Source organism: Cryptomeria japonica, chromosome 9, assembly GCF_030272615.1.
Source record: "Cryptomeria japonica chromosome 9, Sugi_1.0, whole genome shotgun sequence".
Taxonomy (NCBI): Eukaryota; Viridiplantae; Streptophyta; class Pinopsida; order Cupressales; family Cupressaceae; genus Cryptomeria; species Cryptomeria japonica.
In genome coordinates this window covers 697,389,923-697,462,011 of record NC_081413.1, presented here as the reverse complement: position 1 = coordinate 697,462,011, position 72,089 = coordinate 697,389,923, and positions in this window count along the sequence as shown.

Here is a 72,089-nt window from a genome sequence, read left to right as displayed (position 1 = left end):
TCGCCATATTTAATCTGAAACTTTCCCACCAAAAACTAGTTCAAACAGAGGGTGGCTAGGGTTTCTTTCATTCGACCATGATTTGCGGCCTTGAAATCTATTGCCTCATTTATAACCAAGTTGTTTCCTTCTTGAGGTCCTCTTGCAATCCGATTTCCTTGCTTCAATCCAGGCGCCAACAACTCCATGATCTTTCTCTATCATTCATTCTTCCTCGGCCACATCAATCTATTATTGATCCATGATTTGTGGATTTTTCATTAATGTTGACTAACTACTCCAACAACCATGTTGATAGAAACTTCACCGACTTATGCATGATTGCCACCTCATCTCCATGTGGAATCACATTGGCATACACTCAGCTCACCAACACAAGGACAGTTTAAACTTGATCATTCATCAAACTCATACCGGCACAAGCCCTTACTGATGAGACCTTCTCCTTCTACTAACCACTAGTGTACACTACACCAGTAGCACAACTTCACCTCTGGTGGTTTGTGATCTCTTTGTCACTCTGTCTCTCTATCACAAACATTATCATAAGCAAATAGCCAGCCTTTATACTGGTTACAACTGGTCATGCCAACATACAACTTCATATCACCTCTTACCGGTGATGTCACTGATAGTATCAATACCTACTTGTCTTCCACCATACCAGTTGACAAGCCTTCATGTTAATATTCCTTATGTCGGTTGAATCTTCTTCATAGCAGGTTGACATACTCTATCGGTAGCCTGCAATACCAGTTGACATCAATGACAACTCAATGCCAATAATCTCCCCCTATGGCATTGAAGTCAACATTCTCTCCCCCTTTGATAGCAATGGCAAAGGGAACCTTAGTTTGACACCACTAATTTCTCCCTTGGCTACACCCAGTTAGGACACAATCTCCCCCTATGTCCATGGTTCATGATTCTAGAGTCATAAGGTAGTAACAATGGCTAACTCCCCCTAAATCATACATTCTCCTATGCATTTAAGTGTTGTCAGATGGTGGGACAACTCCTATATTTTGTCTTAAGTACTCAAATTGACCTAAAAGAAGTGGCTTGGTAAATCTGTTAACAATCTGCTCACCAGTTGGGACATATTCAACTATGATCTCCTTGTCTACTACCTTCTCCCTCAAGAAGTGATACTTGATTGCAATGTGTTTTGTTCTTGAGTGCATGACTGGATTCTTAGAGATGTTGATTGAACTTGAGTTATCACACGGGATTAGAATAGGATTTGGTATCTCCACCTGTATGTCCTTCAATGTCTGCTTCATCCATAGCACTTGTGAGCAACATGTAGCAGCAACTATATATCTGACCTCTACAATGGATAATGGCACTGAGTCTTGCTTCTTGTTGTTTCATGATACTAATTGATCTCCTAAGTAGAAAGAACCTCCACTTGTACTTTTCCAGACATCAATACTTCCTACCCAATCTACATCAGTATAGGCCTGCAAAGAGAAGTCTCCTTTCTTTAGATACCACAAGCCATAGTTGATAGTTCCTTGTAGATACCTGAAGATTCTTCTGACTACATTTAGGTGAGACTACTTAGGAGCATCTTGGAATCTTGCTACCATGCAAACTTCTTATACAATATTTGGTCTAGATGTTGTTAAATATAACAGACTATCGATCATAGACCTATACAGTGTTTTCTCAACTTCAGGTGACCAATCTAGTTTTCTCAACTTACAACTGGTGATCATGGAAGTACTTACCAGTTTGTTGTCCTCCATTTAAAATTTTTCAACATGTCTTTCGCATACTTGGTTTGGAAGATGAAAATTCCTTTCTCCTTCTGTGAGATTTGCAAACCAAAAAAATAAGACAACTCACCCAATATGGATATCTCAAATTCTATCTTCATCCGATCTGCAAAGTCTTTGCACATGATGTCCTTGTCTCCACCAAGGATAATATCATCCACATAGAAAACCCACTATAATAATGTGATCTTCATTTACCTTGATAGACAAGTTATTGTATGCATTCCCTTTGTGGAATCCTTGCTCCTTCATGTATTTATCCAATTGGGAATACCATACTCTTGGAGCCTACTTCAAGCCATACAAGGCTTTCTTCAACCGACATACAAAACCCTCATCATCATGCAAAAGATAACCCTCTGGTTGTTCCATATAAACCTCTTCTTCAAGATTACCATTCAAAAAGCCATATTTGACATCCATTTGGTAGACCTTGTAACCTTTATAGGCATAGAAAGCTAAAAACATTCTTATTGCTTCTAACCTAGCAACTGGTGCAAAGGTTTCTTCAAAGTCAATACCTTCCACTTGAGTATATCCTTTGCAAACCAACCTTTCTTTATGTTGGTTTATCTTGCCTTCTTCATTCATCTTATTCTGGTAGACCCACTTGGTACCTATGACATTCTTGTCTGCCAGTCTAGGAACAACTTCCCACGTTTGATTCTTCTCAATTTGTGTCGACTCTTAATCCATGGCATCTACCCATTTCTCACTTTTGCTAGCTTCATCAAATATTTTGGTTTCAAGTTTTGTCATGAGGTAGAAATTTACCTGCTCATCATTTCTGGCTAGCCTTCTTCTAGTTTGCACCCCTTCATTTTTATCTCCTATGATATGTTCTTCTAGATGATTCTTCTGCACATACCGGTTGGAGTTCTTGCTTGGTGCTTCCTCTACTAATCCATTTTCTAATCGGTATTCATGTTCATCATCTGAAACATCAATATAAGGTGCCGGTGTAGATTCTTTCTTATGTAGATCTTCATCTATTCTCACATTTATGCTATCAAACATTTTTCTCAAGTTCTTGTTGTAGCATTTGTAGGCTTTTCTCTTGGTTGAGTAACCTAAGAAGGTTCCTTTATCACTTCTAGAATCAAAACTTCCTAATCCATCTGCATCTCTCTTGACAAAGAACTTATTTCCAAACACCCTAAAATGCTTGAGTGATGGTTTCTGGTTTTACCATAACTCATAGGGATTCATTGTACTATTTACTCTTAGTTGTACCTGATTTAATGTATAGGAAGCAATATGAATTGCTTCCTTCCAGTATGTATCTGGTATGCTAGCCTCATTTAACATTGTTCTAGCCATTTCCTTTATTGTCCTATTCTTCCTTTCTACCACACCATTCTGTTGTGGTGTTCTTGTTGCTGAATACTGTCTCTGGATTCCATGTTTCTCATAGTAGTCAATAAACTCACTTGAAGAATATTCTCCACCCCGGTCTAATCTTAAACACTTTAACTGGTGTCCACTATCATTTTCAACCATCCTTCTAAAAATCTTGAATCTTTCAAATGCCTGTGATTTTTCATGTAGAAATGTCACCCAAGTCATCCTTGAGTAGTCATCAATGAATAGCATGAAGTATCTCTCACCAGTCAGAGCCCTTGTCCTTAATGGTCCACACAAAACTGTATGTACTAACTTCAGAGGTCTTGAGGTATTATACTCTTTTCTTTGGCATCTTACTTTAATTTGCTTGCCTCTGATGCATTCATCACAGAAGGTACTTGTTGGTTTAGTTATTTGTGGAATGTTTTTTACATACTATTTCTTGCTTATCTTCACCAGATTGTCAAAGTTCACATGACCTAATCTTCGGTGCCTCAACCATATTTCATCAACCTATCCCAAAATGCATTGGGACTCATAGAATTCCTTTAGATTGTAGACATTACCATATGTTCTATTTCCTTTTGTGACAACCTGACCGATACTCTACTTTCTTATTTGACAATCAGTGGCACCAAATGTGAACTTGTATCCTTTGTCACATATCTGACTTACACTCAATAGATTATACTTTAGGCCTTCCACATAGTACATATCATGAGCCTTAAGCTTGCCATCAATATTCAATTTACCATGACCTTTAATCTTGATGAAGGAGTTGTCACCAAAACAGACAAAACCACCATTCCAGTCATCAAGCTTGATAAACTTTTTCTTGTCTCTGGTCATATGATTTGAGTAGCCACTATCAACTACCCATAAATTATTGTTTCAACATGTAGAGCAGTCTACACAATCAAGCTTGACACTGTCTTGTTCTTCTCCTTCTCTATCCAAACATGTTTCTCTTCTTTCTTCTCCTCTTATGTCATCTTGTGTTCCAATTTAGTCTCTATCTTCTGATCCAGTACAATTTTCCTTTTCTCACTAGTTCTCAACTTATAATGCCTTGCTACATGACCAAAATTTTGACACATAACATTTTACATTAGTATTGAAAAATGTATCCAAAGCATTCTTGTAGGACATATGCACACTTCTCCTACACTCATAACTCTTATGACCAAACTCATTGCTGATAAGTTTTGATACTTAATGTAAGTACAGATCCAATAGCCAACAAGATGAGAGGGGGGGGGTGAATCATACAAACTTAATCATCCATAAAAACATCAGATTCAACCTCGGTAACATATATATCAGTCATATAACCAAAACTGTTAAACATGCAAACTCAAAAGCATATAAACATCATAAACCTCATAACACCAGATTTAACATGGAAACCCAAATAGGGAAAAACCACTATGGGATTTCGGACCCACTAAGAAATATACTCATCTAGGGTATGCTTGGTTAAAAGCAAATCATGTTAAAGATTACAAACACATTGCTAGATGTGACTCGGTTAAGGGATTTCCCTCAGATCTGTTAGGATCTTCACCTTGTTAGAAGTGACCTTGAACACTCAATAAGAATGTCACCTTGCTAGAGGATTTTACAAATAAGACTGTTAAGTCCACTTGGTTAAGACATTTTCTGCTACTTCACAAAATAACAGTAATAAAAATATGTCTGCAACTTCACATCTAAAAATGCTATAGCAGCTTCTTATTTGTTCAACACAATCTAGACATAGAACTAATCTTGTCTATCTACTGGGCTTCTATACTCTGTTATTCAAAATAGGTCTTCAAGATTTTGTGCTCGGTAATCACTATGTAGCATCCCTGTGCATACACTTGCCCGCATACATTGTTTATCAATAGTTTCCTATTTATAAACAATCTTCCAACCACTTAATCTCCTTGATCACATTTCCCATGATCAATCATAGCCATCAGATCTTCAATCTTGTCCAGGTTCAATGTATCCTTCGATCTGAAAATGTTTTACCTTGCCTCGGAACTTGCATTTTCACCTTGGAACTTGTGCTAGGGTATTGCAGTTCAATCTGAGCTGTAGATCTTCATGCCAACTTTCCTTTGGCTTAGATTCATTAACAAACTTCATTCATGGCTCACCAATCATTTAAACAGTTCCATCTCATCAGCTTCCTTCATTAAATATCACTTGAAAACATTTAATGCATTCTATTATAGCTCAGTTACAACTCGATAACAACTCGATGAATACTAAACTTCACTCGATAGACATTCCGCCTTCATTAACCGATAGCGATAACCTTAGGGTTTACCGACTAGGTTCTTTGCTTGATAACATAGTATAGTATTAACCTTTACAATTTATAACATATGTATGATGTTAAAACAATCTAAAACATCATGATTTCATCATTGTCTAACTCGGTAATAGTTTCCCATTGAATAACTTATTTCTCCCCTTATTCATCATATTCTTTCTATGTCTTTTACCGACATCTTTATGCTCATAAAATCATACTTCTTAAGATATGGCAACATCATGCTGAATTAGAAAATCAATTTCTTGACATCAATGACAAAATAATAATATCAAGACAGTAAAACATCCTTAATTAGTTATGTCCATAATCATCAACAACCTTCTCAATATCCTTATTGAAATGCGAACAATCTTTCATTGTAATGGAATGCCAACATTCTCCCTTTGTTTGATATAATGCCAACAATCTCCCCCTTTGGCATTGATGGCAAAACCAATTGATTTGACTTTATTGATTCGGATTCAAATTGTTGTGAAATTTTGAAATGTTGAAATGCTCTCCCCCATACATGAGACTTCTCCTCATTTCTTCAGTCTTCTTCCCAATCTATAGTCTTCTCAGTTTTCTCTTGGTCTTCTAGTCTTCTCCTCTGATAGGTCTTCTCCCCTTTTGTAGATCTTCTCCCCCTTTGACAACAATGCCAAAAAGTAAAGAACTAAAACATAATTTCTTCCTCTGAGAAGTGATTTCCTACTGTTGTGTATCAACTGAGTCTCGGTCAGAGCATTTGTCTTCAAATCCTATAATAATTCCTATTTATTGTTTCTTGCACACCTTTAGAAAACCTCCTAAAGTGTGTAAATCAGCATCAACTCCTAAAAGATATTCTGTAGAGACATCGGATTGATGCTTTCAATGAACTCGGTCAGTGAATGGAAGATAGGGGTAGGACCCCTAACTTACTTCTGAGATACTTAAAAGTGTCCTTTGGCAGTGGCTTGGTGAAGATATCTGCTATTTGCTCCTTTGTGCTAACATACTCCAACACCACTTTCTTCTCTTAAACTTCTTCTCTAAGATAATGATATTTGATAGAGATGTGCTTTGTCTTAGAGTGCATAACAGGATTCTTTGAAATGTTAATGGCACTAGTGTTATCACAAAATATAGTTACTGGCTCAATAACTTTTTCATTTATACCTTCCAACAATTGTTTGATCCATGCAATGTTGGTACAATTCAATGCTACAACAACATATTCAGCTTTTGTTGTTGACTGTGAAACACATCCTTGTTTCTTGCTAAGCCAACTCACTAGTCTTTCTCCTAAAAAGAAAGCTCCTCCACTTGCGCTTTTCCTATCATCAATGTTGCCTGCCCAATCAGCATCAGTATAAACTTTTAAATCAAAATCATTTCCTTTCTGATATATTAAGCCATAATCCTCTATGCCTTTCAAGTATCTTAAAATTGTTTTGATTGTTGTCATGTTTGTTTCCTTAGGATCTACAGAAAATCTTGCAACAATACCTACTGCATGTGCTATATCTGGCCTGTTGTGAACAACATATTGCAACTTTCCAATCATAGAACGGTAAAGCATCTCATCAACTTTTGTTATAACATCTATATGTTTTTCTCTGAATTGAATAACCAAGAAATATCTCTTCATCACATCTAGGATCAAACTTTCCAATTGAATGATCTCTTTTGATATAGTATTTACTTCTAAAAATTCTGAAATACTTAATAGTAGGTGTATGTCCAAACCATAGTTCATAAGGGGTCTTATCGGTTTCACCTTTGATGTGAACTCTGTTGAATGTGTAGACTACTATACTCACTGCTTCTCTCCAGTGGATATGAGGCAATTTGGCTTCCATCATCGTAGATCTAGCTGCATCCAAAATGGTTATGTTCTTTCTTTCAACTACACCATTTTGCTGAGGAGTCCTAGGTGTAGATAGCTATCTTCTGATTCCATTTGTCTCACAATAATTGTTAAATTCATGAGAAGTGAATTCACCACCATGATTTGATCTTAGACATTTGATTTTGAATCCAGTTTCTATTTCAACCTTTTCTTTAAAGATCTTGAGTTTTTCAAAAGCTTCAAACTTCTCCTTTCGAAAAGTCACCCACATCATTCTAGAATAGTCATCAATAATCAACATGAAATATCTATTGCCTTGAAAGCTTCTAGTCCTTGCTGGACCACATAAGTCAGTGTGAATCAAATCAAGTACATCATTAGATTTATCATGTATTCTCTTAAAAGAATTTCTGACTTGCTTACCCAATTGACATTCCTTACAAATCGGATTATGAGGCTTCATAATCTTAGGTATATCTCTAACTGCCTTAGTTGAACGGATCTTAACAATACAATCAAAATTAACATGACACAACCTCTTATGCCATATCCAATTCTCATCGATACAAGCAATCACACATGTCTTATTTCTAGTGTTCAAGTGAAAGATATTACTTCCAGTCTGAATACCAGTTGCAATCTCCAAATCAGTCTTGTTAATGATTTTGCATTTTCTATCTTTAAACTGAAGTTGAAAACCCTTATCAACTAATTTAACAACACTCAAAAAATTATGCCTTAAACCTTCTACATAATAGACATTATCAGTATTATGCTTACCATCCAAAGAAATAATACCTCTTCCTTTGATCATACATGCCTTGTCATCTCCAAATCTGACTTGACCACCATTGTATTCTTGTAGGGATAGAAATTTTCCTTTATCTCCAGTCATATGATATGAGCATCCACTATCAATTACCCAATCATCCTTATCTTCAACTTTTACTGCCAGGGCCTTTTCTTCATTCTTGATAGCCGGTTCTATATCATCTTCCTTCAAAGCATAGAACACCCATTTCTTTCCATTTCAAGATCCACTAGTAGAGTCTTTTGTCAATTCATCTCTAGAGTCATCAGTTACTCCTTCCTCATCTGCTATGTAGCATTTTTTACTTTTCTTGAATCTATATCTATTTGTGTTAGGCTTAAAAGATTTCTTAACTCTTTCCTCAAACCTTGCATTCCTTTCAAGACATCTAGATGCAAAATGACCAATCTTATTAAATGCAAAACATTTAAAATATGTTTTTCCTTCATACTTACATCCAGTTGATCCTTTAGGTACTCTTCTAGCACACAAGGCTTCAAGTTGCTCAAGTTCTTCATCTTCTTTCCTCATGTCTTCTAATTCTTTTGCATATAGGGCTTTCCAATCACTTTTGTCGGTAGATGTTGATGATGATGCATGAAAAGCAGGTTCAGACTTTACAACTCCAGAAGATCGAAATTCTTCAAGATCAAAAGCAGATAATTTTCCAATTAGAATGTCTCTATTAACTGAGGTGTTTGCCATTGTTCTTAACTCATTAATGTTGGTATTATGGATGACTTTGTCATGTGTTGCATTGGTTTTTTCATTTATTTCAACACTTATCTTTTTGGAGGTCTACATTGTTTATTGGCACTTTGGTTATATTGGTTTGTTGTTGAACTGGCACATTGTAGTCCCGCCATGGATATTGCCTTATGCACAGTCATCGGTATATGTTTCACCGACAGCTCAAGAAGTTGATGATGACTTGTTATCATCTAGAGATCATTTGGTTATGTCGAAGACATGGATTGATAGTTTACATTTGGTTTTTTGCTTATTGGTCTGATTGGCTTCACATATTTGCCTTTACTGACAGATAGGTGTAGGTCATGGACTGGTACAAGATATCATGTTCCAGATCAGCATGTCACATTTTGGAAATGGTTTATTGATTGAATAATGTGTAAATGTATTGAGCCGACATATTGTATCACATCAAGACTTATTTTGTAATTGTAATATCTTTAGTGAGCCAACCTAATCATAAGGTCTTAGGGTTTTGTATAAATAATTGTAAGATCTTATTTGAAGATCATTATGAGTGTGTGTGAATATTGAAGATCATTGTGAAGAGCAGATCCTTGTGCAAATCACGCGGATATTATCTAAAGGTTGAAGGAAAGGTTATGAAGGTGTTTTCCACTCATGGTCAGAGCTTAAACTGGTATTGAATCTAGCATTGAAGATGCTATACTAAAGCAATACATTGTTATTGGATTTAACCATCCAATTATACTCAGTGTGGCTCCTTTTGTGATTGAGTAGTGAGCTCTAGGTGGTTGGCCTTTCTGCATGTGTAGACCCCTCATTGTATTCACTTACTATCTGCAGTAGTATCATCTGATTGTGGGTAATGTTTCCCACCATGGTTTTTCCCCTTACAGGGTTTCCACATCAAAATATTTGTCATGTGTTGTGGATGTTGTTTCTCTTTCTGTTTCATGCATTACGTTATACCAATACTTCTATAACTGTTAATCTATTTTACTAGCATTAAGTTTGTTTTACCGGTACTAAGTTTTAAGTTGGATTAATTAGTTTTGGGTTATAATTTATTGACAACTAATTCAGCCCCCCTCTCAGTTGTCCTTCCTCATTCATAACAATTGGTATCAGAGCCTAGTCCTCTTTTTGCAAAAGCCTAACTTGAGGAAATCCTATGGCAGCAAATATTTTCAGGAAGGGTAGTCCCAAACTTGATGGAACTAACTATGGTATATGGAAGATCATAATGGAAACACATCTGAACTGCATTCGAAGATATATATGGGATGTTACAAAGAATGGCTATGTTGGTCCTACTCTAAATAACCCTCATCCACCGACATTGGCTAAAGACTTGGAGAATGATTGCAAAGCAACAGAAGCACTTCTAAGCGCATTATCATATCAGAAAATCATGGGATTATCAAACAAATCTACTACAAAAGCTATTTGGGATAAATTGGAAACATTGAATGAAGGAGATACCAGTATCAAAATTGTAAAATTGGAATGTTACCAGGTCAGGTATGAAAATTTAAAAATGGAAGAAGATGAAAGAATTTATGCATTTAGGGAAAGAGTTAATGAAATTATTTTAGGAATACAATAGTATGGAGGATCTTTAAGTGAAGATGAAATTTTTTCTAAAGTTTTAAGAGCTTTGCCACCGACTTACAAAATGAAAGTGACTGCTATTAATGAGCTGAGAACAATGTCTAATACATCAGTTTCTAGAGATACTTTGGTTGGAAAACTTTTAGTATTTGACCTTGAAGAATTTGGTCCTATTTCTATAGTCAAAATTGATATAGCTTTCAAAGCATCATCATCAGCATCATCATCATCATCTGACAAATATGATTGGAAAGAACTTTATGCAAAAGAACTTGAAGATATCAGGAGAGAAAATTAAGAACTTGAAGAACTTGAACCTCTATTTGCAAGGAAGATGCCTAAAGGTCCAGTAGGAAGCAAGTATGAAGGTAAAGCACCTTTCAAATGTTTTAATTGCAATAAAGTTGGTCATATGGTGTCTAGGTGTCTTGATAGACATGCAAGACTAAGAGATGAAGCAAAAAGAACATATAAATATCAGATACAGATTTCAGAAAAAATAGAGATAAGTCATGTTACTATGCAGATGAAGGTGTTACAAATGATTCAGATGAAGATCCAGCAGATAGTGGATGGGCATTTGTTGCAATGAAAGAATATCAACTGGCACCTATTGTCAAATAGGTAGAGCAGACATTAGCAGCAAACATTGATGAAAAGGATGAATGGATCATTGATAGTGGATGCTCGCAACATATGACTAGTGATAAAAGCAAATTCTTATCATTACAGGAAATTCATGGAGGTCTAGTAAGATTTGGAGATGACAAAACTTGTTTAACCAAAGGAAGAGGCAATATAACTTTGGATGGTAAGCACAATACTGATAATGTTTATTATGTTGAAGGTTTAAAGCATAATCTTTTGAGTGTTGGACAATTAGTGGGAAAAGGATTTCAATTACAATTCAAGAATGGGAAATGAAAAACCATGAACAAAATTGGATTGGAGATTGCAACTGGTAATCAGACTAAAGGTAATATCTTTTATTTGAATACCAGTGATAAGACATGTTTGATTTTTCACATTGATTAAAGCTGGTTATGGCATAAAAGACGTTGTCATGTGAATTTTGATTGCATTGTAAAGATTAGTTCAACTAAGGCAGTAAGGGATTTACCTAAGATTGTGAAACCTCATAATCCGGTATGTAAGGAATGTCAAATGGGAAAGAAAGTTAGAACAACATTTAAGAGCATTTTTGAGAAATCCAATAATATTCTTGATTTAATTCATACTAACTTATGTGGTCTAGCAAGGACAAGGAGTCTTCAAGGTGATAGATACTTTATGCTAATAATTAATGATTATTCTAGAATGTGTTGGGTTACTTTTCTCAGGGAGAATCAAAATATTTTGGAAGATTCAAGATATACAAGGCAATGGTAGAGAATGAAACCAACAAGAAAATCAAATGCTTGAGATCTGATCAAGGAGGAGAATTTACATCTAGGGAATTCAATGCATTCTGTGAGGAGAATGGAATCAAAAGACAACTATCAGGACCCCGAACACCTCATCAGAATGGAGTTGTGGAAAGGAAGAACATAACTATACCGAAGGCAACAAGAACCATGATGATGGAAGAAAATCTACCTCATATGTACTAGAGAGAAGCAATAAATACAACGGTTTATACTTTCAACAGAGTTCACATCAAAGGTGAAACTGGTAAGACCCCTTATGAACTATGGTTTGGTCATACTCCTACTCTTAAATACTTCAGAATATTTGGAAGAAAATGCTATATTAGGAGAGATGAGTCTATTGGCAAATTTGATCCTAGAAGTGATGAAGGAATATTTCTTGGTTACTCAACTAGAAGCAAGGCATATAGATGTTATAATAAAAGATTGCATAAAATCATTGAGAGTACTAATGTGAAGATAGATGAACATTTTAGAGGAAAATCAAGATCTGTAGAACCGGCACGGATTGCACAGGAACAAAATGAAGAACCAGTCACACCAACATCATCAGAGAAGTCAACTATGACTGAAGAAGAACACCATGTAAATGTAAATCAAAATAAACCCAGGTATGTAAGATTGAATCATTCAAAAAATTAGATAATTAGAAATAAAAGTCAAGGTGTTATGACTAGAGGAAGATTGGAAAATGAAGAGGTATGTTTAATTTATCAAGTTGAACCAACATTAGTTGTTGAAGCATGTCAGGATAAACATTGGATAAAAGAAATGGAAGATGAATTAGAATAGATTGAAAAGAATAATACTTGGACATTAGTTCCCTGGCCTAAAGACAAAAATGTAATTGGAACTAAAGGGGTATTTAGAAATAAACTTAAAGAGGATGGTGAAGTAATCAGGAACAAAGAAAGATTAGTTTGTAAAGGTTATTCTCAGAAAGAAGGAATAGATTATAGTGAAACCTTTGCACCGGTAGCCAAAATTGAAGTAGTAAGACTATTTCTTGCATTTGCAACTCACAAGAACTATAAAATTTATCAGATGGATATAATATGTGCATTTTTGAATGGAGATCTTGAAAAAGAAGTGTATATTGAATAGCATGATGGATTTTCATTAATAGATGTTAAGGATATGGTTTGCAGGTTAAGGAAAGCTTTATATGGATTGAAGCAAACACCCAGAGCTTGGTATGCTAGATTGGATAAATATCTTTTAAAGCTCAGATACCCAAAAGGTAATGCTGATAGTAATTTGTATTACAAAATCACCAATGATGAAATTTTGGTTATTGAAGTATTTGTGGATGATACCATTATTGGAGGAGAAGAAGAGCTATGTAAAGACTTTGCTAACAAGATGCAGGAATAGTTTGAAATGTCTATGATTGGAGAGATAAAAAAATTTATAGGTTTGCAGATTTCACAAATAGATAAAGGTATATTCATATGTCAAACAAAATACTTGAAGGAACTTTTGAAGAAATTTGGTATGGGAAACTCCAAACCGGTAGGCACTCCTATGACTACAACTGATAAATTGACATTAAAGGATGATTCGGCTCCTATAAATCCGACAAGGTACAAATCTATGATTAGAGGATTATTGTATTTGACACAAACCAGACCTGATATAATGAATGTAGTGTGCATTGTATCAAGATTTCAAAGCAATCCTAAAGAATATCATGAAACAGTAGTAAAAAGGATTTTCCAGTACCTACAAGACACAACAAATATTGGCTTATGGTATCCTAAGGATGACAATTTTGAGTTATGTGCATATGCAAATACAAATTGGGCAGGAGATGTGGATGACAGAAAGAGTACCACTAGTGGCACATTCTTTCTTGGCAAAAGGTTAATTTCATGGATCAAAAAGAAGTAGACTTGTACATCATTATCTACAATAGAAGCAGAATATGTTGCAGTGGCAACTAATTGCACTCAGGTATTATGGATCAAGCAAATGTTGAAGGATATCAAGGTAAAATGCAAAGAACTAGTAATTATTTACTATGATAATTCAGTAGCAATAGATATATCAAAGAATCTGGTATTTCACTCTAAAACAAAGCATGTTTCTATTAAGTACAATTTTCTGAAAGAGAATGTTGAAGCAAATGAAGTGGTATTGGTTTATGTGAATACTAAAGAGAAAATTGCAGATATTTTTACAAAGCCTTTGCCTAATGAAATATTTGAATATCTCAAAGAACAGCTTGGGGTAATTTCCCCACCGATGGAGACTTGAATGATGTAGATTGGCATCAAACCGGTAGGGGCTAACAGAAAAATCTTTTTCCGACTTTGATGAAGGAGAGCTACTTCTCAGGGGGAGTAGTTAGTTGTATATGTTTTTATTTTGATTCTTGACTACTTTGGCTTTTGATGTCAAAGGGGGAGAGATGTCTATGGAAAAACATTGTACTTTGAAGATTGGGGAGAGATGTATTTTGGTTTTGGTTTCTGCTTTTGGTACAGAACTTTGTATTGATCTACTTTGGGAGATTTTTGGTTTTTGGCACTTAGATGTTTTTCCATCTAGTGTTTCCATCAATGCCAAAGAGGGAGATTGTTGGTATTATGGATGACTTCATCATGTGTTGCATTGTTTTTATCATTGATGCCAACACTTATCTTTATGGAGGTCTACATTATTGATTTGGCACTTTGGTTATATTGGTTTATTATTGAACTGACACATTATGGTCTTGGCATGGATATTGGCTTATGCACAATCACTGGTATATGTTTCATCAGCAGCTCAAGAAGTTGATGATGACTTGTTATCATATGGAGATCATTTGGTTATGTTGAAGACATGGATTGGATGTTTACATTTGGTATTTTTCTTATTGGTCTAATCGGGTTCACATATTTACCTTTATCAGTAGATAGGTCTAAGTTATGGACCGGTACAAGATATCATGTTCCAGATCAGCATGGCACATTTTGGAAATGGTTTATTGATTGAATAATGTGTAAATGCATTGAGCCAACATATTGTATCACATCAAGACTTATTTTGTAATTTTAATATCTTTAGTGATCTGACCTAATCATAAGGTCTTAGGGTTTTGTATAAATAATTGTAAGATCTTATTTGAAGATCATTGTGAAGAGAAGATCCTTGTGCAAATTATGCAGATATTAACTGAAGGTTGAAGGAAAGGTTATGAAGGTATTTGGCACTCATGGTCAAAGCTTAAACTAGTACTGAATCCAGCATTGAAAATGCTATACTAAAGCAGTACATTATTATTGGATTTAGCCATGCAATTGTAGTCAATTTGACTCCTATTTTTTGATTGATCAGTGAGCTCTAAGTAGTTGGCCTTTCTACATGTATAGACCCCTTATTGTATTCACTTACTATCTGCAATAGTATCATCTTATTATGGGTAAGGTTTCCCACCGTGGTTTTTCCCCTTACAGGGTTTCCACGTCAAAATCTTTGTGTCATGTGTTGTGGATGTTGTTTATCTTTCTATTTCATGCATTAAGTTATATCGGTACTACTATAACTATTCATTTGTTTTGCCGGCATTAAGTTTGTTTTATCGGCACTAAGTTTTAAGTTGGATTAATTAGTTTTGGGTTGTAATTTATTGACAGTTGATTCACCCCCCCTCTCAGTTGTCCTTCTTGGTTCCTAACAATTAATAGCAGTTGCCTTCATCTTGTAAGCTAGTGGAAGGGCTCTCAAGACTTTGGAAACTATTTCATCTTCACTTAGAAATCCTCCACAACATTGAATTCCCATAACAATCTCATTCACTCTTTCCATAAACACAACAATTCTTTCATTATCTTCCATTTTCAATTTTTCATATATTACCTGGTAACCATCAAGTTTAGAAATTTTGACATTAGAGTCTCCTTTGTTCGGAGTTTGCAATTTGTCCCAGATAACCTTAGCTGATGATTTGTCAGTCAATCCCATGATCTACTGATCAGTAAGTGCACACAAGAGGGCTTCTCTAGCTCTGCAATCACTTTCAATATTCTTATCCAAGTCTGCAAGAGCAAGATTGCTAGATGTCGGATCATAAGGTGTGTATCATTTCTCAGTGATCTCCCAAATATCCTTGCCAAGACATCTAAGATGAGTCTCCATTCAAATTTTCCATATATCCCATAATTTGTTCCATCAAGCTTAGGAATTTCTCTTCTAAAAATAGTTGTCAGTGGATTAGAAGTGTTAGTTGCGATAGGATCTACCTCAAGTGGTTAAGCTTTTGCAAAAGAGGCCAAATATCTGATACAAATTGTTAGGATAACCGGTGAACAATTGAGAGGGGGGGGCGATGAATCGATTGTTAACATATTATTCACAATACAACCTTAAACAAATAAAGTATTAGTAGAGCACATATAGATGCCAGTGGGAACAGATACCGGTAAACAATATAACTTAACTGTTAACCAAATAATCAATGCAAAGAAACCATACCACATAACACCATGATTTGTACATGGAAAACCCAGAAAGGGAAAAACCACGGTGGGAAGCCTACCCACAGTTAGATGATACTTCTGTAGAAAGTATGTGTGCACTTGCAGGAAGGCACACTGCCTAGAGCGTACTACTCATTATAAAAAAGTCTCACTAACTACAAAGAGGCTACAACCATCTCAAGATAAATGGACAACAATCCAATAGGGTGAATTGCTAGAAATAACATCTACCATGCCTAATTACAGTCCCGGTTAAGCTCAATGTCAGAGGACTAAATCCTCTTCTGAATCCAATTCGATCACCAATGATTGACCAACTCCTCTACCTGAATGATATTACAATATTTGCACATTACATTCCTTGACCATGACCTTTTTAATAACCATGATACTTTACAAAGAGTTTATACCTCTTGTTTATACAAACCCTAAGGCCTAAACTGATTAGGCTGACCACCTAAAGATCATTACATAATTCCATTTACAATGATATGCCATGTTGGCTTAAGACCAAAACAATAATAAAAAATCCATAAATCATCTCGAATCATCCCGGTAACGTGTAGAGTACACGTTAGCATGATACCAGTCCATAACCTAGATAGGTACCGAACCTATTCTAGGTCCACCATGCTTAAGCAATTCTTCAAGTAGTTGAAGAACGATCAAAGAACATCTTTAGCATCCTGAAATCCATGAAGAAGTTGTACCAATACCAATTATGCATCATGTCATGATTCCTCAATGAAAGCTTTGTCGGTAAAGCCTTAAACAAGTGTCGGTAATGGTTTACCAGAGTGTATGATAACATCCAACTACCAAGCCAATACCAACTAACCAAAACATGCTCATAGAGCATCTTTACTGATCCAATCATGCTAGAAGTGTCCAACAAATAGTCTCTTTTGTCGGTAACACTAGATCTTCTACCGGTAACCAAAACTTGTCTATCCATAACCAACCATAACAGCTAGTGTTGACATCAATGACAAAACATCAATGCAACACATAATCAATTTATCCATAATGCCAACAAATCTTCCTTATGTTGATTCAATCTTCTTCATACTGGGTTGACATAATCTACCAGTAGCCTGCAATGCTAGTTGACATCAATGACAACTCAATGCTAACATATTCATCTACATTTCATACACCTCTCATTCTTCCATAGTCTTTTCATTTTCATACTACCTGTCATTTTGGTCAAGACTTTAGTGTATGGTTGAAACTTGTTCACAAAGGTCTTTAAGGGAAGTCGATCAAGCTTTAAGGTCTTTAAACATGAGTACTTATGAGTTTGATGGAGATTAATTCTATAGTCAATTTGAAAACCACAGTAATATACCAGACAATGACAACAATGACAATAACAATGGAAATGATAATGACAATGACAATGCATCTGTGAATTCTGCAAAAGTTGAGGAAACTATCATGGATCCCCATTTTAATAGATTGGTTCAACAAATCATGAAAAGAGATAGTATTTCCTACAAGTTGTGGCACAAAGTGGGACAAGACTACCTCGTGATTTTGATATGTCAGATTTTGGAGGATGATACAAACCAAACAAATCAAGTTAATACAAGACAAAGGAGGCCCAATAGTGGTGGTAATAGGAGAGAGCATCTCGTTCTTGATTCACCTTCCTCCCTATTTTAAAACCTAAAAATCCAAACACATACACTCATTCTCATGCTAATTTTAGTAGGAACTCTCATGAACAACCCCATAATCATCCTTTCCCATGGAGAAGAACTACCACCATTCATGACCATGATGATATCCAAGATCAGACCAATGCATATAATTACACTCAGGTGAACATTCAAAATCAGGACATGAGGAAACCCTGTGTCATATTTGGGGGCAATATCAAAGATCATTCTAATGACACCTCTTATCCCCATGGTCATGACATGTACCGATCTAGACCTAGTGATCCTCACTATAATACTATACTTGTGTTAGGCCCAATATGGAAAGCTAATGTACTGAGAGGGGAGGGGTGAATCAGTACTCCAAAACTTTTCTTCAACAATAACTTTACTATTATGCATAAACCGAAGAGTGCAGTAACATAATATAAAGCTAAAACAAATAGATAACAATCATACATGATTCACTCCATAACACATATTTTGGTTACGCGGAAACTCTTGGTTAGAGAGAAAAACTGCGGTGGGGATGGCACCCACAACTTCATGACAACAATAATAAAGAGTGCTCAATTAGAGCTACATGTTTAGCTATTTCTAATAGCTTACCCTTTTAGGAGTAACAAGATCTGTAAGATCTACCTTGCTAAAGGATTTTACAACACTTAAGCTAAATGTTGCGCCTGGTTAGAGGCTTTAAAATTTATAGACTTGTTTAGAGACTTTTACCCTGTTAAAGGTTTCTCTTACAACTTTAAAATATTACAATAAATCATTACAAATATCTGCAACTTTACATCTGAAATGTTATAGCAGATTCTATATGCTTAGAATAGATTACCTTGCTTATAGCATACCTTGGTAACCCATATAGTAGCTTGGTAAACCCTTCTATTTACTCTGTTCTTCGACTGTTCTCTGAAAACCTTCTCGGTGACCTTTGTGTCTCTGTAACAGTCTTCTTAAACTCATGCACACACCTTTTTAATTCTTAACTCATGTTGTATAAATAGATCTCTTATTTCGGTGATCCATTCATTGCTATGATCTTACAAACATGTTTTATCGAATGAATAACCATGCAAAATATTTCATTGGTTAGATGACCTCAAAAACATACACAATCTTTAATTGCAATTTCCAATGTGATAACGGTTAGATGTTCCTCGATCTTGTAACACATTTCCATATGTATGTCCAGGTTCAATGAATCTGGTAATATGTTTCACTCGGTGTGTAACAACTCGGTGTATCATCTTTGCTGCTCGATAGACATGAAATGATACTTGGTAGACAGCTCGGTGTATACTACATTCTGAGACTACTTTCTTCAATAACCGACTAGACTATGCATACCGACTTAATATCTCGGTAGTAGTAACCGACTAGAGTATATAGAATAACTTTGACATGAAACTAATGGCAACTTGATTAGTAGTAACAATCTCCCCTTTTGACATTATTTGAGATGTTTGACAAAAACTACTTTCAAAATTATAACTCAATAATCTATATACTTGCAAAATTTGACTATACTGATAGTATATATAATAGTCAATAATATAATATATCCAGATATACTCCCCTTATTGATATACTTGTACAAAAATTTTGATTTTGCATGCTCAGTGATCAATGTTCTGTGTGTTGCTCTTGATCTTTTCTTACTGTCTTGTTCACTGCTCTTGGATACTCTACTTGCTCTGCTCGGTATACTCCCCCTATATACTATACTCCTTTTGTTTGATACTTTGAATACTACACTCCCCTAATACTGTATCACTCCTCTAATACTATATCATATCACTCCCCCTTTTTGACAAACATCAAAACTTAATTACCATTCAGGGGTGGTAACTGGTCAAAAATGGATTTGTACTTGGTCCATGCTTTGGTGAGAGCGACAGAGAGGGCATTCTTTACACTATCCATTAAAGAATTATGTGCTTGAATATCAGCCAATAATGATATTAAGTCATCTAGAGTGCTTCCCTCTTGTGTAGTAGATAAGGAGGTGGCTCGGTTGATCTCTTCTTAGATAGATGAAAGATGAGGAAGGAATAATGTCTGGAGTGTCATTATGTCCATCCTGATCTTGTGTTCTTCATTGCTTAGGTCCAATTGTTGAGCCATGAGCTGTTGTAGCTTTTTATAAAAATTTTGAACTAAATTTGGCTATGGTCAACTTGCTTGAAAGATTAGTGATCTCTTTCTCAATTGCCTCTATTTTATACTTAATGTCTTTAATGAATAAAGAAAATGTGCAGAGTTTCTGAAATAAATAAAGAATGTGCTTGAGTTGAGGATTCAACTCAGCAATAAATTTGACAAGTTTAACTTTGCCAATAGCTATAGCTTTTTGTACCTCTTCTATCATTTTTGTAGTGAGCTCCTTGTCTTTTAGCTTGCTCAAATATTCTGATGCATCTACTCTAGATGTCTCTATCTTTGTTAGGAGTTCATCCAGTTGAATGTGGATGGTGGCATCTATTGATACTATAGCTTCAGGTAGCATATCTATTAAGAGTTCTTTCACCTTCTGAAGTACCTTAATTTTCTTTTGAATCGCCATTTGTTTCTCTTGTTCGGCCTTTGCTTTGCATAGTTCACCGAAATCAATGAGTGCTTGCCCCTTTAATTTTGATATGTCTACATTGGGCAACACTATTGGTCTTGACAAATCAACTTTAAAACTATGCTTTTTCATCTTCTTTTCTTTACCTTTCACCGATGAAACTAAGACAATGGCTTGTGAGGCTTGATGACCCTCGATAGGTTGCTCAGTAGAGGCAACACTTTGGTCGGTTTCTTTAGCCTTTGTAGAGTCCTTCTGTGTCTCAGTACTTGGTGTCTCAGTTGCAACATTCTCAGTGCTAGAAGGTGCTTGAGATGTCTATTCTTGAGTATTACCTTCTCCTATTGTAGACTTGTGGCCTTCGGTGCCTTGCTCTGTGTCATGAGGGGTTTCGGTTGAGACAGGTTATTTGACTGGTGGATAAGGTTGAACTTGTTCCAAGACGGATTTACTAGATACAAGTTTTGCATATGCATTTCCTTCTATCATTTCCTATTCCAGTGCCTCTGTATCCATGACATCTTCATCTATTTGAATGGTGTCAGCAAGGTCTTGCTTGGTGACATCAGGATCTTGCTCGGTGACATCAACAATTTCAACTGTAGCATGCTCACCGGCATCCTTGATTTTAAAGATTTCCTGCCACTTTGCTTTCATCTCATTTTCTACTTCAATATACAGCCCATTCATCAGTTTTAAGGCTCTCTATTTGACAAGAAAATTTGAGTTGTAGGTTGTCAAATGTTCTTTTATTTCAGCTACTGACATGTCAGGAAAGAGATGAACCAAACTTCTTTCTCTGATCTATCTCTCTGAGTCCATTGCATACTTCCACCTATTATCAATATGCAAATAAAGTTCATTCAAAAGTGACTTAGCCAGTTTCAATGGAGCTAACCGAAATTTTAGAAGTGTGCAGATGACAGCTTCTTCAATTTGTCTCTTCTCATCATTATTTCTAGTTTCATACTTTATATATCTAAATGATCCAAATCCTCCATATTCTTTCAGATTAGCATAGAAGTTTTCAACACTATGTACATTTACCTTCTTGCTTTTGACAATCTAAAATTTGCTTGCATCCTCTGATTCGGTATCACTAGACTCTTTTGCCAAAATGAGTCTCCGAGTAGATTTCTTGTAGGTCTTTGTTACCTTGGGAACAGTAACACTCTTTGTTTTCTTACTCGGTGAAGCTGTTGATGCTCTAGTGTTAGGTCACTTTAGAGGTGGAGTTGGTGAGGCCTTTGATGTGTCCTATTTCTTTCTCTTCAACACTTTTCCCTTAGGCAATTCAATGCTCAGTGTTATAGCTGCCTCTTGGGCTTCAAATTCCTCTTCAGTAATGCCAATGGTTCCTTTGATAGGTGTAGAGGAAGAGTCTTCTCCGAATTTCTCTGATAATGCCTTTATCATTTTTGTTGCCTTTCTTGTAGCTTTAGGTACTACAATGCTCATCTTTACCTTTTCCTTCACTTCCTCATAGGTTCCATACCTCATCTCGGTAGCATGCCTCGGTAATGTAAGAAATGCATCAATTTGTTGTTGTGTGATGTCAAAATCAATTTCGTAACCCATAGGTGACAAAGATTGAGTTCTCGGTTCCACAGCATTCACATAACAGTAATCAGTGTCAACTTCAAAACATATGTCATTTTTGTACTTCTCCACTAGCTAGGGTGGAATCCAGTACCTATTATGCATTTTCTCTTGAAATTTACTGAAGTAGTCATCCATGATATCATTGAAATTATCACCTAACTTCTTGATGAAGTCATTAATCTGATGGGTGATTGGTCGATGTAGTTCCCAAACAACTTTACCAATTGATGGAAAGAATTTTTCAAAATAGAAAAACATGCATACAAGTAATGATCCAAACTTTAGTGTATTAGCCGAGTTGTTCTTTTTCGGCTTCCTAATGGTGTTCAGATTCTCAAACAGGTTCTTCAGCAATACCTCACATAGATCAATTTTCATTCCCTTTTTCACAATTTTGTATGCTAGGTCTACTGCTGCACAGGGTACACTGTTTTCCCTTGCTGATTGGAAGAAATAGTAACCTATAACTCTAATGGAAAATTTTAGTTCTTCATCTATGACATTATTCAGTTTCAATCCTCTGCAATCTGATTCCACTCCAATTAAACTAATTAATTCCTTCTGTGATATCATCTTTTGAGCTCGGGCATGATCATAAATGGGGTAACCGGTAATCAGATGAATGATTTCCTTGGTAATCTTAAATGGTTGCTCTTCTAGCCACATGAAATCATCATGAACTCTGCTTATAACAAACTTGACCCACTAGGGTTTGAACACATAGGGATAGGTTAGGGCTTCAGTCAATCCCTTGATCTTGATGTGCTCATACTTGCTATTTAATTTACCATATGTGCACAACTCATCATAGGTGTCTTTAATTTCAACATTACTGAGTTCTTCAACACAACATTTGGTGAAGAATCTCACATCCTCGACTAATAACACTCTATTCAAGATGAGTGAAAAAGCGGTTTTTTCATCCGGTTCAAATGCAACTTTGGGAGTCAAAGAGTATTTTAGTGAGGGCTTCTCTACATTCTTAACAACAATGGGATCTTGGATCTTAGGTGCCATTTTAGATTACAAATAAAAGCTAACAAAGAATCGTTGGGGTTTCAGGATTTTCAAACGACTGACATTTCACACTTAGCAAATAATGGTAACTAGATACGATCAGTAAATCAACTTAGTAATGCGTTGAGATTGATGTAAATACCTTGAATTTGCTTTGTGGGAGGTTTGATCGCCTTAGATTCACTTTGCTCTGCTCTCTTGAAAACTTGGTGAGTTGAAAATGACCGTGAAGATTCTTTTAAGTACACAATATGCCTTATCGGGCTCCATGCGGGTTAGGTCAAAAACATTAAATGCACTCAGTTCCACTTAACTTTCTTTCCTTTTTTTTTCACTTTAACCGAGTAACCAAACTTCCTTCATTCACCAACTTGACAGGCTTCCTGTATACACCGACTTGATAGGTTTCCTGTATAGTGCTTCAAAAGACTATGATAGAATTTCAAACTTACTAATACATCTTAATTATGCAGATTTTGAATTGAGTACATAATAAAATAGGAACTGTTAAGATTTAGCCTTGAGAGAATGCAGTCCCTTCATACCTTTACCGATTAATTTGGAATAGGAGCACCTAACTCAGTAGGTAAGGTGCTTTTTTCATTTGACACAATTTCCTTCTTTTTCCAAATCATCTTTAATTTGTCTTTTATTTCTTCAGTGTCTTTTCTAGGTTGATCTCTGCAATCTCTAGCCAAGTGTCCAACTTTGTGACAATGACAACATGCCATACCAGGATTTCTCCATGATCTTCTGTTGTACATCCCAAACCTTATAAAATAGTTGGCACTTATATGTCCATATCTTCCACAACATTCACACCAGATTCTTGTATTGTAATCCCATGGTACTGCAGAATACTATCGGTAAGAATGTGTGTGAGGTCGGTAACTTCTAGCATTTACTCTGTGTGCATCCCACATATAGTTCTTTTGCTTAAGCCAGCACTTCTCGCTATTATGTCCATATCTATTGCAGTTTTTACAAAACCCTTTGAATTTTGCCTTTTGATAATTGTTAATAGACTTTGTCCTACATTGATTAGATGTGTGACCATATTTATTGCAATTATAACAATAACCTTTGGACTTAGTGACATTCAGTTGCTTACCTTTTCTGATTTGGCACATGTTGGCAGTGTGACCTTGATTTCCACAATAGTTGCAAATAGGCTTCTTTCTTTTGATGTTGTTCTTGTTTCCAGCTTTCTTTGATGATTCTCCTCTCTCGATAGTATGAATTCCCTTCTCGGTAGAGTCTTTTCCTTTGTAACCGAGTCCTGCATCTTTGTTGGGTCTTCTTGTATTCAATTGCTCATCCAACATCTTCGATGCTTCATAACTCTTCTTCAGTGTTTCTTTGAATTTATTCTCTGTTTCAAGTTCATCGGTCAACCTTGATACTTCAAGTTTCAATGCTTGATTCTCATTATCCTTTAGAATTGCTTCATGATGTGCATAACCTAGTTGATTTGACAGATTTTGCTGAACTCTAGTCAACCTTGTGATTTCATCATTTTTATCAGATACTAAGACTTCAAGTTGTTGTTTCTCTCTTTGTAGATCTCTTACTTTATCCTCGGTTGTCCTTAATGCATCAAGATTTTTAATCATCTGTGTGCTGAAATGTTTATGTTCTCTTTTCATTGCTTTTAGTTGATCACCTAGTTCTTTGTTCTTTTCTCTCAATACTCCAATCATTTCTTCAGTTTCTTCAGATATGTTGTTCTCAGATGATGTCTGAATTTGTTCCACTAACTCTTGAGAGTCTTGTAAATCATCAGATAATCTTCTTCTTACTTTTAGAGATTTTTGCATTTGTCTTTGCATTTCTGCAATCACTTGATTAGCATGATCCAGCTCTTCTTGCAGGCACACAATCCTCCGAGATTGTTTATAGCCTTCCATTGATAAGATCTTTCTCTTTAGGTAGTTAAACCCTTTTCAAGATTGAAGCTTTGATACCAATTGTAAGGCCCAATATGGAAAGCTAATGTACTGAGAGGGGAGGGGTGAATCAGTACTCCAAAACTTTTCTTCAACAATAACTTTATTGTTATGCATAAACTGAATAGTGTAGTAACATAATATAAAGTTAAAACAAATAGATAACAATCATACATGATTCACTCCATAACACATATATTTTGGTTACGCAAAAACTCTAGGTTAGAGAGAAAAATTGCGGTGGGGATGGCACCCACAACTTCACTACTACAATAATAAAGAGTGCTCGATTAGAGCTACATGTTTAGCTATTTCTGATAGCTTACCCTGTTAGGAGTAACAAGATCTATTAGATATACCTTTCTAAAGGATTTTACAACACTTAAGCTAAATGTTGCACCTGGTTAGAGGCTTTACAATTTATAGACTTGTTTAGAGTCTTTTACCCTATTAAAGGTTTCTCTTACAACTTCAAAATATTACAATAAATCATTACAAATATTTGCAACTTTACATCTGAAATGTTATAGTAGATTCTATGTGCTCAGAATAGATTACCTTGCTTATAGCATACCTCGATAACCCATATAGTAACTTGGTAAACCCTTTTGTTTACTTTGTTCTTCGACTATTCTCTAAAAACCTTCTCGGTGACCTCTGTGTCTCTGTAACAGTCTTCTTACACTCATGCACACACCTTTTTAATTCTTAACTCATGTTGTATAAATAGATCTCTTATGTCGGTGATCCATTCATTGCTTCGATCTTACAAACATGTTTTATCGAATGAGTAACCATGCAAAATATTTCATTGGTTAGATGACCTCAAAATCATACACAATCTTTAAGTGCAATTTCCAATGTGATAATGGTTAGATGTTCCTCGATCTTGTAACATGTTTTCATATGTATGTCCAGGTTCAATGAATCTAGTAACACATTTCACTCAGTGTGTAACAACTCGGTAGACATGAAATGATACTCGGTAGACAGCTTGGTGTATACTACATTCTAAGACTACTTTCTTCAATAACCGACTAGACTATGCATACTGACTAAATATCTCGGTAGTACTAACCGACTAGAGTATATAGAATAACTTTGACATGAAACTAATGACAACTTGATAAGTAGTAACAACTTGGGGGTCCATATGCAAGCTATAACTATGTCCCTCCTCCATATGAACATATCTATGATCAATACCATCCATATATGCATTATATCCCTCCTCCTCCGCCTAGTGGCTTAGGCATGGGACTAACTCAAAGAGAAAAAACACCACCTAAGAATGACTTGCAATAGCAGATAAGGGACTTACAAAAGAAAATAATGGACATGAATACACCAAAGCAACAATATATAATGAAGGACATATGTCCTTACCCATTTGATTGAAGCATTCCAATGCCTCCATTCCCTCCACATTTTATAACACCAAATTTTGATAAATAAAAAGGCAAAGGGGATTCAAAGGCATAAATAAGATAGTTATTTACAGCTTACATTGAGGTAGCAGGAGAAGAAACATACCTGATGAAATTGTTTCCAGAAAGCTTAGGCGAACAAGCAATGGAATGGTTCTCCCAACTTCCACCTATAATTAAGTCATGGGTTGATCTAGCAAAGGATTTTATACAACATTTTTCATACAACATTGAAATAGATGTGTCAATAGCCACCTTATGCAATATTGGGGAGAAAAATGGGGAATATTTCTCTTCATTTTTACAGTGTTGGAGAGGTCTTGCTAGTCAATGCTCTTGTGATATCCCACAAAAATAAATGGTTAAAATGTTCACTCAAAATGTCAATAAGGATATTGGATATGAATTAAGAAAAGCTTGTTTGTCTACCTCTAAAGATCTCATTGAGAAAGGAATGGCAATAGAAAAAGTCCTTATCGAACAAGGTGTCATTAAGATATTCAAAGATAAAAAAGAGGAATCAAATGGGAAAGACAAACCCCACTTTTGGAACAAGATTAAGAACATAGTTAATGGTGGGGTAGTAGATGTAATTTTTGTCAAACCTAAGATAAATTTCCCTTGTGCAAGTTCTTATAATATGAACAATCAAGTGAACAATCACAAGCAATCAAAACCCCCAAAGAAAGTACACTCCATTGGGAGAACCAATTGAAATAGCATTCAAGAATCTAGTGGAAAACAAGCTTATAAAATTCCAAATAACCCACCATATGAGCCAAAAGTAAAACCAAATTGGTGGAATGATGATGAATATTGTAAATATCACAAAGGTGAAGGGCATTTAACTAGCTATTGTCACAAATTGAAGAAGTTCATGCAGGATCTCATTGATAGAGGTGACATTGAAGTGGATGGTCACACCTCCAATGAAGAGCATGCAATGTTCAAGGAGCCATTTCGTAAACATGAAAAGGGAAAATCCAAAACTACAGATAATCAAGGTAATTATACCAAGATGCCCTTTGATTATGATTATACTATTAATCACATTTCAATGGATAATCATGTTTCTACTATCATTATAAAGGAAAAAACTCCTGAAGGTCCTACCCAAAGGAGTAAAGTTGTTTTGAAAGGCATTGGATCATCTTCTTCATCTTCCATCCAAGACCACAACCTCTTAATCTACAAAGAATGAGTATGACCTTGTAGATTAGTTAGGGAGGACACCCGCCCTCATTTCCATCCTTGAGATTTTATGAATATCCCCTGCACATAAGGCCATCCTTGATAAGATTTTGAAAGACTTTCGTACACATTGATCTGAACATGGACCAATTTCATGCCATGATGGGATACCTTTCTATTCCACATACCCACTTTCATAGAAGCCAATGATGTCTCCATATGCCAATCACACAATATACCTCTCTACATTGAAGCCTTTCTCCATAGGAACCAAATTAAACATCTTGATAGATGGAGGATCAGGTCTGAACATTAGTACATTGAACACTATTAAACAATTAGGATATTCTAAACAAGCTATGAATTCTACACATGCAATCACCATTAAGGCATATGATGACAAAGAACGCTCATCCAAAGGCATAGTCACCTTACCTCTCAAAGTTGGGCCAATTACAAAGGATGTGGTATGTCAAGTCCTTGATTTAGAGCTCACATATAATATACTCTTGGGATGCCCACGGATTCATGAAATGAGAGTTGTTCCTTCTACATATTATCAATGTATTAAGTTCCCACACAATGGAGTTGAAGTGACCATTAAAGGTGATCCAAATTGCAACAACCCACGATAAAGAATAGAAACAATAGTCCCCGTCAATACAAAATCAACTCCATCATCAACATATGTGGATCCAGAATCCTTGAAAGCTTCTACATCCAAACAAACAAAGATCAAAGAAAAGTTCAAGATTAAAGACATGGGATGTGGTGAGTATATCTTTCATTATGATCAACTCCCACTATTTCGTAAGACATTTAGTCTACAAGAACAACCTACAAACAATTTGAAATATCAAGGAATTGGGTGTGAACCACCTACTGATGTGGATACTAAGTCTAAATACAAATCTCCTCTAGTGGTGCAAGCAGCTCTTGATATCAATAGTCCTAAGAGTGGTTCCAATAAAGAATCTATTGAATATACTACAAACCCTCTTGCAAACTCATATAGCCTTACCCTATCATCCACTCACTAAATTTCCATTCCACTCCTAGACTTGGATCAACAAGAATCAAAAAAGTCGTTACTAATTGGGGATCAAAAATCAAACTTTGAAAAGAAAATTCTAAAAGTTAAAAATAAATAAAATTCCTTTAGTCAAAATCAAAATAAAAATCTATTGGACTTTGCAAAAATCTATGAAGAAAAAAGAACAAGATTTGATCTCCCCTAATATCAAAATAACTGGGGCTAAAAGTTCTAAAATTATAAGTCAATAAGTATACTTGTTGATCCTAAGTCTCCATCATGCTATCCTACTTTCACTTTTTTTCGCAATCATAAGCCTTAATAACTCATCCACTTTTTCCACACATCCATTCCCTCTTGGTGATACATCACATTGGTGGACCTTTAATGGAACTTCCTCGAATGAATTTTTTGTCAGGGATGCCCAAACTTCTTTAGGTGACACGCATATAGGCCTACGTAGTTCACATATTAGTAATCATACTTTAGTTCCTTCATCAAGGAAGACAATCAAGGGAGAAACATATCATTTAGTCAAGGAATATCACAGCTATAACCACAAATTAAAGCCTCACACATTTGAGATGGGTGATTTAGTTCTCAGAGAATCCCAAAAATCAGCAAGCTGGAGAGAAGAAGAGAAAGTTTGAACCAAATTGGCTTGGTCTTTATGTCATCACAATAGTCTATGAATTAGGTGCATATCAACTCTTAACACCAGTTGGAGAACCTCTAGAAGATCCTATCAACAAAATGCACCTTCGCTAGTTTTACAAAGATTTTTAGAATATCCCTTATCAAAAATACAAAAAATATCAAAAATACAAAAAAATCATAAAAAATAAAAAAAATCATTACTTGGTGAAAACCTGGCAAACAGATGCCTTGTGACAAAAAAAATTGAAAACATAAAAAGTAAAAATTAATAAATTCGTCCAATGGTGAAAACCAAGTTACCGATGCCATGTGTAGAGACATTGCTCATCCCTCCTTCAAGATTCAATCTTATCCTTTCACTTTACACACACTCAGTCTATCCATCCATAATAAATTTACCCTTTCCCATCATGGCTTGTTATTGATCTACCTAAGATTGGTTATACATTCATAATAAACCTCTCTTTTCACCCTTCCCTTTCATAATAAATTAGGTCCAATCTATAACTGGGGAACATCCTAGATCTAGTGATGGAAGTGGTACCATGAGCATCGTAGGTTTTGAGGAGCATCATCTTTTCATTCCTCCTTATTTCCGCACACAATTCGGAATAAGAAGTCCTTTGCATCATCAATTCATAATAAAGTTATGTTCTTCAAAATTAAGTATTAGTTTCATGGATTCAGTCAATTTCAAATGAGACACAAGCAACAGTGGGCTTTCAACAAATCAAATCTTTCAGCAGACTTTGGCAGCAACATGGTTTTCACCATGATCTGTCCTTTATCAGGATGACAACATTGTGACCAAATTAAACATGTTAACATATATGGTAAGAAACACAAATAACTTGAATATTTCATTGTTTGTTGGCATCAAGCCTTGGTTTTCTTTTGATTTTATCTTTTGGTGACATGTCTTTTAGCTTTTTCGGGATGTCTCTGACTAGAGTTTACATCTCCAGGATGTTTTTGACTAGAAAGGTGGGGATGGGATATGTTCACCTATTATTTTGTTGTTTGTGGATTGTCTCTTAGTAATTCTATCACTTGTCCAAGGATATGAGGACATTGTGAGTCTAGTATGAACTAGGGCATTCCTTGTTTGCAACAATCTGATCTCCATGCAAATAGGTATAATGACTTTTTGGGTCGAACCTATACTTTGATTGTCATAACCTATTTTCCATAATAAATCTCAATGATGATAAAGCACAAGAAGCTCTTTCACTTCCATATCTTCTACCTTCCATTCCCCTTTCTTGATTGACCTCCATTGTCCTTCCCTGAGTTCGTGTAGCCCACTATCACATAACTAGGTATAATGACAAGCCAAAAATATCTGCATTTCATGTAGTTTGCACCTACATCATCACATTTTAACATACCTCATTTCATACATACATATAGATACCACAATTGCATCACATCTTTCATATATCATTGGTTAGTATCTACATTCTCATATAAAACATAAAATGCTAAAATAATAACATATCATGCATCTCATCCTGTAAATAATCGTATCATATCATTACCATATACGCATCTGCATTTAGTACATAAAACCAAGAAAAAGAACAAAAATATATTGCATTCTATCATTTACATATTTGGATCCATATCATAAAACATATACAACATCACATAGGAACACATGCATATAGCTGCCACAAGGATGGATCATCTCATATATATATATCAAAAAATTATAAGTGTCATGATACAATGATGTCAAAATCTCATATGACTACAAAATCACTCAAAGGTGTCTACACCATCATACAAAAACATACAAAATGGGATCCAAGAGAGCTAGGATAAGACCCTCCCTCGGAGCCAACTGGCCTCAAAGGAATTTGAGCTCTTGAAGGACCAGCCCCTGAATCATCTCATCGGTCCCCTCCTACAAACCATGCGGGACTATGTTTTCACCAAAGCAGTTAACAATATTGATTTTACCCAAATGTCAAGCATATACATAATATGTATCGATCCCATCACCTTGATCGTGGCATGGTCCTCAGGCATCAAATATGTTCATAATTGTTGTGTCATAGGGAATCTCTATCTAGACTCAATCTGGGGTAAGTACTCCTGCTTCTAATCAAATCAATCATGTTGATCCTATTGGTACTCATGTTCATCGCATAGTGTTGCTTATCTTATCCTATCCTAGCCTGGTGGTATCTATGTCCATCACATGGTTCTTCTCATCAAGCTCTATCCTAGAGCTTATGTCTATCACATGCCACTACATCCTAGTGTATCTTTTTGTCACATTGCACTATATCCTATCTTTCTAGATCACTCACCAGATTTGATCAATTCGATAACTTATCCTACAATCATCTTAGCAAACCTACCTATTTTAGGGCACCTATTGGGTGAATCCTCTCAACAGCTTATCCAATTGGCAACGTATGTTTATCACAGAATTGTCAATTCTAGCCTTGTTTTCAATTGTCTTCCCTAGGGTACCTATTTGACTGAATCCTCTCAACAGCTTATCCAATTGATAGTGTATGTTCATCATAGAACTATCAATGTTTTCCTCTTAAGACATAGACATGATTTTGTTGATTCCTCTTGAGCCAGTCTTTTTCTTGCATGACCTTATCACCCTATCTTGTCAGTCCTTTCTAGCCTTTCTTTCTTATTGAGATATTGCTTGTGATCTTTTCAAACATTTTCATCCAATCTCTCGAGGGGGTATATCATGCCCATCATGGGGCAACTTTGTATCAGTTTATCTTATCTTCTTTGAGCCAACGCGACAAGTTGCATTGTCTCAAAGAGGGGAAAAATGTAGACACCTAAAATTGTCCTATAGCACTCGCCAACAAACCCCAGGGAACATACACTAACAGCTTAGAAATGGAGTAATTTTTTTTTTTAACTAATTAAGTTTCCATTTAACCTTATCTAAGTAATGTGATTAAGAAATTAGTTCACTTAATCTTATCTCAGTGATGAATCTTAAACGTCAATTGTCTAATTATGCTCTTGACATAAGCGGAAACATGATTACATAGTCTCATATAGCTCCCTAGGTCATATTGATTAGGCCACTACATAATTTTTGTACTAACTTATGATTTTTAATCCATGCATTAGATTTTCAATCAACATGACAATGCATATATTAACTTAATGATCTAGCTATCATAATGTCTCCACACAAGGGTATGCTACATAGGCTTCCCTCTAAACTCTAATTCATTCTACTATCCATAATGCTTAGCAACCTATGAATCGACATTCCTTAGCCTACTTAATGCAATGGTACTTCATACTCTTTCTAGTACAGGACATTAAATGAGAAGCTTCTACCATATGCACCTTACTTATGTTTACACATCTTATGCCTACATGATTATATTGCATTGAACTAGATGATCTGTCACACAATACAATGCATAACCATCAACTCTCATACTACAACATACATGCTACTAAATGCTTATGCCTTAACATTCTAAGGAAGAGATCCTACTACCATTATCTTAATGTTCTTATCGCTTCCCACAAGTGACATGCTACACTTGAAAGTCTTACAACCTAGTACTATCATAATGCTAGCTAAACTATTGCTCCCCACACACATAATGCATTTCTTATATGTCATTCTATCTATTTTGTCATAAAATGCATGCATATTATCTTATCTATGCAACATTATGAACATTGGTATTGTCTACATATTATTTGTTTTATTGGCTTCCACCATACTCATGAGTTATAGTCATTTATATCTCCTAATGAAATTAAACTTCTAAGTCTTGTTGTAGTTTCGAGCCACTTAGCTAAGTTAGTTTCTATAATGCTTAACTAATGTCTTATGGTGTATACCATGTTCTCTGCCTTTATCAATAATGGTTTAACAAGGTCTTGTTTAATAGTCATTACACAAGTTTTAGAGTCTCATAATCATAATATACATTTAACCATATTGTATCCACATATACATGAACATACATCATTCCATACAAAGATTCCTTTCATGGTTTTGAGTATAACATGATTAAAGTAAACAAATACGTCTTTTCTCCTTTACAACATGAATCTAACTACATGTATACATCTATTACATGTCATGATAATGTCACATAAATGTTTAACTTTCTGCCCAAGGCTATTCCCATTATAAATACATAAGATATAACTTACTAAGTACATTACAGCACAAGCATAGTGATTACAACACAAGTGTTTGAGTCTTAACACATGTTTTACAATGCTATCCAAAAGATGAAACAACAAGAGTCTATACTCTTTTCACATAATTACAATGATGTCCCAAAAATAGGAATAACCATTCCTAAATTAATAATACATATGAGCCATTACATAAAAAGATGAACTCCATTGAATGCCCAAGTCTAGTGTATAATCATGGGTACACTACATGCTACTAATACATAATCTGAGTGATTCTAAGATTGCTCAACCTTCAAATGATTCTTACACTATTACACAATAAGTACATCTCATATGACATGAATTTTTTGTATATAAATCTTCTCCATAGAATCCATATCCATCACGAAGAAAGATCCAAGTCCACGAACAAGAAGCACAGCAACAAGAAGGGAACAAACCCAATGGCAAAAAGATCCAACCACCTGATCAATGTGGAACCTACAAGGAACCACCCCTCAAGCTAGGAGATGTCACCAGGTCCCAACACACACACACTACACCTAGGTAGACACTTAACACCAAGAAAGACTCCATACACATGGACCAAACACGAATGCAATCAACAACCAAGGCAACTCCTAGAGATCAACTAAACATCAAAACATAAGCAAATGTAAAACACAAGGGAATCACATGTTCAAGGGAGTGTCATCGCATGCCATAATAAACACAAGGCTCTCTCCTAAGGCACGTGGAACCATCTCAACCTTTGAGAGACCAAGGGAGATTGGCTAACCATCTCCATGGTCTTCTCATGCTCAGCCTAAAACATCCTCCTTGGGACTGAGTCATGAGACACTATCATTTGTTATCCTTTTAATTAACTATGTACCCATTCTCATTCATTAATTAATTATCACTTTATTAGATCAAGGTAAACTCCCTTATGCCCAAGAGGTCTGGACTTCATGCATCCTTACAAGGAACCTCATGATACTCTATCTCTCGTGACCCCAGGTGTCGTAAAGGAGCCCACTCCCTTACATGGACCCAAAATAAACATTACAAGAGGCTCTAAGCGAAAAAAGTCAATCTGAAATAAAATATTATACAATGTCAAATCATGTATAGACACTTACTCATGAAAGTTGAACATCAATATACAAGAGAAATGAGCCTCTTAACTAATGAAATACGTAAATCAAATCATAATGCAGCTACAAGCAAATAAATATAAACCCAACAAGGTCTTCACACTTGTCCTTAAAATCAGTAGCATAAGTAAACTAACTCTCATGGAAAAAAATCATGAGACATATCCAAATAACAATACAAGTCTTGCATCCAAGCAATAGCATCAAAACTAAAATTAAAATCAATCTAAAACACAACACATGCAAGACAACCTCTAGTACCAAAACATGGCATAACATAGCACATAAAATTGCATCCACAAAAGAAGACAATAAATTAAGTTGGGGCAATGTTTACATTACACTTGGCCCGTGCTGTAACTCGTGGGCTTTATTGGAAAATCATAGCTATACTTACATTAAACATCTAAGACTCATGGACAACACAATACATAAACTCGCATAACAAAATAGAATTACCAAATAGCTCCAACACTTCATACACTTAACTTTTCTGTCGCCTAGTGACAGGGACTTACATCACGATAAATTTGAAAACACAAACTAATATTAGATAAAACACTATATTAACAACATAGTCCCAATTGTACAAATTTACTTTTAGACCCATCGAAATGGCTATTTTGGTTCAGCAACACCCCATTCAATCGATATACGATAACCAACAACAAATTAATAAACCCATCAAATCGAAAAACCCATTTTTGAGTTACCCATCAACTGGCGAATACCAAATAACAATACATACTACAGACTAGGCAAGTAAACCACCTAGCAAGATGGAATTGCATGTTATCTGCCATGATAATCATATTGTGGTATAGCAACCATGATATAGGTATCGTGGTGTTGCATACACAACACAAGTGTTGTGGTGCAGCAACCATGATACTTATATCGTGGGTACTACCCCCACGATAAGTATCATGGAGCAGCATCTGAGATATATATCGTGGTTGCTACACTCCACGATATGTATCATGGAGCAGAAACCATGATATGATTGTGGGTGTTGTCCCCCCAATACATGCCCAACAAATAAACAAAAAGGGGCAACAAGTGAGTGTATGACTGGTAAAAAAAAAAGAGGTAGGGTAAGGGGCAGCAACATTCAAGCAACAGAGGTTGCAACAATGCAATTCACAAACCCATCAAATATGTGTATTATAAATGCAGACAACCCCAAACACTAACAGATATAAACAAATTGTGATTCTAAAATTATGAGCAATTAAACTATGAATTCACAAAGTTCACAAAACAATATTCCCACTTACTTACATTGAAATAATTGGAAACACACAACTAAAACAGAAATTCTCCCAAACCCCTATTGAATTTCAAATCGCATTACAGGAATTAAATTCTACATTCCCTTCAAAACAAAGCCAAACACGGAGAATGCGGACAAGTTTTAAATCTGAAACATAAGGAAAGAAGGGGAAAAATAAAAACCAACCTCTTCCCTGAGTGATGGAAGAGAACCTCTGATGGAAGAGTCTCGCTCACTCCTTCTAGTAGCTTCAACCAAATTCCAAACCAAGTTTGCAGAAAAACCCCAAATTGCCAAAATGCTAGCAAGAGATGAGTGCAGAAGCAGACCAAAGAGATTCACGACAAAACATAAAATGCCAAGAGAAAACAATAAAACCCTAACCATCAAAACAACCAACGAAAATATTTCATTTTGAAATGTATTTCCCTCTTCAACTATGGCATTATAATAAACTTATTTATTTATCATTTTTTTTTAAGGGGTATTTTAAAAATCAAAATGAAAATATATTACTCCCATTAACGTAATAGTAACCAAAATATTATAATATAATAGGTAGGGTAATTATTTATTATTTACACTTATTACTACTATTATTTCCAATATCTAAAATAACACTAATAAATAGGCTTAATTAAATAATAAAAAATGTTAATTAATTTAAATAATCAAAGTCCACAATAGTAGCTAAATAAAGATTAAATTTCAACATTAAATAAATAGAGTAATTAAAGTAAACAAGATAAATAATTGAATAAAGGTTAAAATCACCAATAATTAAATAAAATCAATTAAATGAAATAATTAAATAACTCAATAAATTAAATCAACTAAAAAAATTAATTATTAAATAAAATCTCAATAATCTAATTAAATATTAATTTAAATTCAATCACGAGAAATAATTAAATAATCAAGAATCATTAAATCTTAATAAATTAAAATAACACTACCACTAATAAAATCATGTTATCAAATAATTACTCATTCGAAATAAACCATCACTAAATCAATAAATTGCTATTAAATAGATTAAATAATTAATCTATCACTATCATCAATAAACCGCAAATTAAATAAATTTAATAACTAAATAATCAAACTCACCATGCCACATACTCACAAATCATGATGACCAACACGACATGGCAAAATTTGCTAAGACTGACGATAAGTACTCAATGACAACCTAGACCTAGAGTGTGGATAGGAAACCAGTGACACCTACGAACCACATATTGCCATCAAGAAGAGACACACTCACACCCAGTTGCCCAGGAGTAATGAATGTCTTCGTACCTGCAACCACAATGAAGATACATGCATGCATATATATATATATATATATATATATATATATATATATATATATATATATATATATATATATATATATATATATATATATATATATATATATATATAAGAAGGCAAGTGGAGGGATATCGCAACAGCACATCCCACTAGCAATGAGTGATGTGACGTTGATCCCCCACGAAGACAATCAAACAGTATCCATATAGTGAACATATAAATCATGAAACATCACATCATAAGTAAATCAAAATAGGGTCAGTATTTCCATTCCAATTGAAGCATGATCCATAAAATCTATCAAAGCACATGATAACCAAAAATTCATTACTAACCATCTAGGAATCATAACTAGTCATGAGCACAGTCAATAACATCAATAGTATAAGATCATGTAATGTTTATCATCAAAATAAACAACTGAGAATGTAAATAGTCATAATCAATATCCATGCATCACATAAATCAAATCATATCCATCGCACAAAATAAAGGTCCAATCAAGTCAATCCAAAATGAAACAAGAGTCTGCTCAAGAGTGGGCACTACATGTCTTGTCTAATTAAATAAATATTTTTCTTTATTTAATTATTTTACCCTAAATCTTCTATTAATTAAATAAATCTTTATTTATTCAATTAATTCATTAATCCTCTTCTAAGCCTTTTCTCATTTAAATAAAAATATTATATATTTAAATTATCATTTTCCTAAATTAAATAAATTATTTATTTATTTAATTGATCCCACTTCTTTTATTAATTAAATAAATCTTTATTTAATTAATTAATTCATTATCCTTTTTTACCCATGACACATATCATTCATCTCTTAATTCTTCTCTTACCTACCCCTTTATCATTTATTTATTTCCTCTACCTACCCTTTAATCCTAGTCGACCATTTATATTTACACCTCTTAATCTTATCCCTTCATTTCCTACAATTTTCTCTATACAAGAGGATACTCTCCTTCATTATCAATAATAATGGTCTAATCATCTAATCACCTAATGATTGTGTCAATTAAGCCTTCTTGTAACCAAGCTATCAACCATATTTTCGTTCTTTGTTGAGCTCTTGTGCACACATAAAATCTGAGAGCAAATATATCAAACAAGACCAATGGAGATATGAAGAAATGGAGATCAAACCCTACTAGACATGTGAATGGTAATATTGCTTTATTTTGTTGATTTACATGATCTTAGGTATCTCTATTGGTATTGGTGAATGTTTCATTGTAGGACCTAGATTGTTTGTGGTTGAATCTTTATGGTTCTACAATAGTTTATCATCACTTTTCACCATTTAAATTAGTGAATATTTTTTAATTTTTTATGTTCGAGTTCAATTAAAGAAGATGGTCTTGCAGTTTCAATAATTCAAGAATCATGTATTATGAGTAAAGTATTATTAGAAGACAAATTAAAAATCGAATTGTGGTGACTCTCACACCACTAATAGTTAGGTAGAAATTTTAGTATATTTCTCAAAGCAAAAGACTTAGATATTAACAAATTGGAGCTAAGACTAGTACGGTAATTCAACTTATAGGTTGGGGGTGTTGTTCTCAACCTCAGTGTATAAGATCTACATGAGATTCAAGAGTTTCCAACCTATTAGTCTAATGCACACTTTGAGTTGATAGTTCTACTTGTGCATAAGTATGTTTGACTAATATTTAGATTGTTACTTTTTTCTCTTTTACTCTCTTGATCCATGAATAGAAGTCAAGCATTCTTTTATCATAAACATATATTTAGGAGGATTTTTTATTTGTGTGTAATAATGAAATTTATGTACTCTTGCAAGTTATCAATTACTTGTGTGTCTATTTTAATAGAATTAATTAATATAATTACATATCAACAAGGAAAATATTTTATCCCTCGTTTTACACATTTTTCTTTTATTTATGGTTTTGTGTATCTTAGCTACAATTATGCTTAAAGGTTGGTTGAATTTTGTCTATAACTTTGTGTAGCATCATAAATTGTACACCCTTAATTGGGTGGTACAATTCTATGCTTAAGTTAGTACTCACCTTAGTGTGTTTGCATCTTGTATTTGAAATTCCCTTTAAGCATTTAATTATTTAAATCTAAAGTCTTCTTTCATCCCTCTACAATTCATTAAATTGGGCCATTAACCCTATGTGTGCCCCTTTTTATTTTATTCTCCCAATTAATCATTTCATAAAATACCCTAACTATGTCTTATTTCAACCTTCAAGGTCCGATTTCGCATATCTAGACATCTGAATTTTCCACATACTCTTGGAATTTTCTCTAAAATCACATTATCTTGCTTCCCCGAAAATTTGACGAAAATTTGGTCGAACCATGTGTTTGGACCATGTTGGTACCAACATGGTCCTAACTTTTTCTCCCCGAATTTCAGGAGCATGTTTTGGTAGTATTTTAATATTCAAATCCAAGAGATTGGAGAAAAATATTATTTCTAAGTCCGCCTATGACTCAAAATAAAGTTAGGGTCTCCTACATAAAGTCTTCCTTTCCTCATTGAAGGATCCAAGATCTAGCGATTGAAGAAGCCTCTTGTGAAGTGAAAGTATAGGTTATGTGAAGTCTACAATAGCAAATCAAGCATTCATCAAGAATTTATCAAGCCTTCATCAATATCTTCAACAAAAATTAGGAGCTTTGAAGACATTAAATAATAATAGGATATCAACGACTATTAATTGGCTTGTACCTCTCCCTTGGGGTTTGGTATGGTTTCATGTTATTTTCATGTCTTTGTATGAGCTTCATAACATTTATTTTCAGATTTACAATAATGCTTTAGATCCATTATTGCATTTGTGATTTGAAGCATGTACATTTACATTTATAAGCATTTAAGGTGTGCTCTCTAAAGTGTAGGGTATAAATCTAGATTTACTTTCTTGTTCATTTAGGATCTTGCATACACACAAGATTCTTGCACACACATTTTCGGTACATTATCAACTATTTGTGGAGGTAGAAATCACCAAAACAAGGGGTTTGTCTAAGGAAAAACCGTATATAGCCACCTAGACACCCTTTTTCAAGTTGCGGGTGTAGGTACAGGAATCTAGCGGACGCACGAATTTTGGGACCAACGGAAGACGCAGAGACAGTCTCAGGGCCAAAATCTGATCTCATATCTTAGAGAGAGGGGCGCAACGCCTTGGGATAGGACCAGGGCACCATTTTGCAGTTTCAGATGCCAAATTTGTATATCAGATTCTCGGGACCTCAAATTCAGAAGATCAACTTCCTATCAGCAGAGGGACAGGGGTGCCCAACACCCTAGGATCTACCAGTTTTGAATCAGTTTCAGTAACAGGTGCACCTCTAGGTCTCTTTTCTAGTCCTTTTAGTATTTCAGTTTCAATTTAGGCAAAATCTGTATTTTTTGTTTATGTGCACTTCATCTCTAATCTCCTAGCATAGTTGATCATTGCATTGCATTTTTCACATCTCCTCTTCATTGCAGCAAAGGAATAGAAACCCTTAGATATATTCCTTGACCCTCTCTCTTACAAGGAGTGGTCAAAGTGAAATATCTCCCTAGGCTCTTTTGTATTCCAATGTGTACATTAGAGTGGAATTAGGGACCTTATCTACTTGCTTCCATTTTTATGCTCCACACTTTGTTAAAAGGTTGGGACCCTTTAAAGAACTCTACCTATGTAAGACGGTACCTTTAAATAAATCTACCTATGTAAGAGATTGTATCCCTCTTTCTTATTTATCTAATAAACACTAAGTCGAACACTTGTACAAATTTTGGCTCGTGATCTAACATTTATCTTCTTTCTCTTCACATTATTTTACACCTATTTCCTAAATATAAAATGATTGATTGATGGTTTTATTGGATGACCAAAGTACATATTTAAAGGGGATAAAATGGATGCTTCAAAAACTATAACAATTTAACAGCTTAATAATGAGTACAATTAATAGAAGGCAATGTGATAACTAATTTTATGTCAACATTCCCCCCTTATTACATTGTTCCTATAAATGTACATTCAAAACCTCAACTTTTACCTAGTGCCAAAGAAACCCCCCTCCCCTACCCCCTTGAGTATTAGATCACAAAACTTCCTAATTACATATGATAAATAAACATTCTTGAGATGATCTCTCTTTGAAGGAAGAAATCTTGAATTAGGTGGACCTCAATCAATTTGTCTTGTGACCATTAGAAGTGTTGGAGCTAGGATCATGACCTATGGAAAAATTTCACAAGAGAGGAAATATTATTTCATTAAAAGAATAAAAAATGTATTGATGTATATTACAATGACCTACGTATATAGGCAAAAGACAAGAGATGAGAGAATACACGATGAGGCCATGTGTCTCAATATTATGTGAGGGTAAGTAGGTGGTAGGTAGAAGACAACTACCCAACTAAAAATCTCAATGCACTTAGGAAATATTAAATGCAGGCCTTAAAATGATAAATACCTTAGTTTTACTTAAGCATGAGTGAACAATATTTACTCCAACACCCCCCCCCCTTAAGTGCAACTTAAAGAAAATAATTATTATGTAAAATACAATATTAATATAAGAATACAATAAATGGGTCCCAATAACTAGGCCATGTTAGGTGCCCATGTATAATTAATCTTGTACCTAATCTCTAGAAAACTAGAGAAAAGGAAAAACCTCATGGGAGAAAACTCCTCTCCAAAAAATAGATATGCAAATAAGGTACAAAAAAAATCTCAACACCAATACCCCTCAAGAAATACATCCATCACAATAATTTGATGAATAACTCCCCCATAAGAGGAAAAATGAGTTACTATGTAGCCCCCAAAATCACCTACAAGAATGGTAATTCATTGAAAGAAAAACAAGATCCAATGCTAAGAAACCACTTGTCCCCCTTAAGAAGAAACAAAACCATGTATAGATGTAGGTATTCTTTGTTGGAAAGAGACACTACATGTATGTACAGTTGTTGTCATTGATGGTAACTAGTGTTAGATATTCTAACCACAAGTCACGATTCATTCATACCGAAATATTGTTTGAGGTCCGATGAGGTTCGGTGAGAAGAACATGTATGAGGAAGAGTGTACAATTTGTTGGTTAGTGGATCATTTGTGCTACATATTTTTCTTTGTGGATCTCAGAGAAGCATTATGGTCATGTAATATACCTTATTCTAGGTTTGTGGCCTCCGATGATAAGTTTTGTGTAAGTTCAAACATCTGGTAGATAATTTTTTGGCTAGAACAGTCATTATCAATAGTATCATGTCAAGATTCGTTATGCAGATCATGCAAAGTGATTTTGGTAGTTGTTTGTGTGTTCTAGTATGTTGAGACAACATGTGGAAAGTGTGTGGACAATTGTTTTTAGTCTGCTTGGTTGTTTTTGGATCGGATTGAGCCGACCTTGGGTAACATGTTTCATTTGTGTGTTATGCATTTTTGGGCTGACATGAAATAAACCTATATTCGTGGTGTGGATATATAAGACAAGTCTATTTGATCATTTTATAGATCGATGGTGATGTGTGATGCATGTATGAGTGAATATGCATAATTTCAAGTGTGCAGTTGAAGGATTTGTGCTCCAAAATACAACAGAATATCATAACTGGGCAAGTATTATAGAGTTGAGTAAGATACAGTATTTTGTGCTTAACCAAAAGTTTTAGCATATGTAGATGTTGTTTATCAGTTCAGACATTCCAATTATTATATGTAAAATTTTGTAAGGCAGTGAGCCTTCTAGGGTTGTAGCCCTTACTTTTAATTGAGCAGTGAGATCTAGGCAATGTGCCTGAATGCATATGCATTCCCCTTATGTAATATTTTTTATACTTCTCACAGAGTATATTAATATTGTGGGTTTGAATCCCGCTATGGTTTTACCCTTAACTGGGTTTCCACGTAAAAATCTTGGTGTTGGTGTTGTTGATCTTTTCTTTGTGTTTCTGCACTTTGTTTTTCTTCATTTGCATTAAGTGGTTGAAAGAATAGATTAATAAAGTTAAAAATTGTAGAATAGTGATTCAACCCCCCCTCCTCTCAGTATTCCTTGTGTTTTTCTCAAAAACACACCCAAGTTCACCTGCAATCAATCTATGAAATAGCCAATCTCAATCAATGAAAAGCTTCAAGGCTTGGACAACATAACATAGGATCCTAATGATCCTCCTACACTTCAGGTTCTACAAGACCTACGGGGGGACACCCTTTGATCCATAGAATACAACCAGTTAGAGACATATGGCATCAACAAAAGTAGATAAATGTCACAGGGCTCAACAACAAGGAGGTTACTGCAAATGGGATAGATCTACATTGACATCTCAACAAGATTGGAATATGAGATAGATGAAACATCTAAAACTACAAACATAAAAGCAAATGGATATTTGATATTTTAAAATCTCTAAGAATCCCCAGAATCTGCAAGACCTGTGCCTTATCCAAGGGGATGGAGTCATACATCAAACTGAAAATGAAAACCTCTATTGAAAATCCAATTTATTAAGAAAGATATCCATGTATCAATTCTTGAAATTAATACTTTCTAAACTCAAATGGAGGATCATACATATCCAGATATTATCCTGAGTCCAAAATGATTATTCATAGAATTTAAACTCTTCCTTGAAGAGTACCTAAGAACACTCATTACACTCCCACTTTGAGAGGACAAACCCAAACTCCCTTGAAGACTAGATTCATTGAAAATAAGAGAAGGCCTAGAGACAATCCAATAAACTATATATATGCCTTACATATATGTGACCTACAACAATAAACATCCACAGCAAGAAGATACTCTATTACTTGAAAAGGGACATTGTATTACAAATTTGGGAAAAAGGCTCAGAATTAGAAACCGAGATTATGGAGCCTTGCTCACAAAAATATGGAACCCCTACAAAATGAGAAGACTCTCAAATAAGAAGGAAGGGAGGACAAAATCAAATTTCATTCTCTGACAATAGCAACCACCCTATCTTTCAGCATTAACTATTTCACACAACTTGGCCTGTACAACATCCAATCTCTCTGACTGAAAAATCCAATCTGAGATCCTAAGGTAACTATCCCAAAATAGTTGTCATGGGTTGCACTTGACTACAAAATCAGATTCCTCAGATCAAGAGCTTTCCAATGATATATAAAATATATATCGGGCAAAAAATATCCCTCAACCACCAATCTTTCTACAAGTCTATCATTTAATTTTCTACCTTTCCACCATAGTCTGAAATCATATTTAAATCTTTGAATTTTGTTGCGTAGATCTCTTCCATGCATTTCCACCACATGGCATCATCTGATTTATTCTGGGGCCCTCATCCTGCCACCTTAGCACCACCTAAGTTCACTGTCGAAGTGAATCTCTTTGTTTCTTCCTTGGCTTGCTTGTTCTTTATTATTTTCTCTAGACTGCCCTTCTTTTCTATCGAGCCCCACCGCATGGTCACCAAGTCACGGCTATTAGCCATCGAGCAACTTCATGTTGCAACTTAGCAATAGTCATTGATCTTTCTTGGATCACCGTCGATCTGTCCAAACTTGTTCGACTTTTATCTCGCCTGAGCGGCTCCCTCTATCACTTTCCCTTCTGGCAGGCCTGACACATGTCACATCTTGATATGCCTTTGGATCCATTTACTTGCCACCTTGGACTTGCCACTGGACTTGGGCTCGCCCTGATTCTTCTTATACTCCCACTACATGGAACGTCTTGATTCTTATTGAGCCCATTAGGACTACTACCTCAACTACCACCTGGTCAGTCGCTATGTCACAAGTGATAATCACTGGGCACATTCACATGGCGATATAGAAATGGTCATAGATATTCCCTCAAGCTACTTGATCCTTAACGCCTGGGCTGCCTCCCTTTTAACGCACGTGCTTTGTCGCCAAGTCGCATAGGATATTTGGCAATCACTTTCGCATCGCGACAACTGTTGGATCATCTCACCTGGTTGTTGATCTTCCTAAACCCACTCGGCCTTTAGCTTCTTTGAATGGCTCTCACCTGTGTCACAATGTCACTGCATGACACCTCTTGATTCGCTCTGAGATCGTCCTGGACTCCACCTATCTAGTCAGGCTTGCCACTTGTCAACCTCTAGATCGCCACCTGACACACCTGTACTGCCAAGTCATCTCCACCAGACCCACCACCTCCTTTGGCTTGTTCGACATCATCCTTTTGGCCAAACTTCCTCTTTGGCTATCCATTTTCTTGTCTCATCGAAATCACATTTTCATCAATGCCTTCACTTTTCGATGGAACTAGTTGATATTTCTTTGATGTTCCCTTCTCGATGGATCTGAGCATTTTATGAACTGATTTCACATCTTATCAAAACCTTAGTTTTATCGACGTCTTCTATGTCAATGAAACTGATGCCTTCGGTGAGTCCTCCCTGAGATCCATAGAAACCACGGTCTGCTCAACATACACCTTGATGATATGCCACCTGTCTAACATGTGGAACCCTTTGATTGGCTTCGAAGTTTAAAACTGGGTGCCACCTATCATGAGGGTATTCATTATGAGCTCTCCACTTTGACACCTTAGTACAGCCTCCACTAACCATCGAAATTAACTGGTTTCCTTAACTGCTTTCATTAACTATCGGCCACGGTTCACCGCTAGTGGTTTGTCACCAAGTTGCAGATGATATCTAGCAAGAATTTTTACTTTGTGACATAGCGATAGCCCTTGGATCCATCTTGATCATCGTTGATCTTTCTTGATCTGCTCGACCCTTAGCCCCTCTAAGCGGCTACATCCTATGCCACGGTGTTACCACGTTTCCACCACTTGTCAACTATGTGTCACCACGTGGCACCTCATGAGTTGCTCATTACTTAACTCAGCACCACTTAGCTTGCCACCTCACCATTTGCCAAGTCACGGCTCTTAATAGTCGAGCACTTTCATATGGTGGTATAGAGATGGCCGTTAGATCTTCTGCAACTTGCTCATTGTTTAATTTTCCCTTTTCTTGCAAAATTAGGCCACTCTGAGATGCACACACATGCAGGAGCCCACCACCTACTTGATCGGCCACTTGCCAAAAGCCCATAAGCTTTGACACTTAATATGTATGAGGCTTTGCCTTTAAAATACAAAAACACTCCTCCCCACGACCAATGTGGGATAAAAGGTCTGCCTGAGCCCTTTCCATCAGGTCATCAGGATAGTTTGAAAAAATGACTTCCGATGGCTGATAACAACTTTTTGCACTCCACACCTTTCTCACAGGTCCCACCACTTAGTCGCCAAGTCGCGGCTGTTAACCATCAAGCACTTTTATGTTGTGGTATAGTGATAGCCACGAGATCAATAGGAACCTGCTCAATCTTTAGGAAGCCCAACAGAGACATAGGAAAAGACATAAGACTTAGGCAAAAATTAAAATTTATCTGAACCCACCCAGGCCTAGACTTAAAAGTGGGCCCCTCTTGATGATGCACACACCCTTCCACACAAGTGGAAAAATGACGAGCAAAGACATTGGAGAAAAACAAAGGGACACATTGAACCAAGAACCTTGAACCAATTAGAAAATGGTTCAAAATAGACATAATGCATTCTCACTTGCCTATTAAAAAATATTACAAAGCCACGACATAAGCAGGAGAAGCAGTTGAACCTTGAACCTTGAACCAAAAAGGTTCAAAGGTTCAAGTTCAAAGCGAATTACAACAATGCGCTACAAAGGCTTAATTTTTCTAAATATTTTCATGAAAGAGTAAAAATCCTAAACCCTCAGAACCACAAACTCCCAAGCAAAGGTAAAATTCTGAATTTTGACAGACTCCAACAGCTAAAAGGCAAGATTTTCAATAAATTTGAAATAGTGATAACAGATTCATCAAGTGTCATTAGAAAGTGCAGATCAGAATTTGAAATGGGCCACTCAAAATCTCAAATTTTTTATAGGTCCCAATAGTGACTCTGACTGGGGATGGTTGATTGCAAGATCAACACAAGAATTCAGAATCTTTGGCAACGTAGAACACCCAAAAATAGGACACTTCTTCTTCTTTTAAATTATTCAATGAGCTTCACTCTCCAAAATAGGGGTTCCTTATTTCGACCCAACAGCAGGGCTTCTTATTGAAAACCACATAACTGAAAGCAAAGCGACTGTATAATAGAACTTATTTACATATGGCCCTAGGCCATCAAAATTGGAATCAGTGCTTACCTCTATCAAACACATGATTCTCATTTCCATGAATCAAGGGTAAGCTAGAAGTTTCATTTACATTTGCGTGATCACAAACTCTGCAACTTCTCATCAGCTCATCACACAAAAGATAATCAACATGCTGGTAATCAATGAATCTTTGAAAAACAAAACTCACCTTTTAATGCTGACCATCAGATGACACAAAACTATCATATTGTTTACAATTATTTCCCAGCTGAAAAGAAAAGTAACCCTACTCCATCTGATCACTGGGAATATCAGGCACATGTTGAGTGCTAGTTTGCAAAAATGGAAAACACTCATCCATAATACAGGCTTGCAAACTAGAGAGGAACATTTCCTCATAAAATGATTGCAATTTAGCATGATGATCACACCTTATATCATCATTTTGCAAACATGAAAATGCATGATCATCTGTCAATGGTTCATTTACCAACTGCAAATATGGAAAGACTACCTCTTATTTGACTTTCACTTTAAAACCAAGATCCACACAATGCATATCAAGTTTTGATTTCATATCAACATATGAATCCACATTATCACATTTATCAACCTTATATGCATTTTCATCTTGTCCATTATTCAAATCAAATTTAGGGAAAGAAATATAATATGTATCATACCTCACACCACCAAGAACATCATTAGTATCAAAACATATATTGATTGGGTATGAGAGATTGGGGACATTTCTAGATGTATACCTCTTAAGATTGGTAGCTAAGAAGTTTGAGATTTGTTCACTACTCAGTGAACCTTCTCCTTCATTTTCATTTTTCTTGGCTTCATCTTCTATGCTGTGAACATTGTCCCAATCTGATGCATGCATTAAATCTGCAATGCTCATGTCTTCATGCACATTTATTTTATCATTATAGTAACTTACATCTGCATCATGACCTTTATCAGGCTGATCATAAAATATTGCTATATGTTACAACATGGTTTCATAACCCTGGTTGCAAACAATTTATGGATTAAACTTTACAGCAAGGTGATCTATATTATTCAGATCTGAAACCTCAACAAGATCAAGACTATTTGAACAATAACTTGTACTTTCACAATTTTCTTCTTGCTCTGAATACACATTTGCACTTTCATGTTGAGAATAAGAGTCACCTTCAGCATCATAAGAGGTACATCCACTCACAGATTCATCTCCATCACTATACTCAAAACTATGTGTATTTTCAGATGTATTCATTTCAATCTCATCAATCCATTCTTTAATATGGGCAACACTTTCTTCCCTCAAGGTTGGAGACCAACTAACTGAGTCAGGCTCATCAAGTTCTAAAAATAATTCAATCCAAATTGACTCATAGGGTCTAACATCAACTGGAAGCTCATTCAATGCAGCAATATATTTATAAAAAATATATGATGATTCTACCTTCCTCTTTCCTACTTTCCTTCTTGAAAACAAGATGCACCTATCTTAGATCTTTTGAAGACAAACTTCAATCTCCCTATCAATGTCTTTCAAATTTGACAAAGAAATTTCAGATCTAGGAACCACATCTAGATCCATCAAATTTGAAATATCTATTGAACCATTACCATGACAATGCATCTTACTATTTTACTCTCTTTTCAAAACATATGTAGTCATTAACTTCATAACTAGACATACTTCTCACCATATTTCCGAATGAAACTTTTAAGAACAAGAAGTATGTAACCTTAGAACCAATATTCCTTTTCCTGGTGACTTGCTTCACCTTATAAGGAACAAAAGTTATCTCATGAACGGGAAATACCTAGGTATAGTTTTTGTTGCTATTCACTTCACTTCTAATTGAAAATATGAAGAAAACCTCTAAACCTCAGGTTCATTCATACAGAGTCACCACCTCCCTGAAGAGGAATAAAATTTCAACCACTGATCTTCACTCTGAAACACTTTTAGATTTTTGGGTCTCACACAGCAGAGTCACATAATATTTATTTTTTTTAATTTCTCCGCAACCAAATCATCCAAGATGTATACATTCAAATCTAAAAACAAATTTGTAAAGTGGAAAATCAAACCCTAGGTGTTCCCTCCACTCCACTCCAAGGAGAGAGAAAGGAGGTCACTAGGATTGACGGTTTTCACTTAGGAGAGACTTTACATTCAAAAGAGGGGTTGAAACCCACAAGATCCAATCTTACACAATGCAAGACTAGATTCTAAATGAGTTTCAAGGGTTAAGACATCAAGGATACCCTCTTTTGTAAAGAATGTAGATAGAATGATTGAACTAGGAATGCATGTAAAGTAAGAAAGATTCACTTATAAATAGAGATAGGTATACGGGATGAAGTTGCGGACCTGAAATTAGCAGTAAAATGTTGGGACGATGTTGTTCTACAAATTTGAGCGAAAGTTGACGGGACGATGGCGCCCGGAGTGCACGCGGTCCTCTGAAAAATCCGCGAAACAAAGGGGATCTGTTCGTCTCTGCACAAGGATCCCAGATCTTCAATTACAGCCGCGTACCTGCAACCTACACATAGAAAAGAGAGGAAGATTGGGGGGTTAGGGATTAGGGGTTTGCCTTTAGGTCAAACCCCGGTTTTGGAATTAACCAAGAAATGAGAATGTTGTAAATGTAAATGTTTGTAATGTAAACAAGTACTGATACCTTGTTGTAAGAATGTTTTTATTCTTACATGCGAAGGTGTAATGAATGTTGTATGTTATATGTTTTAAGTGATCTCCTCTTTAATGGTTGAATCCTTGTCTTTGAATGCAACACCTAGCCTTGAATGGAGACTTAGAATACTCAATTGCTTGAAGGAATGCTTGAATGCTTGAATGCTTGAATGTTTGAATATCGCTTCCGCGTCTTGCTCTTGCTTATTTTCTTCCTCCCTTTCTAGGAGAGGAAAAGTAGTTTATATACTTGTCAATTAGGGTTGAGAGACTAATTTTTCCGACCTTAGGCCGACCTAGAAGCATTATTTTCCGAATTACAAACTTAAAGACCCAATGCCCAACAAGAGACCGGGCCCAAAATAGGGCCAGGGACCAGGGCGCTGGGCACCATGGTCCTGGGGGACCAGGGCACTAGGCGCCATGGTCCTGAAGGACTAGGGTGCTAGGCGCCATGGTCCCACCTCCTGGGACAGCAGGGTGCAAGGAAGGATCAGGCCAAGGTGCAGAAATATGCAATTTTTGATGTCACAAGCAGGTTTCGGGGTCTCCATTCAGGTTCAACGTTGCGCCACCATTGTGAAGACCCAAATGCAGTTGAAATTGCAAGTGTCACAATTTTAGGATGCTACATTTAGCCCCCACTTTAGCGGGAGTATAAGCGTATGCCCATACTTCCAGTAAAGTACAAGGAAACAACATTGAAAGACTTTCACCACGTCAAGGAGGCAAGATACACCAAGCCCCCAGTGGACTAAGGATCTTACGACTTCGATTGACAAAGTAAAAGGGAAGATTATGAGGGAGAACCATGACTATCAGTAGTAAGGTTCCCTAACTATGAGTCATGCAAGAAAAATACCAAAAATTTTCAAGGCAAAGCTAAATTTGCCAAGAAATTTTCAAGTATCTTGAAGAGATATGAACGGGGTGTATGCCCCCCTACATTAAAGCGATCACACACGCCTCATAGGGGGTGATTACTTTAAGGTAGTGATACATATAAGAAATGAAAAAGGGAAAGGAGCACATTATCACAAGGATTTAGCCACCAAGTGTGAGATAAGCCCAAGGATAATAGACACAAAACACAAAGCACAAGGTGACTTCGCTTTCCTCGGGGTCAGTATGCTGTATGATAATTCATGTATATCATATGTATGTATGCATAATTTTTCTTCATTCCCCAATCAAGGAAGGTGACCTAGAAGAAGGGAACACATGTGTCTTTTGAGTCAACATGAGAGAGACCTGTCTGGGGGAAAAAGCGAGACTAGGTTATCATGCCCTAACCCTACCTTTTGTCACACATTATGGAATACGAAAGAGCCTAGAGGTATCACACAATTGGCTACTTCTTTTTGTGAAAGAGAGAGCCACGGGCTACCTATTAGGGTTTCTATTCCCTTGTTGAAATTGTAAGATCAAGTAATGCAAGTTCAAACCCTAATCCCAAAATGCAAGTATAAACTAATAACAAGATTGCAGAATTGAGATTAATCAATGAATAGCTGTAAATACAAGGATGGAATAAGAAAGCAGATGTGTACCCGGAGTCAAAATCGGACTAAAAATGTGCGGGACGGGGGCGCGGGCGCCACTGTCCTGAAAACTACACCGGAAACTGTCGTTCTGCACTCTGAAACACTGTCGGAAAGCTGTCTGAAAGCTGTCTGTCCGGAGGACCAGGGCGCCCAGCGCCTCTATCCCAGGGACCAGGGTGCCCAGCGCCCCTGTCCTGGCAGGACTAGGGTGCCCAATGCCCCTATCCCAATCTTCTGCTCTGCAATTTGATACAGAGTGCTGTCTCGACCTGTTCTCTCCGGATCTGTATCCTGCGGCGTCGTCCAAGTCCCGAAACCTACACTTATATCTGAAAAAGGGTGTATGGGCGGCTATATAGGGCTTTGCCTTAGTCAAACCCCCACTTTGATGATTTCCACCTCCACGAATAGCCAAGTTTTTTTGTAAAATGTATTGTGTGTGCAGACCTAGTGTGTGCGCAAGGTCCTAAAATGCAAGAAAGCAAACTAGAGCAACCTAGAAAGTAAACCCTAATTGCTTGTAAGTGATAATGTAAATGCTCTAAATCAAGATGCAAAGTGATCTAAAGCATGAATGAAGGATATATTGAAGCTTTATGCAAAGACATGAAAACAACATGAAATCATACCCAACCCTCAAGGGAGAGGTACAAGCCAATCTTCAGTCGGTAATCTCCTATTGTTCTTCAATGTCTTCCAAGCCCTAAATGGATGAATGGAATTGATAAATGCTTGGTAGATGGATGTTGTAAGATGTTGAAGTCTTCAAAGATCTGCTCTTTCACTTCCTATGAGGTTCCTGGAAACAAAAATCCGATCCTTTCAAATGAAGAAAGAGAGCTCTTATGTATGAAACCCTAGGTCACAATTTCGTCTTTTGGCCGACCTAGAGATTGAATATCCCGCCAATTTCTTGGGGTTAAGCTTTATTTTATGATTGGATCGCGCTCCTAAAATTTCAGGAAAAATGTCCAGGACCGTGTGCACTCCGGGCGCCACAGTCCCGAAAAAAATTTCACCAAATTTTCAGGGCCGTCAGCTATGATGATTTTAGAGAGAATCCCGAAGTTACAGGTGATTTCGAGATGTTTTGACCCCCGAAATCAAGCCCCCAAGCTCAGAATAGGGCCTAATTAGGGTTTTTGATTAAGTGATGTATTGGAGGAATAAAATGAAAGGGCCCGACTTTGTGATGTGGAAGATGATGAAATAGAACCTTTAGACCTAATTAACTTGATTAATTAAGTGCTAAAGGGGAAATGCAATGCAAAATGCAATTGCGCCAAGGCGGGTGCTAAACTAGGTGTTAAATTGTACTGCTTTAGCAAGTGCATACAATTTATGACGTTACATTTAGCCCCCACTTTAGCGGTCATATGAGTACTATGTGCATATGCAAGCTAAAGTACAGAAAGTAAACATTATTTGAAAAAGGATATATCCATAAGTTGTCGGACGAAGCCCCCAGTGGTATCTGCAATACACAGTTAGGAACTGCACCCTACAAAACACACGTTAGATCACAAAATCACCTAATTCTTACTAAGGAAGGTGATGAAATTTGCAAGTAGCTATATGCCCCCCCCTGTTTCGAATTGCTTATTAGGGAGGTGAAACAGGGTAGCATGTTTACTTACGACAAATTGTGTAAGAGAGTATTGATGAGGGATGTTCACTGAAAAGGCTTCATCAGAGCACTTTTTGGAACATCCCGAGAGCAGGGGAATGAAAATACGATTCCTACGCAACAAACAGTTTGAAAATCGCATCTCCCAAACTCAAGTTATGATGAAATGAGTGAAAGAGGAAAATTAGGGTTTTGAAAGTAAAGGTAAAGGAATGAACGTATATACCTTGAAAGAGACATATGCATTTGTCACTTTGTTGATTCTAAGTACTGTTCATTGCAGCGGAGCCCACATAGCCATCATCATGCCTTCACAATGACCGGAGCATCCCACGAGGGTTGAGATCCTGCGCCAGGCCGTGATTGACGACGAGCCACTGGACGAGGTGAGTTGACTAAACATTTGACTTTTGATTTTTCGCATTTTGACTTTTCTGTGATCATTTGCGGGCCCTGAAGGCTGACCCGGGCCCCACCCAGGGTGCCATGGTCCCTGTGGGGCGCCATGGTCCCCCCAGGGCGCCATGGTCCCTGACAGGGCGCCATGGTCCCAATCAGGGCTTGGCATATGATGTTCGACAGTTTGCATGAGCGATTTTGATGATCGAGTACTGATTACGGTTATGTTTTTGTGTTGCAGGGCCTTCCATACATGAGAGAGCATACAGCGGGACATATTCTTTGCAGTTTGTGAGATCAGATTCCGCAGCTTACTCAGGCAGAGAGAGACACATTGTCGATAGTAGGATTATGGTATGTGATCCTCATGCCAGCCATTCGGTTCCATCCTGCAATGCTGATGGCATTGATGGAGCGATGGGATCCTGACACATGCACATTTCATCTTCCAGTAGGGGAGCTGACGGTTACACTCGAGGATGTGTATCGTATACTTCGTCTTCCTATCAGAGGAGCGACTGTTACATATGTGACCGATCGGTCAGCGGAGGATCATCAGAGAGAGCAGGTATATTGCATAGGGAGAGTCATGCCGAGCGAGATGAGAGGTCGCATCATGGTCAGCTGGCTCTTACATCCTATAGGGGAGGTACCCCTTCTGAGACGCCTTATGATCGCCATCATAGCACTAGCCGTCTGCCCTAATGGGCGAGGCACACACATGCATGGGGGTCTCACATGGTGCATCAGAGCGATGGAGAGACACAGGAGAGTGTATGCTTGGGGTCGGAGTATGCTTTCACATCTCTATCACGACCTTGAGGAGTATGTATTTGGACAGGGTTGCAGTTTGATGACATGCACACTTCTGCAGGTATGGATTTTAGAGCACTTCACATGCACCAGGCCTGTTGGCTTTCCGCTGAGTATGGCTAGCGAGCGACCTAGGGTGTTTTCTTATCCACTTACCAGCGAGTGGAGATTTGGAGATCTATTATATTGGAGAGTGATTTTTGATAGACTGACAGCCGAGGTGACAGTGTGGAGACCTTACCTGCGGATGCACAGATGGGATGGGATGGAGAGACAGTTAGCATGCTTACAGAGGAACTGCCTACTGCAGGGACGATATTCACACATCATAGTCCCTTTCTAATTTGACCGAGTACGGAGGCAGTTCGGGCTAGAGCAGTGTGTTCCAGCTGATGTGCCCATCTATACTCGACACTCACGGGTCCTTCCCAGACCTAGAGCAGTAGCGAGACTGACGATAGATGACATCGAGACTACAGATATAGAGGGATCTGATCAGGATGTAGTCACTGATTATTCTGCAGAGCCTGGAGCACAGCGCAGGCATGTCTCATGGTTTATGAGATCATATCCAGGTCCTATCTTTCCACCAGATCACCCGACAGGCCATCCAGGCCCATGGAGACATGGAGACCGAGATGAGGACCAGGGATCCAGGTCAGAGGAGCCAGAGGAGGGAGAGGGTCATGAGGAGGCAGGAGATCCTGATCCACCTACAGGCGATTAGCCCAGCGCCGAGGAGGAGGAGGATACAGATAGAGATGAGGATGAGGAGGAGAAAACTGATGATGAGGAGAACGAGGATGCAGATGAGGATGAGGATGCAGATGAGGATAGAGATGATGAGGAGGAGTCAGATGCAGCTCCTCACCATTTAGGGGATGATACCATAGCTCTGGATCCTCCTCTTATTCCCCAACAGGGGGAACATGAGGCGCTATGGAGACATGTTCCTAGTACCGTCCAGCCTACACCCATCATGCATAGATTAGTCAAGCGAGGGGAGCCTAGTAGATCCCAATCACAGATGTTACCATATCATGATCCCTACTGGCGCAAGGGAGACCCAAGTATAGTAGGTTTAAATTGATTATTAATGTTTTGATGATATAGAATGGTACTAATACAAAAATCTATTCTACTACCACAGCTAATGTGCAGGAGTGGCGTTCCCTAATTCAACAGGCAGTGACAGACATTTCCACGATAGCACAGATCCCCAATTCCTCACAGATTGCCTATAGGCCTCAGGGGAATGCGGGTCGGCATGAGGACTTGTTTTCCCCATTCCGAGTTCAGGTAGACATATGGAGGGAGAGAGAGAGAATCCTATCAGAGGACCTTCAGCGGGCGCGGCGAGATCTAGCAGCAGCTCAGGCCGAGGCTACCACCTATCGCGCGATCCTTATGGATAGGGATCGTAGGAGTTCCTCTCAGAGTCACTCATGGTCTGTATCACACTACACACCCATGGGTCCACCTTCACGGCCAGATCAAGAGGGAGCGTCTAGTCGACACTCTCCAGCCACTAGTCCTAGGGATAGGAGATGATTTTATGATGTAGGAGAGGTCACATTTTGGATGTATAGTGACCTATATTTGTATACGATCCACATATATATATGTATATATACATGCTTCTCTTTTGTCTCAAATGTGTTATCTTTAATGCTTAAAACAATGTATATTTTGCTTTGATTAAATCTAATACATTTGGTAAATGTACATGTATGTTCAGAATTTAATTTCCATGTGATTGATTTCTCAATGCTCCATGATTAAATTGATACATGTGTGACTTAATTAAATATTTAATCAAGTACTACATTGATAATAGGGAAGAAATATGCATTAATTCTAAGAATCATATAACTAACGTGATTTAATTTTGAACTTAAACACAACATGATACAATTCTACTTAACACATAAAGACACTGTATAATATGCTAGCATAATGGAAATGTAAATCTTTTACAACTTACATAAATGAATTCAAGACAAACTATGAAGTAAGGAAACACGCTTGTCAAGAACAAAGCAATATAGATTAAACATCATAACATTTAATTCTATTTTGCTCTAATTAGGAGATACTAACATATTACCCAATGTTGAAGAACTGAAAAGAAGATAAATAAGGAATGAAGAATTAAGCATAATATCTACGCAAGTGCATAGCATTTATAGGTTCTTTAAGAGGTGTACCATCTACATCCGCTATTTTGTAAGCACCTGATCCATAATCCTCAATAATGATATATGGTCGAAGCCAATTAGGACTAAATTTTCCCTTTTCTGCAGGTAAGGCATTCACATTGTGTTGATTCTCATAGAGGACTAAGTCACCTACTGAGAAGGAACGTTGAATAACCTTATCATTATAGCTTCGTTGTAGAGTTTTGTGATATGCTTGAATATGCTCAAGAGCATTTATACGTTGTTCATCAAGCATCTCAAGCTGTTGAAGTCATTGTTCTCTATAAGAGTCATCACCTACTATACCTTTGAGAGAAACCCTAAGTGATGGAATCTCTAACTCTAAAGGCATAATAGCGTCAGCACCATAAACAAGATTATAAGGAGTAGTTCCCGTGGCAATTTGTACACTCATTTGGTAGGCCCAAAGAGCATAGATTAGCTGGTTACTCCAATCCTTACCATGCTTATTCACGGTTTTGCAAAGAATTTGTTCGATTATTTTATTGGATGATTCGGCTTGACCATTTGACTAAGGATAGTATGGTGTAGAAAATCGATGTTTGATATGATACTTCTTGAGGAATTTCTTCACGTCCTTGTTCTTAAATGATGTCCCATTATCTGAGATTATAGTAGAAGGTATCCTGAATCGAGAAATGATGTTTTCTAGAAGAAATTGACAAATCACTTCAGCAGTGGTAAAGCGAAGGGGAATAGCTTCTACCCACTTCGTAAAGTAATCTGTTGCGGTTATAATGAAGGTGTGTCCTTGAGATGAAGGAGGAGAGATTTTACCAATAAGATCCAAACCCCATGCGGAAAAAGGCCAAGAAGCTACTTGAGAATGGAGTTCTTGGGCGGGAGCATGAATCAGATTATTATGTTGTTGACATTGATGACATTTCTTAACAAATGAAAAGGAATCCTTCTGCATAGTTTGCCAATAGTATCCCATACGAAGCAATCTATGAACCAAGGATTTGCCTCCAAAATGTCCCCCACAGGCACCTGAATGCACCTCTTCAAGAGCAACGGGGATTTCTGATTTGTTAAGACAGCGAAGGAGAAGATCATCATAACCCCTTCGGTAAAGGACATTAGAAAGAATGATATATCTAGTAGACAACTTGCGGATTCTAGCCCTAGTGTTTCTATTAGCAGAATCAGGAAAGGTACCATCGGTCAAATATCTTACGATATGCGAGTACCATTCATCTGAGTCTATAAAGTCACAACATGTTACCAGACTAGGATCGTCTACAATAGCTGGAGAAATAAGGTTGTGAATAACAAATTTAAGATCAACCACAGGGTCCTCTAAAGATACAAGAGAAGCCACACATGCCATTGCATCCGCATGTCAATTATCTTTTCAAAGAACAGGTTCTATGGTGTAAGAATCAAATTTTTGTAACAAAGAGATAGCAAGGTCTTTATATTGTGATAACTTGTCTTGTTTTGCTTGATATATTCCTGTTACTTGTCTTATAATCAATTGCGAATCTCCATAGATATGTATGTGTTTTATGTTCAGAGCTAAGGCTACTTTTATTCCCGCTATAAGAGCCTCATACTCAGCAATTTTATTGGTACACAGGAAATTTAGACGATAGGATAAGGGAATGGGTTTCTTTATAGGAGAAATCAGAACAACACCTGCCCCCGATCCCGTACGACACTTAGAGCCATCAAAGTATAACTCCCAAGTTTCATCTTTCTCTATAGAAAGAATGAAGTCGTCAGGAAAAGACTCAGGGTTAGGGAAGGAGAAAGGTGAAGGGGCCTCAGCTAGGTGATCGGTCAATGCTTGCCCTTTAATTGCTCTTTGTGAAACAAATTTAAGGTCAAATTCAGTTAACATCATAACCCACTTAGCTAGGCGTCCTGATAAATCAGTTTTAGAGAAAAGATGCTTCAACAGATCAAACTTTACCATGACGTGGACTTCTGGATTTAAGAGATAATGTCTCAATTTCTGAGTCGCAAACACCAAGGCCAAGCATTCTCTTTCTATCGCAGAATATCGGGTCTCATAATCGAGTAAGGTACAACTTATGTAATAAACCGGACATTCTTTACCATCTTTATCATGTTGTGCCAATAATGCTGCAAGAGCATGAGAGGATGCAGCCGTATAAATAAGGAAAGGTTTAGAAGGTTCAGCCGGTCGAAGGATAGGAGGATTAGTTAAATACATTTTTAAATCTTCAAATGCTTGCTGACAATCCTCATTCCATTGAAAAGTGATATTCTTTTTGAGAAGTTGAGTGAAAGGAAAAGTATGATCCGCAAGTTGAGATACAAACCTACGAATAGCTTGAATCTTTCCTTGTAAGCTTTTAAGTTGAGACACATTTCTAGGAGGTGGCATGTTGACAATAGCATCTATCTTCTTAGTGTCCACCTCAATCCCACGATGCGAAACTATGAATCCTAATAGTTTTCCACTATCCACACCAAAAACACATTTTCGGGGATTCAAGCGCATGTGATATTTACGAATTCTTTCAAAGATTTGACGAAGGATTTTAATATGATCCATGCGAAGAAAGGAATTGGCTAAAATGTCATCAACATAATCCTCTAAAATCTTATGCATATAATCATGAAAGATAAGGGTCATCGCTCATTGATAAGTTGCACCGGCATTTTTAAGTCCAAAAGGCATCATTATCCAACAAAACGTACCCCAAGGAGTAGTGAAAGCGGTTTTGAATTGATCTTGAGGGTTAATAAAAATTTGATTGTATCCTGAAAAACCATCCATGAAGGATAACAAGGCATGTCCTGTCGTAGAATCAACTATCATGTCAATGTTTGGAAGAGGAAAATCATCTTTTAAAGAAGCCTTATTTAGATCCCGAAAGTCGGTACACATTCTTATTTTGTTATCTGGTTTAGCCACAGCAACAATATTTGAAATCCATGGGGAATAATCAATAGGGCGGATAAATCCAGCCTCCAATAACTTTTCAATCTCAGCCTTAACAAGCAAAGCTACCTTAGGATTCATTTTTCGAATCTTTTGTTTCACGGGCTTAGCATCAAGAACTAAGACAATGTTATGAGTAACAATCTTAGGATCTATACCAGGCATGTCAGAGTATGTCCAAGCAAAGATCTCGGGGAATTCATGCAATAAATCTTCATATTGTTTTTGTTCCTCTCCATCCAAACATTTTCCAATTTTAATAACTTTCTCTTTATTGCAAGGGTCCATCTTAACATCAGTGGTGTCACTTATGAGAAGATTACTTTGTTGAGCAGTATCCTTTAGCTGAGGGAATTCTTTCACAATCTCATCATTATCCGTCTCTTTTCCAAAGTAGGCTTCAGTGTTTAAACAATAAGGGAGTCCCCTATTGTGATGATAATGAGGAAGAGTGTCATATGCTCCTAAAAATTCAGCTAAAGCATCATCAGTAGGGAAAACGTCAAAAGCACAAACACACGAAGGATCCCCATCAATATACTCAGGGTGTTGCATTGATAGAGATGTAGAAATAACATTAACACTAATGCATGGTCTTTTAGAAGCTTTAGTGCGCTTGCAGGGATTATAGCCAAGTCCAAAGGCATAACTGTGAAAATTAGTCTCTAGAGGAACTTTTATCCCTTGTTCATGAGCACCGCAACCATTTCCATGATACCCATGCTTAGCAAAAATGCGAAAACCACAAACATAACGATCAGCCATTTCAGGAAGAGAAGGTGGTTTTTCGTAAGACAAAGAATCAAACTCTTCATAATTAGAGGTGTGAGGAGAAGAAGTTTGAGAAGCGGCCACAAAATTATTACTCATAGGTTCGGGTAAGATTGATTGATTTTTAGCTTCTTCCTTCTTTTCAACTTTAAGCTCTCTAGAAGGAACCTTATATTCACCTACAAAGGTGGGATTAAAATCAAGAGATCCCCAATCGTCTTCTTCGAGGATCTTCCCAGGATCAAAATCCTTCTTATGTGTAGTTTCAAGTCGAGAAGAATATTCTTCAAGAGCTCCAGACTCATCCGAAGAATTTTGATCATTGGAGAGCGAGGATTCACCGATAGGTATCTTATTTAAAGAGTCATCACTAGATGAGGACGACTTAGAGGAACCCCCCTTGGAAGTAGATGTTTGCAAACAAGCTTGAAAATTAGTATCACCTATCAAGGTATATGTCTTATTTTTATAAATAAATTTAACTTGTCTATGCAATGTAGAGGGGACAGCTTGCATACTGTGAATCCAAGGTCTCCCTAGTAGCAAGTTGTACGTTAGATTTCCCGACATAACATGGATAGGTGTAGGCAAAGTAATAGGCCCCACTGTGATGGGTAAGGTGATAGTACCTAATGAAGTTTTAGCCACATTATCAAAGCCTTGAATAGGACGAGAATCTGGTTCAATTAAGGATGTATCCACATTCATCTTATGCAAAAGATTAATGCTACACACATTAAGACTAGAGCCATTATCTACTAGTGTTTGTCTTATAGCAGTGTCTTTCATGATAACCGCAATCATCAAGGGATCATATTGATGTTGGATTTCACTAGTAGGCAACTCATCTTGGGTAAACACAATTTGAGCTTTAGGATTCATCACAGAGTTAACCAAAGATGCTATATTACTAGATGTATTCGGTGGAGGAACATTCAAATCTTTCAAGGCATCTTGTAACATTCCATGATGAGCGGAAGAAGTTTGAATCAAATCCCAAAGGGATATCTTAGCAGGGGTAGCTTTAAGTTGTTCTATAAGATCATATTCCTTACTAAGAACTTGCGAAATACGGGGAGCTTGTGAAAGAATCGGTTGAGGATTCGGAAGGGAAACTGGGATAACAGGAGGAGGACTAGGCTGCCTATTATTTCTGGTATGATAAGTATGGGCAACCGCATGATAACACTCTCTAGTTATTTGCTTGGCATAACTATAAGGACTTACAGGTTTTCTTCCTTGCACAGTGATGATTGGTTTATTCGGAGTACGAAAGGAATCACGATCATACCCTCCTTGGATAGTAAGGAGAGGTGATTTAGGACTTTGAAAGGTGGGAGAAGGATAAGCTCCTTGGACTTCAAAGAGAGGCTTTTTATGCTCATTCAAGTTTATCATGTTAACCAATTTAGAAGTCTTGTTCTTGTTTAAAGATTTCGATAAAGCCACAAAGTCATCAAGAGCATCATCCAACAAAGCATGATCATATCTATTGAAAGGTTTATCTTTTGATTCAAAAGGAGACATCTCCTCATAGAGGGGATTGTTGAAAACAACCATGTTACTAGATTTAGTGGAAGAGTTGATAGGAATGTACCCTTGAGAGGACTCATTCAACTTATCTTTCTCATCACAACGAAATGGCATAGTAACAAGGTTTATGAGTTTTTGGTAAAATGAAGGTTTGGTATCTTTAGGGTTCAAAAACTCATCTAAAGCTTCATCTAATTCATCTTGGCTATACTCATAATAATCATCATAAGCATGAACATTTTGCAAATAAAAGTCTGACATTTTGAAAAAAAGTTGCATAAAATTCAAAACGCACTCTTTTTTTTCTTCTTTTTAATGAAAATGAAATGAAAACACACTAAATCTAGATCTAGATCTAATAGATGCAATGCAAGAAGAAGCAATGATAGTTTCACGTCGGGTTCACCAAAATGTGTGGGGGAAAAAGCGAGACTAGGTTATCATGCCCTAACCCTACCTTTTGTCACACATTACGGAATACGAAAGAGCCTAGAGGTATCACACAATTGGCTACTTCTTTTTGTGAAAGAGAGAGCCACGGGCTACCTATTAGGGTTTCTATTCCCTTGTTGAAATTGTAAGATCAAGTAATGCAAGTTCAAACCCTAATCCCAAAATGCAAGTATAAACTAATAACAAGATTGCAGAATTGAGATTAATCAATGAACAACTATAAATACAAGGATGGAATAAGAATGCAGATGTGTACCCAGAGTCAAAATCGGACTGAAAATGTGCGGGACGGGGGCGTGGGCGCCACTATCCTGAAAACTGCACCGAAAACTGTCATTCTGCACTCTGAAACATTGTCGGAAAGTTGTCTGAAAGCTGTCTGTCCGGAGGACCAGGGCACCCAACGCCTCTGTCCCAGGGACCAGGGCGCCCAGCGCCCCTATCCCAGTCTTCTGCTCTGCAATTTGATACAGAGTGCTGTCTCGACCTGTTCTCTCCAGATCTGTATCCTGCGGCGTCGTCCGAGTCCCGAAACCTGCACTTATATCTGAAAAAGGGTGTATGGGCGGCTATATAGGGCTTTGCCTTAGTCAAACCCCCGCTTCGGTGATTTCCACCTCCATGAATAGCCAAGTTGTTTTGTAAAATGTATTGTGTGTGCAGACCTAGTGTGTGTGCAAGGTCCTAAAATGCAAGAAAGCAAACTAGAGCAACCTAGAAAGTAAACCCTAATTGCTTGTAAGTGATAATGTAAATGCTCTAAATCAAGATGCAAAGTGATCTAAAGCATGAATGAAGGATATATTGAAGCTTTATGCAAAGACATGAAAACAACATGAAATCATACCCAACCCTCAAGGAAGAGGTACAAGCCAATCTTCAGTCGGTAATCTCCTATTGTTCTTCAATGTCTTCCAAGCCCTAAATGGATGAATGGAATTGATAAATGCTTGGTAGAGGGATGTTGTAAGATGTTGAAGTCTTCAAAGATCTACTCTTTCACTGCCTATGAGGTCCCTGGAAACAAAAATCCGATCCTTTCAAATGAAGAAAGAGAGCTCTTATGTATGAAACCCTAGGTCGCAATTTCGTCTTTTGGCCGACCTAGAGATTGAATATCCCACCAATTTCTTGGGGTTAAGCTTTATTTTATGATTGGATCGCGCTCCTAAAATTTTGGGAAAAATGTCCGGGACCGTGTGCACTCCGGGCGCCACGGTCCCGACAACTTTTCACCAAATTTTTAGGGCCGTCAAATATGATGATTTTAGAGAGAATCCCGAAGTTACAGGTGTTTTCGAGATGTTTTGACCCCCGAAATCAAGCCCCCAAGCTCAGAATAGGGCCTAATTAGGGTTTTTGATTAAGTGATGTATTGGAGGAATAAAATGAAAGGGGCACGCTTTAATGAAAGGGCCCGACTTTGTGATGTGGAAGATGATGAAATAGAACCTTTAGACCTAATTAACTTGATTAATTAAGTGCTAAAGGGGAAATGCAATGAAAAATGCAATTGCGCCAAGGCGGGTGCTAAACTAGGTGTTAAATTGTACTGCTTTAGCAAGTGCGTACAATTTATGACGTTACAAGACCCAAAAGAGGTCTCAATTCTTTGCATCGTCCTCAAGTAGACAACACTAGGGACAACAAATAGAAGAATGAACACATAGAAGAAGTAACAAAAAAGATCAAGAGAGGAGGAGAGAGTCTGCTATGCTAATGTTACTAGTCTAGCACGTCATCCACCCCTCGATCTTGCTAATCAATATTTCGGGAAGGCAGGAAACATGCTAGAGGAGGAACATCCAACATAGCAGATGGAGCTATCACAAGATCCAAACAAGGGCTATGTTCATGTTTCGAGCCACGTTGTTCTTGTCTAGGAGCTAGGATAAGTGCTTTAGAAAATTCATTAGATAAATGGTTATCAACATCAACATATTCATATTCACTACCAGAAGCAAGAAGAGTAATATTTTCATCATGAATAACATTTTCATCTATATCATCATCAAGATTTATAAAAATAGGATCTTTAACTCGCACAAGATCAAGACCATCATGCATCTTATGTTTGGGAGATTTTGGCTCAATTTTCGGCTGAGGAGAAAATGGAATAATACTAGCTGAAGGTCTTTTTGGGGATTGCAAAGTTTGAGAAGCAGCTGCCTGAGCTCTAAGATGACGCTTTCGTCGGTGTTCACGTGCAAAACGATTTCGTCTAGTCTTAGCAGGAAGTTGAGAAGATTGAGGAGGACGAATGCTCTCATCCTTATCACTTGGGTGTTTAGGTTGTGGTCTCTTAGGTTGAATAATAGGAGAAGAGGAAGGTCTCTTCTTTCTATAAGAGGAAGGAGGAGGAACTGCTCCATATAAAGGAGGAATATTTGGTTTAGGAAGGAGACCAAGTCCATCATGACGAGGAGGTATAGGTCTACTTTTAGGAATTTTATTAGATATAGACATAGTCACATTCATAGGGATGGGTTGGGAATCTTCTTGAGGAAAGACATTAGTTTTATCTTTCAAAGGAAGAACTTCCTTCTCAAGAATGATAGGAATATCAAGTTTGGGTGTTCTAGGTTCACTTAGAGATAGGATCATATCTTTTTTCCACTTTTGATAAGATTTGAAAAGATGATCACTTCGCGGTGGAAGAGATTGAAATTGCTTAGGCCAAAAATAATCAATAGGAACGCTAGAAGTTCTTTCAACTGGTTTAAAGAGACTATGATTGACAGTAACAACTTCACCATTATGGGGAAATTTCAAACACTTGTGAATAGGAGAAGCAATAGCTTTCATGGAAGATAGCCAAGGATAGCCTAGCTTCACACGAAATTGTTCAGACGATGGAATAATAGCAAAGTCCACATCAAGGGATTTGTTATGAACCTCAATAGGTAATGTGATAGAGCCAATTGCAGGAGAAGAAAATGCATCAAATAATTTGACAACCACATTTTTTTCATCATAGATCACTTGATTCAATTGCAAAGTAAAAAGAAATTCTTCAGTAATGACATTAACCATACAAGAAGGATCAATAAGCACTCCACGACAAGGTGTATTCTTGACTTTTGCAACTATATATAAAGGACCATCAGGTGCCCTGATAGTTTCACTGGAATAAAATGTGATGGAAGGTTCTTTAGGGATTTTCTGCTGTTCCACAAAGTTAATTACATTCGGAGTCATAGACACAAGACTATCAGGTGAAAAAGAGGAATCATTAGTCTCAACCACATTAGAGGTATGAGAAGGTAATGGATCAGTAAAAATCTTAAGATTTTGGTTAGGAGGAGCTACAGATGTGTTGCCTTTATCATTCACACCAGAAACAGAGATAGTATTATTATCAATCAAATCTTGAATTTTACCCTTTAAAGGAAAACATTTTTCGGTATCATGCCCAGGTTGACGATGAAATTGACAAAAAGATTTGTTATCAAAATAGGGTGAATTAATCTTTGCAAGATCTATTTGCTTTATAGGAGGGAGAGTAAGCACATTTTGTTCCAATAACTTATTCATAGTACTATGTAATGATTCATTCAAAGGAGTAAACTTTCTTTCTTTCTTGAAAAACTTAGAAATAGGAGGCACACCTGATGCTACATTCACATTGTTGTTGATGATGTTTTCATTGAATTTAATAGACTCTCTGTTCGGTTTAAACTTCCCAAATGGTTGTTGACTACTATCACCCTTATCACTCAGAGCCATAGGATTTGCTTGTTCCATTTGACTCACAGTCAGTTGATAATTGTGAAGAGTTGTGCACAACTATTGGAAAGAAGTAAACTCAGAAAATAGAAGTTTTTCTCTAATATCTTTTTGTAAATTAGAAATAAAGATTCTTTTAATATCATTGTCAGGTACTGGAAAAGAAATCTGAGCATACAAATGCTTATATCTACCAATGAAATCAGTCACTTTTTCTTTAACACCTTGTTTACAATGCATTAAATCAATCAAAGTAACTTTAGGACTTATATTGTTTTGAAATTGTTGAATAAAAGCATTTGCAAGTTGTTGGAAAGAAGTAATAGAATAAGAAGGCAACGAGCAATACCATTGTAGGGCTTTATCTCTTAATGTTCTAGTAAACAATTTTGTAAGCAACCTTTGGTCATGAGCAAAATCGGTACATATTGTTTGAAAGGTCTTAACATGTGTTAGAGGATCACCCTTACCATTATAAAGCTCCAATTGTGAGATTTCAACATGTTTAGGGGGGATAGCTCGAACAATGTCAAGAGAAAGTGGGCTCGCAACATCAAATGTGGGCACACTAGACTTAGATTGATTCATAGAGGCAATTTGTTGTTGTAAAGAAGAGACAGTTTGTGCAAGATTGTTAATGGTCGCTTCAGTCGAAGAGTTCATATTAGACGTGTTAGATTGTGATGGAGGTATTATGTTATTGAAAGAAGGTATTGATTGAGAGTAAGGTGGTGGGACACTATGATAGTTAGTCATAGGAGATGATTGGAAAGGAGGAACACTACAAGGAGGAATGGAATGGTTAAATGAATTTCCCCCTTGCATCGTGTTTATTTGCAGAGATGAAATAGGAATACTCATTGAAGGAATGAATGAGGAAGTCGGATTGAATGAAGGAAGAGGGTTGATTGAAGAAGAGGGATTGCCCCCTTGACTGGTGATCATAGGTGGAATGTCTTGTATTGAAGTAGTCATTATGTTTGATGTAAAAGTAGGTATACTAGCAATAGGAGTTGTCAAAGGAATAGAATGATTAACTTGAGTAGGAAGTTGTGTATAACCTAAAGTTTCGGCACAACTTTTCATAGGCATCACATTCGAATCCACAATGTGTGCAATACTATGCAAAATATCAATTCCATTCTTATCACTTTGAACCATATGTTTTAGACCCTCAATTAACGAAAGAGCTTCACTATCAGGGTATTCTTGAGACATCCATTGTCGAAAATCATCAAATTGGTTATCCAATTTTGAAAGTTGTTCTACAGAAACCTCATGGAGAGCTTCTTCATCATTAAGAGGATTAGAGGAATTACCCATGTCCTCGTTAAAAAGGCCATTCAAATTATGTTCCATCTCCTCAGTAATTAAACCTTGGAAAGACTTAATTCTAAGGCTTCGTCTAACGGGAATAGTGTAAGTAGGGCTTATTGTTGTACTAAAGAGAGAGAGAAGATTTTGAATTTTAGAGGTAGAAAATTTCAATAAAATCAACCAATCTCCTAGATTTAAGTTGTTAAATACAATCAAGACAATCTCCCGAAATTTCGAAAAAAATGTCAGGGACCGTGGCGAACGGAGTGCACACGGTCCTCACAACTTTTTTCAAAATTTTCAGGGATGAAAGCTATGATGATTTTAAAGCTAATCTGAAAAAATTGAGTGATTTTACAATCTGTAGATAGGCCAAATTAAAGTTGCAATCGAAAAATTGAACCCTACCAAGATTGTTGAAAAATGCAAAATTTGAATTTTGAAAAAGAGAGGGAAACTGAAATTTTGAATTTTATGATTTTAGAGGGAATACCGAAAGCAATGCAGACTTTGAAATTTAAAATTTGACTCAATTTCATGCAAAATTCAAATTTGAAAGCGGAAATCAAAGTTGCTGCAATTAAACACTTAATTTCAAAAGTCACAAACTGCAAAAGTTTGAATAAAGCACTGAAATTTCAAATGAATGCCAACACACTTTTTAGATTTAGGACTGTAAGAAACACAATTTTGATATGAATTTTAATTTCAACAATTTTTGAATGATTATAAGCCTTAATCCAAGTAATCACTAGACCAACTTTGACTTTAATTTTGAAAGTGTTAGAATTGATAAAATCAGCCAAAATTCTAGATTTTAGCAGAAAAATATAGTAAGATCTAGCTCCCGAAATTTCGGAAAAAATGTCGGGGACGATGGCGCTCGGGGTGCACACGGTCCTCGCAACTTTTTTCAAAATTTTCAGGGATGAGAGATATTGTGATTTTGTTGCAGAATCCAAAGTTACAGTTGATTTGGAGGTGTTTTGATCAGTGAAATTATCAGTCAAAGGTTGAATCAAGAGGGTTTTAAAAATTAGGGTTTTGACACTTAACCACTTAATTTTCAGAATTAAAGCACAAATATGAATTGAAAATTTGTAATAGAAGGGTAGATCTGAAACAAGTATTAACAATTAAACATTTCACAAGCTCAATTACTAAAAAGAAAATTTTAGGGTTTTTTTATGCAATTAACCTCTAAAATTTGCAAAAGATCAAACATGGAAATGGAATTAAGGAAGCAAATTTTTCAGATCTAATCATGAATAATTAGAATTAGGATGTTCACATCGGGTTCACCAAAATGTAAAGCGGAAAATCGAACCCTAGGTGTTCCCCCCCCTCCACTTCAACGAGAGAGAAAGGAGGGTCACTAGGATTGACGGTTTTCACTTAGGAGAGACTTTACATTCAAAAGAGGGGTTGAAACCCACAAGATCCAATCTTACACAATGCAAGACTAGATTCTAAATGAGTTTCAAGGGTTAAGACATCAAGGATACCCTCTTTTGTAAAGAATGTAGATAGAATGATTGAACTAGGAATGCATGTAAAGTAAGAAAGATTTGCTTATAAACAGAGATAGGTATACGGGATGAAGCTGTGGACATAAATTAGCAGTAAAATATCGGGACGATGCTGTTCTACAAATTTGAGTGAAAGTTGACAGGACGATGGCGCCCGGAGTGCACACGGTCCTCTGAAAAACCGCGAAACGAAGGGGGATCTGTTCGTCTCTACAGAAGGATCCCGGATCTTCAATTACAGCCCCGTACCTGCAACCTACACACAGAAAAGAGAGGACGATTGGGGGGTTAGGGATTAGGGGTTTGCCTTTAGGTCAAACCCTAGTTTTGGAATTAACCAAGAAATGAGAATGTTGTAAATGTAAATGTTTGTAATGTAAACAAGTACTAAATACCTTGTTGTAAGAATGTTTGTATTCTTACATGTGAAGGTGTAATGAATGTTGTATGTTATATGTTGTAAGTGATCTCCTCTTCAATGGTTGAATCCTTGTCTTTGAATGCAACACCTAGCCTTGAATGGAGACTTAGAATACTCAATTGCTTGAAGGAATGCTTGAATGTTTGAATGTTTGAATATCGCTTCCGCGTCTTGCTCTTGCTTATTTTCTTCCTCCCTTTCTAGGAGAGGAAAAGTAGTTTATATACTTGTCAATTAGGGTTGAGAGACTCATTTTTCCGACCTTAGGCCGACCTAGAAGCATTATTTTCCGAATTGCAAACTTAAAGACCCGATGCCCAACAAGAGACCGGGCCCAAAATAGGGCCAGGGACCAAGGCGCTAGGCGCCATGGTCCTGGGGGACCAGGGCACTGGGCGCCATGGTCCCACCTCCTGGGACAGCAGGGTGCAAGGAAGGATCAGGCCAAGGTGCAGAAATATGCAGTTTTTGATGTCACAAGCAGGTTTCGGGGTCTCCATTCAGGTTCAACATTGTGCTGCCATCGTGAAGACCCAAATGCAGTCGAAATTGCAAGTGTCGCAATTTTAGGACGCTACAAAATTTAAAACTTGTAAACCTCTAGGACTCTTCCCAAATTAATACTGGCCAAACTCATGGGTTTGTTTGCAATCAACAAGGTGAATACAACTTCACTCCACCTTGCTGAAAATGCAATTACAAGACACTCTTACTCCCTAGTAGAGTCGTCATTTTTGTTCTTCTCAAAAAAGACACCCAAGTTCACCTGCAATCTATCTATGAAATAGTCAATCTCAATCAATGAAAATCTTCAGGGCTTGGATAGCATAACATAGGATCCTAATGATCCTCCTACACTTCAGGTTCTGCAAGACCTGGGGGGGGGACCCTTTGATGCATAAAATACAACCATTTAGAGACATATGGCATCAACAAAAGTAGATAAATCTCATAGAGCTCACCATCAAGGAGGATACTGCAGATGAGCTAGATCTACATTGACATCTCAACAAGATTGGAGCATGAGATAGATGGAACATCTAAAACTACAAACATAAAAGCAAATGGATATTTGATATTTTAAAACCTTTGAGATTCCCCAGAATCTGCAAGACCAATGCCTTATCCAAGGGCATGGAGTCATACATCAAACTGAAAATGAAAACCTCTATTCCAAATCCAATTTATTAAGAAAGATATCCGTGTATCAATGTCTGCATTAATACATTCTAAACTCAAATGGAGGATCATACATATCCAGACATTGTCCTGAGTCCAAAATGATTATTCATAGAATTTAAACTTTTCCTTGAAGAGTACCTAAGAACACTCATTACACTCCCACTTTGAGAGGACAAACCCAAACCCCCTTGAAGACTGGATTCCTAGAAAATAAGAGAATGCCTAGAGACAATCCAAGAAACCATATATATGCCTTACATATATGTGACTTGCAATAGAAAACATCTACAACAAGAAGATACTCTATGACTTGAAAAGGGACACTGTATTACAAATTTGGAAAAAAGGCTCAGAATTGGAAACCGAGATTATGGAGCCTTTCTCACAAAAATATGGAACCCCTAAAAAATGAGAATACTCTCGAATAAGAAGGCAAGGAGGAAAAAATAAGATTTCATTCTCTGACAATAGCAACCACCCTATCTTTCAGCATTAACTATTTCGCACAACTTGGCCTACAGAACATCCAATCTCTCTGACTAAAAAATCCAATCTGAGATCCCAAGGTAACTGCCCAAAAAATACTTGTTGTGGGTTGCACTTGATAGCAAAATCTGATTCCTCAGATCAAGAGCTTTCCAATGATATATAACACTTCTATATCAGGCAAAAAATAAATCCCTCAGCCACCAAGCTTTCTGCAAGTCAGTCATTTAATTTTCTACCTTTCCACCACAGTCTGAAATCATATTTAAATCTTTGAATTTTGCTACGCAGATCTCTACCATGCATTTCTACCACATGGCATCATTTGGTTTATTTTGGGGCCCTCATCCTACCACCTTAGCACTGCCTGAGTTAACTGCCAGAATGAATCTCTTTGTTTCTTCCTCGGCTTGCTTGTTCTTTATTATTTTCTTTGGATTGCCCTTCTTTTATATTGGGTCCCACCACTTGGTTGCCAAGTTGTGGCTATTAAGCATCAATAAACTTCATGTTGCGACTTGGTGACAACTGTTGATCTTTCATGGATCACCATCGATCTGCCCAAACTTGTCCGACTTTTATCTCGCCTGAGCAGCTCCCTCTATCACTTTCTCTTCTGGCAAGCCCAACACGTGTCACATCCTGATACGCCTTTGGATCCATTTACCCACCACCTTGGACTTGCCATTAGACTTGGGCCTGCCCTGATTCTTCTTATACTCCCACTACGTGGAACGTCCTGATTCTTACTGAGCCCATCTAGACTGCCACCTGATCAATTGCTATGTCGCAAGTGATAACCATCGAGCACTTTCACATGATGGTATAGTGATGGCCGTAGATCTTCCCTCAAGATGCTCGATCCTTAATGCCTAGGTCGCCTCCCTTTTAACGCACGTGCTTTGTCACCAAGTTGCATAGGATATTTGGTGATCACTTTTGCATCGCGACATGGTGACAACCATTGGATCATCTCACCTGACCGTTGATCTTCCTAA